General features: G+C 44.3%; 1 protein-coding gene across 1 annotated transcript; it reads left to right on the forward strand.

Moving 5' to 3' along the window:
- The first annotated feature begins 26217 nt into the window (after positions 1 to 26217).
- On the forward strand, positions 26218 to 43709 carry LOC306899397 (SH3 and multiple ankyrin repeat domains protein 2-like). Its single transcript, XM_079465601.1, has 3 exons — positions 26218 to 26362; positions 38421 to 38703; positions 41715 to 43709. Exons 1-3 carry the CDS (start codon positions 26332 to 26334, stop codon positions 41917 to 41919), a joined length of 519 nt encoding a protein of 172 aa, XP_079321727.1. The 5' UTR covers positions 26218 to 26331; the 3' UTR covers positions 41920 to 43709.
- The last annotated feature ends 26239 nt before the right edge of the window (positions 43710 to 69948 follow it).

The raw sequence follows: 69948 nt of genomic DNA on the forward strand, positions 1-69948 counted from the left end.
GGTCCCTCGGGGGTTTCCCGCGGGGGACGGGGTAGGCGAGCGACCCTATGCCCAGTCAGGCGAGGGTGAGGTCGGCCGATGCAGTCACGTCGGACGACCTCGTAGACAAGGCTGCCAAAAGATAGACGTAAGGGGTTGACCAGGGGGAATATGAGTGGGCGGGAACACCTTGTCAGCTGGCCTACCTGGTCCCTCGGGGTTTCCCGCGGGGGACGGGGTAGGCGAGCGACCCTATGCCCAGTCAGGCGAGGGTGAGGTCGGCCGATGCAGTCACGTCGGACGACCTCGTAGACAAGGCTGCCAAAAGATAGACGTAAGGGGTTGACCAGGGGGAATATGAGTGGGCGGGAACACCTTGTCAGCTGGCCTACCTGGTCCCTCGGGGTTTCCCGCGGGGGACGGGGTAGGCGAGCGACCCTATGCCCAGTCAGGCGAGGGTGAGGTCGGCCGATGCAGTCACGTCGGACGACCTCGTAGACAAGGCTGCCAAAAGATAGACGTAAGGGGTTGACCAGGGGGAATATGAGTGGGCGGGAACACCTTGTCAGCTGGCCTACCTGGTCCCTCGGGGGTTTCCCGCGGGGGACGGGGTAGGCGAGCGACCCTATGCCCAGTCAGGCGAGGGTGAGGTCGGCCGACGCAGTCACGTCGGACGACCTCGTGGACAAGGCTGCCAAAGGATAGACGTAGGGGGTGGACCAGGGAGAATAGGAGTGGGCGGGAACACCTTGTCAGCTGGCCTACCTGGTCCCTCGGGGGTTTCCCGCGGGGGACGGGGTAGGCGAGCGACCCTATGCCCAGTCAGGCGAGGGTGAGGTCGGCCGATGCAGTCACGTCGGACGACCTCGTGGACAAGGCGGCCAAAAGATAGACATAGGGGGTGGACCAGGGAGAATGGGAGGGAACACCATGGCAGCGGGGGAGCAGCCCCACCACCCTAGCGTGGTCCTGAACATGGGTGGGTGGGAGCTATAGGCATTTGGAGCCGGTTGTCTACAAAACGGTGACCTTTTGGAATGAACTCACCACCAGCGTGTAAGCAGGGTCAACCTAGAATAGATAGGACGGATAATTACAATCCAGACTATTGTAAGTAATCTGCCAAGTGGATATACCAAGGTATAAGGAACGGTATAGGAACAAAGTTTGGTAAATAATTAAAAACATAAAGAAACAACAAATATTCTTTTAAAAAAAACTTAAATATGGGAAGGATGGAAGGGGGAGTTGTATGTTATAACGGTTGACTTACACTCCAAAACGGTAACTTTACAGACAATAACCATTACAGAAGGATTAAAGGTAATCAATAGGGAAGATGTAGAGAAACAAACAAATAAGAGAAAGGGAATAGAACAAACAAAAGGAAAGAGGTAACTAATAGGGAAATAATCAATTAGATTATTAATTAATAATCCTAAAGGGGGCAATTGACTTAATCACTAAACAGACATGCCAGTAATTAGGTAATCAATTCGGTAAGTGGTTGAGGGACGACAGCCTAAAGGGGGCAATTGACTTAATCACTAAACAGACATGCCAGTAATTAGGTAATCAATTCGGTAAGTGGTTGAGGGACGGCAGCCTAAAGGGGGCAATTGACTTAATCACTAAACAGACATGCCAGTAATTAGGTAATCAATTCGGTAAGTGGTTGAGGGACGACAGCCTAAAGGGGGCAATTGACTTAATCACTAAACAGACATGCCAGTAATTAGGTAATCAATTCGGTAAGTGGTTGAGGGACGACAGCCTAAAGGGGGCAATTGACTTAATCACTAAACAGACATGCCAGTAATTAGGTAATCAATTCGGTAAGTGGTTGAGGGACGACAGCCTAAAGGGGGCAATTGACTTAATCACTAAACAGACATGCCAGCAGGTAGAAAAATAGGGGAATGGCATGGGTTAATGACGTAGTAATAAGTTAAAGGTACATTTATAAGAATTTGGAAGATAATAAAAGAAGGGACTACAAGCAAAATGGTGCAGGAACTAGGGGTGGGGTTAATAAACAAACAAACACAGGAAAGAGAATAAAATAAAAGTATAAAAAGAAGAAAAAAAGAAAAAAAACACTCACCACTTTGGAGTAGAGGATCACGGGGAGGCACCTGGGGGAGCAAAGGTTTGAGTTTAGGATTAGATGCACTCTACAGTGACTCTAAGGTAAGAAGGAAGGGGGGAAGGTAAAGGGTTTATTTGGTTTTATTTTGGTTTTTATAAGGGTCTAACATAACATAACAGAACGGCATGTGTTGTGATATGATGTGATGGGACAGTCTGGCTACCTTGCGGTGTTAACAAGGACTGTCCCCACGGTAAGTATCCAGCCTCCCTGGGTCCATTCGGACAGCACGCAGGGTAGGTGGCCCTGGGTCGGTGGGCTTTAAATGGATCCCAAAATCATTTGGGTGAGTAGCACCTACCATGCAACAGTACATTGACACGACTCTCTTTGCGGTTATTCAAAGGGAATGTTGCGACAATTGGGAAGAGTAGGGAGGGGTCCATGGAGACAGCTGGCAGAGGACAGCAAGAAGAGCTGGGATAAGAGCTGGGATTGTCTTCAAGCCGAATGGGGGCCTTTTCTAGGATCAACAGCTAGACCAGAATAATAAACGGGACGGGTTGTAAGAGCCTTAAAGCATGGGGGAAGGGACTACCTTCGGCAAACTGGATAATAATGTCAAGTTACAATAAGGAATAGACTAATATTAAATGGTCTGGGCCCGGTAGCAAAACTTTGGGCGAAGGGACCCCAGAAACAAGTAAAGTTACCTGTAATTACCACAAATTGGTCCAAAAGCTACAAAATTAGAAAACCAGACGAATCCCCAAAAATAGAATGGTGGATTCGTACAGGGCAGACATACGATTGGCTTGGAGACACACGCCGAGGGTTGATCCCCTGCGGCGGGCCACCTCAGACGAGGGTGTTTAGTAGTTCAAGGCCGAAACATCCGATGAATCTGGGGACCACTACTACTGAGGATGTGTCTCTAGAAATTTCCCTCAGACATACAAGTGAGGGGCGGGAGTAAGATCTGGGACATAGGTCTCGGAATATATCTCCCTATCCAAATCAAAATTCTAAAACCTAAGGTCAGGAAACTTATAATACCAAAAAAATCTAAATGTCAAACACCTAATGTCAGGTAACCTTGAGGCAAGCAGGGATGCGGGTCGGAAAAAGGATCTCCCTATCCGAATCAAATTCTAAACCTAAGGTCAGGAAACTTGAAATACCAAAAACCTAAATGTCAAACACCTAATGTCAGGTATCCAAATCAAAATTCTAAACCTAAGGTCAGGAATCTTGGAATACCAAAAATCTAAATGTCAAACACCTAATGTCAGGTAACCTTGATCTAAATCTAAATGTCAAACACCTAATGTCAGGTATCCAAATCAAAATTCTAAACCTAAGGTCAGGAAACTTGGAATACCAAAAACCTAAATGTCAAACACCTAATGTCAGGTAACCTTGAGGCAAGCAGGGATGCGGGTCAAAGAAAGATCTCCCTATCCGAATCAAAATTCTGAACCTAAGGTCAGGAAACTTAGAGTACCAAAACCTAAATGTCACACACCTAATGTCAGGTAACCTTGAGGCAAGCAGGGATGCGGGTCAAAGAAAGATCTCCCTATCCGAATCAAAATTCTAAACCTAAGGTCAGGAAACGTAGAGTACCAAAACCTAAATGTCACACACCTAATGTCAGGTAACCTTGGGGTAAGCAGGAATGCGGGTCAAAAAAAAGATCACCAGGAGACAGGACCGGACGGCAAATAACTAAAGGACCATTGGGATCATAAGGTTTAAAAGTCAAGGTTAGGGTAGGAGTTATCAGATATCAGGGAGGACTCGGCGAGGCGGACCGGGGCTCAGAGAGTTGCATCTGGAAAAAGGGAAAGGGGAGGGCTTAAGAACTATACTACAAACACTGGAAGGACGGCCGGGTTTGGTCAACGGGGATAAACATCTATGCAAGCAACACCGCGGTAGTTAGGGGTCCTGCGACACTCAAAAAACATGCGTCGGCCCGTGCCTTTTCTTCAGCTTCCTACACCAAACTACAGGCAATGCGCCGTGGGGGTTGCTGTCGTATTTCGTATTCCCTATACTTGCCAGTGCCTCGGACTTAGGGTGTCGCTAGGAGACAAACAGAGAGGGTGGAGATAGTACATCGTCTGGCTGCTAGAGAAAGAGGCCCTATGCCCAGTCAGGCGAGGGTGAGGTCGTCCGATGCAGTCACGTCGGATGACCTCGTAGACAAGGCTGCCAAAAGATAGACGTAAGGGGTTGACCAGGGGGAATATGAGTGGGCGGGAACACCTTGTCAGCTGGCCTACCTGGTCCCTCGGGGGTTTCCCGCGGGGGACGGGGTAGGCGAGCGACCCTATGCCCAGTCAGGCGAGGGTGAGGTCGGCCGATGCAGTCACGTCGGACGACCTCGTAGACAAGGCTGCCAAAAGATAGACGTAAGGGGTTGACCAGGGGGAATATGAGTGGGCGGGAACACCTTGTCAGCTGGCCTACCTGGTCCCTCGGGGTTTCCCGCGGGGGACGGGGTAGGCGAGCGACCCTATGCCCAGTCAGGCGAGGGTGAGGTCGGCCGATGCAGTCACGTCGGACGACCTCGTAGACAAGGCTGCCAAAAGATAGACGTAAGGGGTTGACCAGGGGGAATATGAGTGGGCGGGAACACCTTGTCAGCTGGCCTACCTGGTCCCTCGGGGTTTCCCGCGGGGGACGGGGTAGGCGAGCGACCCTATGCCCAGTCAGGCGAGGGTGAGGTCGGCCGATGCAGTCACGTCGGACGACCTCGTAGACAAGGCTGCCAAAAGATAGACGTAAGGGGTTGACCAGGGGGAATATGAGTGGGCGGGAACACCTTGTCAGCTGGCCTACCTGGTCCCTCGGGGGTTTCCCGCGGGGGACGGGGTAGGCGAGCGACCCTATGCCCAGTCAGGCGAGGGTGAGGTCGGCCGACGCAGTCACGTCGGACGACCTCGTGGACAAGGCTGCCAAAGGATAGACGTAGGGGGTGGACCAGGGAGAATAGGAGTGGGCGGGAACACCTTGTCAGCTGGCCTACCTGGTCCCTCGGGGGTTTCCCGCGGGGGACGGGGTAGGCGAGCGACCCTATGCCCAGTCAGGCGAGGGTGAGGTCGGCCGATGCAGTCACGTCGGACGACCTCGTGGACAAGGCGGCCAAAAGATAGACATAGGGGGTGGACCAGGGAGAATGGGAGGGAACACCATGGCAGCGGGGGAGCAGCCCCACCACCCTAGCGTGGTCCTGAACATGGGTGGGTGGGAGCTATAGGCATTTGGAGCCGGTTGTCTACAAAACGGTGACCTTTTGGAATGAACTCACCACCAGCGTGTAAGCAGGGTCAACCTAGAATAGATAGGACGGATAATTACAATCCAGACTATTGTAAGTAATCTGCCAAGTGGATATACCAAGGTATAAGGAACGGTATAGGAACAAAGTTTGGTAAATAATTAAAAACATAAAGAAACAACAAATATTCTTTTAAAAAAAACTTAAATATGGGAAGGATGGAAGGGGGAGTTGTATGTTATAACGGTTGACTTACACTCCAAAACGGTAACTTTACAGACAATAACCATTACAGAAGGATTAAAGGTAATCAATAGGGAAGATGTAGAGAAACAAACAAATAAGAGAAAGGGAATAGAACAAACAAAAGGAAAGAGGTAACTAATAGGGAAATAATCAATTAGATTATTAATTAATAATCCTAAAGGGGGCAATTGACTTAATCACTAAACAGACATGCCAGTAATTAGGTAATCAATTCGGTAAGTGGTTGAGGGACGACAGCCTAAAGGGGGCAATTGACTTAATCACTAAACAGACATGCCAGTAATTAGGTAATCAATTCGGTAAGTGGTTGAGGGACGGCAGCCTAAAGGGGGCAATTGACTTAATCACTAAACAGACATGCCAGTAATTAGGTAATCAATTCGGTAAGTGGTTGAGGGACGACAGCCTAAAGGGGGCAATTGACTTAATCACTAAACAGACATGCCAGTAATTAGGTAATCAATTCGGTAAGTGGTTGAGGGACGACAGCCTAAAGGGGGCAATTGACTTAATCACTAAACAGACATGCCAGTAATTAGGTAATCAATTCGGTAAGTGGTTGAGGGACGACAGCCTAAAGGGGGCAATTGACTTAATCACTAAACAGACATGCCAGCAGGTAGAAAAATAGGGGAATGGCATGGGTTAATGACGTAGTAATAAGTTAAAGGTACATTTATAAGAATTTGGAAGATAATAAAAGAAGGGACTACAAGCAAAATGGTGCAGGAACTAGGGGTGGGGTTAATAAACAAACAAACACAGGAAAGAGAATAAAATAAAAGTATAAAAAGAAGAAAAAAAGAAAAAAAACACTCACCACTTTGGAGTAGAGGATCACGGGGAGGCACCTGGGGGAGCAAAGGTTTGAGTTTAGGATTAGATGCACTCTACAGTGACTCTAAGGTAAGAAGGAAGGGGGGAAGGTAAAGGGTTTATTTGGTTTTATTTTGGTTTTTATAAGGGTCTAACATAACATAACAGAACGGCATGTGTTGTGATATGATGTGATGGGACAGTCTGGCTACCTTGCGGTGTTAACAAGGACTGTCCCCACGGTAAGTATCCAGCCTCCCTGGGTCCATTCGGACAGCACGCAGGGTAGGTGGCCCTGGGTCGGTGGGCTTTAAATGGATCCCAAAATCATTTGGGTGAGTAGCACCTACCATGCAACAGTACATTGACACGACTCTCTTTGCGGTTATTCAAAGGGAATGTTGCGACAATTGGGAAGAGTAGGGAGGGGTCCATGGAGACAGCTGGCAGAGGACAGCAAGAAGAGCTGGGATAAGAGCTGGGATTGTCTTCAAGCCGAATGGGGGCCTTTTCTAGGATCAACAGCTAGACCAGAATAATAAACGGGACGGGTTGTAAGAGCCTTAAAGCATGGGGGAAGGGACTACCTTCGGCAAACTGGATAATAATGTCAAGTTACAATAAGGAATAGACTAATATTAAATGGTCTGGGCCCGGTAGCAAAACTTTGGGCGAAGGGACCCCAGAAACAAGTAAAGTTACCTGTAATTACCACAAATTGGTCCAAAAGCTACAAAATTAGAAAACCAGACGAATCCCCAAAAATAGAATGGTGGATTCGTACAGGGCAGACATACGATTGGCTTGGAGACACACGCCGAGGGTTGATCCCCTGCGGCGGGCCACCTCAGACGAGGGTGTTTAGTAGTTCAAGGCCGAAACATCCGATGAATCTGGGGACCACTACTACTGAGGATGTGTCTCTAGAAATTTCCCTCAGACATACAAGTGAGGGGCGGGAGTAAGATCTGGGACATAGGTCTCGGAATATATCTCCCTATCCAAATCAAAATTCTAAAACCTAAGGTCAGGAAACTTATAATACCAAAAAAATCTAAATGTCAAACACCTAATGTCAGGTAACCTTGAGGCAAGCAGGGATGCGGGTCGGAAAAAGGATCTCCCTATCCGAATCAAATTCTAAACCTAAGGTCAGGAAACTTGAAATACCAAAAACCTAAATGTCAAACACCTAATGTCAGGTATCCAAATCAAAATTCTAAACCTAAGGTCAGGAATCTTGGAATACCAAAAATCTAAATGTCAAACACCTAATGTCAGGTAACCTTGATCTAAATCTAAATGTCAAACACCTAATGTCAGGTATCCAAATCAAAATTCTAAACCTAAGGTCAGGAAACTTGGAATACCAAAAACCTAAATGTCAAACACCTAATGTCAGGTAACCTTGAGGCAAGCAGGGATGCGGGTCAAAGAAAGATCTCCCTATCCGAATCAAAATTCTGAACCTAAGGTCAGGAAACTTAGAGTACCAAAACCTAAATGTCACACACCTAATGTCAGGTAACCTTGAGGCAAGCAGGGATGCGGGTCAAAGAAAGATCTCCCTATCCGAATCAAAATTCTAAACCTAAGGTCAGGAAACGTAGAGTACCAAAACCTAAATGTCACACACCTAATGTCAGGTAACCTTGGGGTAAGCAGGAATGCGGGTCAAAAAAAAGATCACCAGGAGACAGGACCGGACGGCAAATAACTAAAGGACCATTGGGATCATAAGGTTTAAAAGTCAAGGTTAGGGTAGGAGTTATCAGATATCAGGGAGGACTCGGCGAGGCGGACCGGGGCTCAGAGAGTTGCATCTGGAAAAAGGGAAAGGGGAGGGCTTAAGAACTATACTACAAACACTGGAAGGACGGCCGGGTTTGGTCAACGGGGATAAACATCTATGCAAGCAACACCGCGGTAGTTAGGGGTCCTGCGACACTCAAAAAACATGCGTCGGCCCGTGCCTTTTCTTCAGCTTCCTACACCAAACTACAGGCAATGCGCCGTGGGGGTTGCTGTCGTATTTCGTATTCCCTATACTTGCCAGTGCCTCGGACTTAGGGTGTCGCTAGGAGACAAACAGAGAGGGTGGAGATAGTACATCGTCTGGCTGCTAGAGAAAGAGGCCCTATGCCCAGTCAGGCGAGGGTGAGGTCGTCCGATGCAGTCACGTCGGATGACCTCGTAGACAAGGCTGCCAAAAGATAGACGTAAGGGGTTGACCAGGGGGAATATGAGTGGGCGGGAACACCTTGTCAGCTGGCCTACCTGGTCCCTCGGGGGTTTCCCGCGGGGGACGGGGTAGGCGAGCGACCCTATGCCCAGTCAGGCGAGGGTGAGGTCGGCCGATGCAGTCACGTCGGACGACCTCGTAGACAAGGCTGCCAAAAGATAGACGTAAGGGGTTGACCAGGGGGAATATGAGTGGGCGGGAACACCTTGTCAGCTGGCCTACCTGGTCCCTCGGGGTTTCCCGCGGGGGACGGGGTAGGCGAGCGACCCTATGCCCAGTCAGGCGAGGGTGAGGTCGGCCGATGCAGTCACGTCGGACGACCTCGTAGACAAGGCTGCCAAAAGATAGACGTAAGGGGTTGACCAGGGGGAATATGAGTGGGCGGGAACACCTTGTCAGCTGGCCTACCTGGTCCCTCGGGGTTTCCCGCGGGGGACGGGGTAGGCGAGCGACCCTATGCCCAGTCAGGCGAGGGTGAGGTCGGCCGATGCAGTCACGTCGGACGACCTCGTAGACAAGGCTGCCAAAAGATAGACGTAAGGGGTTGACCAGGGGGAATATGAGTGGGCGGGAACACCTTGTCAGCTGGCCTACCTGGTCCCTCGGGGGTTTCCCGCGGGGGACGGGGTAGGCGAGCGACCCTATGCCCAGTCAGGCGAGGGTGAGGTCGGCCGACGCAGTCACGTCGGACGACCTCGTGGACAAGGCTGCCAAAGGATAGACGTAGGGGGTGGACCAGGGAGAATAGGAGTGGGCGGGAACACCTTGTCAGCTGGCCTACCTGGTCCCTCGGGGGTTTCCCGCGGGGGACGGGGTAGGCGAGCGACCCTATGCCCAGTCAGGCGAGGGTGAGGTCGGCCGATGCAGTCACGTCGGACGACCTCGTGGACAAGGCGGCCAAAAGATAGACATAGGGGGTGGACCAGGGAGAATGGGAGGGAACACCATGGCAGCGGGGGAGCAGCCCCACCACCCTAGCGTGGTCCTGAACATGGGTGGGTGGGAGCTATAGGCATTTGGAGCCGGTTGTCTACAAAACGGTGACCTTTTGGAATGAACTCACCACCAGCGTGTAAGCAGGGTCAACCTAGAATAGATAGGACGGATAATTACAATCCAGACTATTGTAAGTAATCTGCCAAGTGGATATACCAAGGTATAAGGAACGGTATAGGAACAAAGTTTGGTAAATAATTAAAAACATAAAGAAACAACAAATATTCTTTTAAAAAAAACTTAAATATGGGAAGGATGGAAGGGGGAGTTGTATGTTATAACGGTTGACTTACACTCCAAAACGGTAACTTTACAGACAATAACCATTACAGAAGGATTAAAGGTAATCAATAGGGAAGATGTAGAGAAACAAACAAATAAGAGAAAGGGAATAGAACAAACAAAAGGAAAGAGGTAACTAATAGGGAAATAATCAATTAGATTATTAATTAATAATCCTAAAGGGGGCAATTGACTTAATCACTAAACAGACATGCCAGTAATTAGGTAATCAATTCGGTAAGTGGTTGAGGGACGACAGCCTAAAGGGGGCAATTGACTTAATCACTAAACAGACATGCCAGTAATTAGGTAATCAATTCGGTAAGTGGTTGAGGGACGGCAGCCTAAAGGGGGCAATTGACTTAATCACTAAACAGACATGCCAGTAATTAGGTAATCAATTCGGTAAGTGGTTGAGGGACGACAGCCTAAAGGGGGCAATTGACTTAATCACTAAACAGACATGCCAGTAATTAGGTAATCAATTCGGTAAGTGGTTGAGGGACGACAGCCTAAAGGGGGCAATTGACTTAATCACTAAACAGACATGCCAGTAATTAGGTAATCAATTCGGTAAGTGGTTGAGGGACGACAGCCTAAAGGGGGCAATTGACTTAATCACTAAACAGACATGCCAGCAGGTAGAAAAATAGGGGAATGGCATGGGTTAATGACGTAGTAATAAGTTAAAGGTACATTTATAAGAATTTGGAAGATAATAAAAGAAGGGACTACAAGCAAAATGGTGCAGGAACTAGGGGTGGGGTTAATAAACAAACAAACACAGGAAAGAGAATAAAATAAAAGTATAAAAAGAAGAAAAAAAGAAAAAAAACACTCACCACTTTGGAGTAGAGGATCACGGGGAGGCACCTGGGGGAGCAAAGGTTTGAGTTTAGGATTAGATGCACTCTACAGTGACTCTAAGGTAAGAAGGAAGGGGGGAAGGTAAAGGGTTTATTTGGTTTTATTTTGGTTTTTATAAGGGTCTAACATAACATAACAGAACGGCATGTGTTGTGATATGATGTGATGGGACAGTCTGGCTACCTTGCGGTGTTAACAAGGACTGTCCCCACGGTAAGTATCCAGCCTCCCTGGGTCCATTCGGACAGCACGCAGGGTAGGTGGCCCTGGGTCGGTGGGCTTTAAATGGATCCCAAAATCATTTGGGTGAGTAGCACCTACCATGCAACAGTACATTGACACGACTCTCTTTGCGGTTATTCAAAGGGAATGTTGCGACAATTGGGAAGAGTAGGGAGGGGTCCATGGAGACAGCTGGCAGAGGACAGCAAGAAGAGCTGGGATAAGAGCTGGGATTGTCTTCAAGCCGAATGGGGGCCTTTTCTAGGATCAACAGCTAGACCAGAATAATAAACGGGACGGGTTGTAAGAGCCTTAAAGCATGGGGGAAGGGACTACCTTCGGCAAACTGGATAATAATGTCAAGTTACAATAAGGAATAGACTAATATTAAATGGTCTGGGCCCGGTAGCAAAACTTTGGGCGAAGGGACCCCAGAAACAAGTAAAGTTACCTGTAATTACCACAAATTGGTCCAAAAGCTACAAAATTAGAAAACCAGACGAATCCCCAAAAATAGAATGGTGGATTCGTACAGGGCAGACATACGATTGGCTTGGAGACACACGCCGAGGGTTGATCCCCTGCGGCGGGCCACCTCAGACGAGGGTGTTTAGTAGTTCAAGGCCGAAACATCCGATGAATCTGGGGACCACTACTACTGAGGATGTGTCTCTAGAAATTTCCCTCAGACATACAAGTGAGGGGCGGGAGTAAGATCTGGGACATAGGTCTCGGAATATATCTCCCTATCCAAATCAAAATTCTAAAACCTAAGGTCAGGAAACTTATAATACCAAAAAAATCTAAATGTCAAACACCTAATGTCAGGTAACCTTGAGGCAAGCAGGGATGCGGGTCGGAAAAAGGATCTCCCTATCCGAATCAAATTCTAAACCTAAGGTCAGGAAACTTGAAATACCAAAAACCTAAATGTCAAACACCTAATGTCAGGTATCCAAATCAAAATTCTAAACCTAAGGTCAGGAATCTTGGAATACCAAAAATCTAAATGTCAAACACCTAATGTCAGGTAACCTTGATCTAAATCTAAATGTCAAACACCTAATGTCAGGTATCCAAATCAAAATTCTAAACCTAAGGTCAGGAAACTTGGAATACCAAAAACCTAAATGTCAAACACCTAATGTCAGGTAACCTTGAGGCAAGCAGGGATGCGGGTCAAAGAAAGATCTCCCTATCCGAATCAAAATTCTGAACCTAAGGTCAGGAAACTTAGAGTACCAAAACCTAAATGTCACACACCTAATGTCAGGTAACCTTGAGGCAAGCAGGGATGCGGGTCAAAGAAAGATCTCCCTATCCGAATCAAAATTCTAAACCTAAGGTCAGGAAACGTAGAGTACCAAAACCTAAATGTCACACACCTAATGTCAGGTAACCTTGGGGTAAGCAGGAATGCGGGTCAAAAAAAGGATCACCAGGAGACAGGACCGGACGGCAAATAACTAAAGGACCATTGGGATCATAAGGTTTAAAAGTCAAGGTTAGGGTAGGAGTTATCAGATATCAGGGAGGACTCGGCGAGGCGGACCGGGGCTCAGAGAGTTGCATCTGGAAAAAGGGAAAGGGGAGGGCTTAAGAACTATACTACAAACACTGGAAGGACGGCCGGGTTTGGTCAACGGGGATAAACATCTATGCAAGCAACACCGCGGTAGTTAGGGGTCCTGCGACACTCAAAAAACATGCGTCGGCCCGTGCCTTTTCTTCAGCTTCCTACACCAAACTACAGGCAATGCGCCGTGGGGGTTGCTGTCGTATTTCGTATTCCCTAACCCTAACCCTAACCCTAACCCTAACCTAACCCTAACCCTAACCCTAACCTAACCCTAACCCCTAACCCTAACTAACCCTAACCCCTAACCCACCCTAACCCTAACCCTAACCCTAACCCTAACCCTAACCCTAACCCTAACCCTAACCCTAACCCTAACCCTAACCCTAACCCTAACCCTAACCCTAACCCTAAATGCGGGTCAAAGAAAGATCTCCCTATCCGAATCAAAATTCTGAACCTAAGGTCAGGAAACTTAGAGTACCAAAACCTAAATGTCAAACACCTAATGTCAGGTAACCTTGAGGCAAGCAGGGATGCGGGTCAAAGAAAGATCTCCCTATCCGAATCGAAATTCTAAACCTAAGGTCAGGAAACTTAGAGTACCAAAAAAATCTAAATGTCAAACACCTAATGTCAGGTAACCTTGAGGCAAGCAGGGATGCGGGTCGGAAAAAGGATCTCCCTATCCGAATCAAATTCTAAACCTAAGGTCAGGAAACTTGAAATACCAAAAACCTAAATGTCAAACACCTAATGTCAGGTATCCAAATCAAAATTCTAAACCTAAGGTCAGGAATCTTGGAATACCAAAAATCTAAATGTCAAACACCTAATGTCAGGTAACCTTGATCTAAATCTAAATGTCAAACACCTAATGTCAGGTATCCAAATCAAAATTCTAAACCTAAGGTCAGGAAACTTGGAATACCAAAAACCTAAATGTCAAACACCTAATGTCAGGTAACCTTGAGGCAAGCAGGGATGCGGGTCAAAGAAAGATCTCCCTATCCGAATCAAAATTCTGAACCTAAGGTCAGGAAACTTAGAGTACCAAAACCTAAATGTCACACACCTAATGTCAGGTAACCTTGAGGCAAGCAGGGATGCGGGTCAAAGAAAGATCTCCCTATCCGAATCAAAATTCTAAACCTAAGGTCAGGAAACGTAGAGTACCAAAACCTAAATGTCACACACCTAATGTCAGGTAACCTTGGGGTAAGCAGGAATGCGGGTCAAAAAAAGATCACCAGGAGACAGGACCGGACGGCAAATAACTAAAGGACCATTGGGATCATAAGGTTTAAAAGTCAAGGTTAGGGTAGGAGTTATCAGATATCAGGGAGGACTCGGCGAGGCGGACCGGGGCTCAGAGAGTTGCATCTGGAAAAAGGGAAAGGGGAGGGCTTAAGAACTATACTACAAACACTGGAAGGACGGCCGGGTTTGGTCAACGGGGATAAACATCTATGCAAGCAACACCGCGGTAGTTAGGGGTCCTGCGACACTCAAAAAACATGCGTCGGCCCGTGCCTTTTCTTCAGCTTCCTACACCAAACTACAGGCAATGCGCCGTGGGGGTTGCTGTCGTATTTCGTATTCCCTATGCCCAGTCAGGCGAGGGTGAGGTCGGCCGACGCAGTCACGTCGGACGACCTCGTGGACAAGGCTGCCAAAGGATAGACGTAGGGGGTGGACCAGGGAGAATAGGAGTGGGCGGGAACACCTTGTCAGCTGGCCTACCTGGTCCCTCGGGGGTTTCCCGCGGGGGACGGGGTAGGCGAGCGACCCTATGCCCAGTCAGGCGAGGGTGAGGTCGGCCGATGCAGTCACGTCGGACGACCTCGTGGACAAGGCGGCCAAAAGATAGACATAGGGGGTGGACCAGGGAGAATGGGAGGGAACACCATGGCAGCGGGGGAGCAGCCCCACCACCCTAGCGTGGTCCTGAACATGGGTGGGTGGGAGCTATAGGCATTTGGAGCCGGTTGTCTACAAAACGGTGACCTTTTGGAATGAACTCACCACCAGCGTGTAAGCAGGGTCAACCTAGAATAGATAGGACGGATAATTACAATCCAGACTATTGTAAGTAATCTGCCAAGTGGATATACCAAGGTATAAGGAACGGTATAGGAACAAAGTTTGGTAAATAATTAAAAACATAAAGAAACAACAAATATTCTTTTAAAAAAAACTTAAATATGGGAAGGATGGAAGGGGGAGTTGTATGTTATAACGGTTGACTTACACTCCAAAACGGTAACTTTACAGACAATAACCATTACAGAAGGATTAAAGGTAATCAATAGGGAAGATGTAGAGAAACAAACAAATAAGAGAAAGGGAATAGAACAAACAAAAGGAAAGAGGTAACTAATAGGGAAATAATCAATTAGATTATTAATTAATAATCCTAAAGGGGGCAATTGACTTAATCACTAAACAGACATGCCAGTAATTAGGTAATCAATTCGGTAAGTGGTTGAGGGACGACAGCCTAAAGGGGGCAATTGACTTAATCACTAAACAGACATGCCAGTAATTAGGTAATCAATTCGGTAAGTGGTTGAGGGACGGCAGCCTAAAGGGGGCAATTGACTTAATCACTAAACAGACATGCCAGTAATTAGGTAATCAATTCGGTAAGTGGTTGAGGGACGACAGCCTAAAGGGGGCAATTGACTTAATCACTAAACAGACATGCCAGTAATTAGGTAATCAATTCGGTAAGTGGTTGAGGGACGACAGCCTAAAGGGGGCAATTGACTTAATCACTAAACAGACATGCCAGTAATTAGGTAATCAATTCGGTAAGTGGTTGAGGGACGACAGCCTAAAGGGGGCAATTGACTTAATCACTAAACAGACATGCCAGCAGGTAGAAAAATAGGGGAATGGCATGGGTTAATGACGTAGTAATAAGTTAAAGGTACATTTATAAGAATTTGGAAGATAATAAAAGAAGGGACTACAAGCAAAATGGTGCAGGAACTAGGGGTGGGGTTAATAAACAAACAAACACAGGAAAGAGAATAAAATAAAAGTATAAAAAGAAGAAAAAAAGAAAAAAAACACTCACCACTTTGGAGTAGAGGATCACGGGGAGGCACCTGGGGGAGCAAAGGTTTGAGTTTAGGATTAGATGCACTCTACAGTGACTCTAAGGTAAGAAGGAAGGGGGGAAGGTAAAGGGTTTATTTGGTTTTATTTTGGTTTTTATAAGGGTCTAACATAACATAACAGAACGGCATGTGTTGTGATATGATGTGATGGGACAGTCTGGCTACCTTGCGGTGTTAACAAGGACTGTCCCCACGGTAAGTATCCAGCCTCCCTGGGTCCATTCGGACAGCACGCAGGGTAGGTGGCCCTGGGTCGGTGGGCTTTAAATGGATCCCAAAATCATTTGGGTGAGTAGCACCTACCATGCAACAGTACATTGACACGACTCTCTTTGCGGTTATTCAAAGGGAATGTTGCGACAATTGGGAAGAGTAGGGAGGGGTCCATGGAGACAGCTGGCAGAGGACAGCAAGAAGAGCTGGGATAAGAGCTGGGATTGTCTTCAAGCCGAATGGGGGCCTTTTCTAGGATCAACAGCTAGACCAGAATAATAAACGGGACGGGTTGTAAGAGCCTTAAAGCATGGGGGAAGGGACTACCTTCGGCAAACTGGATAATAATGTCAAGTTACAATAAGGAATAGACTAATATTAAATGGTCTGGGCCCGGTAGCAAAACTTTGGGCGAAGGGACCCCAGAAACAAGTAAAGTTACCTGTAATTACCACAAATTGGTCCAAAAGCTACAAAATTAGAAAACCAGACGAATCCCCAAAAATAGAATGGTGGATTCGTACAGGGCAGACATACGATTGGCTTGGAGACACACGCCGAGGGTTGATCCCCTGCGGCGGGCCACCTCAGACGAGGGTGTTTAGTAGTTCAAGGCCGAAACATCCGATGAATCTGGGGACCACTACTACTGAGGATGTGTCTCTAGAAATTTCCCTCAGACATACAAGTGAGGGGCGGGAGTAAGATCTGGGACATAGGTCTCGGAATATATCTCCCTATCCAAATCAAAATTCTAAAACCTAAGGTCAGGAAACTTATAATACCAAAAAAATCTAAATGTCAAACACCTAATGTCAGGTAACCTTGAGGCAAGCAGGGATGCGGGTCGGAAAAAGGATCTCCCTATCCGAATCAAATTCTAAACCTAAGGTCAGGAAACTTGAAATACCAAAAACCTAAATGTCAAACACCTAATGTCAGGTATCCAAATCAAAATTCTAAACCTAAGGTCAGGAATCTTGGAATACCAAAAATCTAAATGTCAAACACCTAATGTCAGGTAACCTTGATCTAAATCTAAATGTCAAACACCTAATGTCAGGTATCCAAATCAAAATTCTAAACCTAAGGTCAGGAAACTTGGAATACCAAAAACCTAAATGTCAAACACCTAATGTCAGGTAACCTTGAGGCAAGCAGGGATGCGGGTCAAAGAAAGATCTCCCTATCCGAATCAAAATTCTGAACCTAAGGTCAGGAAACTTAGAGTACCAAAACCTAAATGTCACACACCTAATGTCAGGTAACCTTGAGGCAAGCAGGGATGCGGGTCAAAGAAAGATCTCCCTATCCGAATCAAAATTCTAAACCTAAGGTCAGGAAACGTAGAGTACCAAAACCTAAATGTCACACACCTAATGTCAGGTAACCTTGGGGTAAGCAGGAATGCGGGTCAAAAAAAGATCACCAGGAGACAGGACCGGACGGCAAATAACTAAAGGACCATTGGGATCATAAGGTTTAAAAGTCAAGGTTAGGGTAGGAGTTATCAGATATCAGGGAGGACTCGGCGAGGCGGACCGGGGCTCAGAGAGTTGCATCTGGAAAAAGGGAAAGGGGAGGGCTTAAGAACTATACTACAAACACTGGAAGGACGGCCGGGTTTGGTCAACGGGGATAAACATCTATGCAAGCAACACCGCGGTAGTTAGGGGTCCTGCGACACTCAAAAAACATGCGTCGGCCCGTGCCTTTTCTTCAGCTTCCTACACCAAACTACAGGCAATGCGCCGTGGGGGTTGCTGTCGTATTTCGTATTCCCTAACCTAACCCTAACCCTACCCTAACCCTAACCCTAACCCTAACCCTAACCCTAACCCTAACCCTAACCCTAACCCTAACCCTAACCTAACCTAACCCTAACCTTAACCCTAACCCTAACCCTAACCCTAACCCTAACCCTAACCCTAAATGCGGGTCAAAGAAAGATCTCCCTATCCGAATCAAAATTCTGAACCTAAGGTCAGGAAACTTAGAGTACCAAAACCTAAATGTCAAACACCTAATGTCAGGTAACCTTGAGGCAAGCAGGGATGCGGGTCAAAGAAAGATCTCCCTATCCGAATCGAAATTCTAAACCTAAGGTCAGGAAACTTAGAGTACCAAAACCTAAATGTCAAACACCTAATGTCAGGTAACCTTGAGGCAAGCAGGAATGCGGGTCGGAAAAAAGGATCTTCCTATCCGAATCAAAATTCTAAACCTAAGGTCAGGAAACTTAGAGTACCAAAACCTAAATGTCACACACCTAATGTCAGGTAACCTTGAGGCAAGCAGGGATGCGGGTCAAAGAAAGATCTCCCTATCTGAATCAAAATTCTAAACCTAAGGTCAGGAAACTTAGAGTACCAAAACCTAAATGTCAAACACCTAATGTCAGGTAACCTTGAGGCAAGCAGGAATGCGGGTCAAAAAAGATCACCAGGAGACAGGACCGGACGGCAAATAACTAAAGGACCATTGGGATCATAAGGTTTAAAAGTCAAGGTTATGGTAGGAGTTATCAGATATCAGGGAGGACTCGGCGAGGCGGACCGGGGCTCAGAGAGTTGCCTCTGGAAAAAGGGAAAGGGGAGGGCTTAAGAACTATACTACAAACACTTGAAGGACGGCCGGGTTTGGTCAACGGGGATAAACATCTATGCAAGCAACACCGCGGTAGTTAGGGGTCCTGCGACACTCAAAAAACATGCGTCGGCCCGTGCCTTTTCTTCAGCTTCCTACACCAAACTACAGGCAATGCGCCGTGGGGGTTGCTGTCGTATTTCGTATTCCCTAACCCTCGAAAACTATACAGATCGACTCCAAATGGCCTGAAACGTGTAGAAAAAGGCTTTCTGGGTGAACGAATTTGCACTTTTCCACTTAGGAAAATTTTACAAACTTTTACAAAACTTCACCCTGGGGTGCACTTCCGAACGGAAGCTCGGATCGACTCCAAACCTTCACCATCGTGCTCGGCGACCTCGAAACTATATAATGACGTGCCTCGTTTTACTTTTACACTTTCATTAAGGGGGGTGCACTTCCTTATCTCGGCCGCTGGGGGCGCTATCGAGCTAAAAGTGAGCGCGTTCGAAAGGGCGTCCGCCAATTACTATATATACGCAATTTCAAGTCTCTACCTACATCCCTTCGAAAGATAAGTGGGGGGGTGCACTTCACCAGGGGTGCAACCTTCGTTTTTTGCCCTACAACCTAACCCTAACCCTAACCCTAACCCCTAACCCTAACCCTAACCCTAACCCTAACCCTAACCCTAACCCTAACCCTAACCCTAACCCTAACCCTAACCCTAACCCTAACCTAACCCTAACCTAACCCTAACCCTAACTTACCCTAACCTACCCTAACCCTAACCCTAACCCTAACCCTAACCCTAACCCTAACCTAACCCTAACCCACCTGCAGGTGGTGAACATCTCCACTGGGAAGAAAGTAAAGGGAGGCTCCAGTAAACTCACCGGTCAAGTTCTCTCGCTCTCATTTGATGCGCCAGGGAGAATCTTGTGGCCAACTGTATTTATCTAGTCTTCTGCACTAGATGTCGCAGACAATACGTGGGTCAGACGAAGAATGAACTCAGAGTCAGAGCTTATCAACATGCACATAACATTTTGCACAAGATTGATAAACGTAGACATCTGGTTCAACATTTCCTGACCCACGGTCTGCCTGCATTCAGGGTAACCGGTCTCCAGTCAAATCCAGCATGGTCTCTAAGGGAGAGACTTAGAGCCGAGAGCGTCTGGATTAAACGCCTGGACACGGTTTACCCTAGAGGCCTGAACGAGGCTTAAACAATCTTTCCCCTCACACTGCTCCTCTCATTTGGGTGTGTGATAACATTTGATGGCCACCCACACCTCATCCCTAACACCTAATGTCACTATCCCCTCGTGTATGACACCTGAGGGCACACCCTTATCCCCTTTCCTAACCCTCTCCTAACACCTAATATCAGGACCCCCTTGTGTATTACGCCTAAGACCTCACCACAACCCCACTCCTCACACCTAACATTAGTAACCCTGGGCATCTCAAACCTAAAACAAAATAACAAGGAGCCTACTTACCTTTCAAACACTTACCTCACCTCCTGGAATCCAATCCTGGTCAACACGCCATTTAAAAGACCAAGTTTTGGCCGGTCGCTGATGCATAAAGGTTGTTGGTTTGCCTCTATATACACACACACACACACACACATTTATGGAATATAACATAACACAACACAATTTGGTCAGCATTTACATACACAAATAAAATATTACAGGAATTGTGGGGACACTCGTGTGCGGCATCGTTTTCTCCTCTTGGCCTCGGGTGACCTTGGGTGGTCAGTAGAGGGTGGGCCAGTGCACAGCCATTTCTGGGGCCTCAGGGCCCTAGATCTTGGATTTTTTGCCCCTAACCCTAACCCCTAACCCTAACCCCTAACCCTAACCCAACCTAACCCCTAACCCTAACCCTAACCCTAACCCTAACCCTAATGTCACTATCCCCTCGTGGATTACACCTGAGGGTACACCCTCATCCTCTTCCTAAACCTAATATCAGGACCCCCTCGTGTATTACATCTTAGACCTCACCCTAACCTCAATCCTTACACCTAACATCAGGAACCCTATACGTACACCCCTAACTAAACCTAACCCTAAAACAAAAATTACAATGATCGTACTTACCTTTTAAAACACTTACCTCATCCTCCTGGAATCCAGTCCTGGTCAACACGCCATTTAACAGGCAAAGGGTTGACCGGTTACGGAGACATATAGGTTGTTGGGATGCCTACACACACTATATACACACACATATTGGTTAAATAACATAACCCAATTTGGTCAGCACCTACATACATAAACTAAATACTCACACAAATCATGGGGAGATTTGGGTACGGCATCGTTTTCTCTTCTTGGCCTTGGGTGACCTTAGGTGTTCAGTAGGAAGTGGGCCAGTGCACAACCATTTCTGGGGCCTCAGGGCCCTAGATCTTGGATTTTTTGCCCCTAACCTAACCCTAACAACCCCAATAACAGCCACCCAGGAATATGTGGGGTCTCATGCTGCCACACTCTACCATGCCCCCCAAAATCGATCCTTACACCTAAGGCCAGGACCCCTAGTCTAAAAGACCACTCTGTTTGTGCCACCCCCGTGGAAATTTATATGCATGACGCTAGGACCTAACCTCCATCTATCCTTACACCTAAGGCCAGGACCCCTAGTTTAAAAGACCACTCTGTTTGGGCCACCCCCGTAGGAAATTTATATGCATGCCACTAGGACCTAACCTCCATCTATCCTTACACCTAAGGCCAGGACCCCTAGTCTAGAAGACCACTCTGTTTGGGCCACCCCCGTGGGAAATTCATATGCATACCACCATGACCTAACCCCCATCTGCACCTAAACCTAAAGCCAGGACCCCCAATCTAAAGATTACTCTGTCTAGGCCGCCCTCGTAGCAAATTGGCTTGCATGTCACAATGACCTACTCTCCCTCTTCTCTCACACCTAGAGCCAGGACCCTCAGTCTAAATAGATATTAAAATACCCACATTGTATTATTACTCATTATATTAGTATTATTATTATTATTATATAAATATCCACTCCACTGCTGGTGCGCCCTCTCTCTCTCTTGTGTGTGACCTATGGAGGTTCACTTAGAACAAACCCCATTCTTTGAGGATATTTGCTATTACCGATGTGTTCTGATTTTCTTCTAACAGCCCTTTGTGGAATGTTTGTTTTGATTTTTTATTTATAATTCTTTTTGACTGTGTGACAACAAGACCCGGTGGGGCCTTTTATGGTAATATAATAAACATATGGATACTAAGGTCCACAATAAGAGACATTTCTCCATTTTCCTTATTAATAGAATGGAACATGGGATATAGATAGGGTTGGGATTACTTATATCTACTTATATACAAACCACTTCTGTCTCAGTTAATCATCGGTTTTATTTAACCAGGACCATTCCGCCGTTTGTCCACCAGAGGGAGACTGTTACACACGATAGATGAGGGAAGGGAGACACAGGGATTTGCTCCAATGAGTTTATTGGATCGAATAAATCCATTTAGGAAGACATCCATGCCACATTGTCGAAATGAGATTGATTGATTATTCTGCTATTAGAAAAGTTTATTATACTTCATATCTATATTAATATTAACAATTTGGATATTATACTCATTGAACTTGCGGCAGTGGGTTTTCCTTTTTAGGAAAAAAAATCTCTCTGGGGACACATGTGTGTGTATATATATATATATATATATATATATATATGTGTATGTGTGTATATGTATATATATATATGTACTTAGATATATATAGATGAATACAGGTGGGAGGGTGGGTGGATGGGGGTATGGCCTTCTTAATGTACAGGTGAGTATGTGTATAGGGCATATATTAATGGAGGTAGGAGAATATATTTGAATAATTGGGGATTGATAGGCTAATATATACGGGGCATTAGGGAGATGACGACTATTATTAATATTATTATTAGTACTATATATATAAAAATATATTATAGTTACCGTGAGTGTTTACTTCCAGTGACCAAATCCTGTTCAACCTGTGCTCGTGGGATTTTCGGTAAAGGTAATGGTTCTAAATGATGGGGTTTCTGAGGTTGTGATGTGGTGCATACATTTTGACGGCCATGGGGACGCTTTTAGATTAATTCCCCTATGGGATGATGGCTCGGACTGTCTCTGGGATCGGGCCGGAGGCGTGTGGGGTGGTCAGCTGGTTTGTGGCCAGTGCACACCGAGCTTTGTCTTTGACATTTGGCTTTGGCTCTCACAAATTCCTAACCTTACCTCACCTAACCCTAGCCAGTGCCTGCTCCTCTGGACCTCGTTCCTACCTGTAACAAAAAATTGGAAAATAAATAAATGCTCTATGCCGAATGATGGCCAAGTGCAAAATCGCACATTACGTATCCACGGCTGTTGGTGGAAGCTCAGTATTTGGAAGCTCGTGTGGAAGCTCAGTAGGGGGAAGCTCACATGGAAGCACATTGTCAGAAAGCTCGCTTGGAAGCTTGGTGTTAGGAAGCTCGCCTGAGGAAGGCCTAATATTGTGCCGAAACGTCGCGAAGAAGCTCACACCAATTTTATAAAATGCTCACCACACCTAAATCCTCAACCTAAGGCCCGAAATTGCCCTTGCTCATCCAGTGGGTGGTGCTTTTGTGTTTTTTTAATTTTTTGGGACACTTTGGGGGCGAGGCGGCCAGTTGGTGTATGGCCCGTGCACGACCTGCATGTTGCTCTTGCATGATTGCTGTGTCTTCATACTTACCTCACCTAACCCTAACACCAAATGCCACTATCCCCTCGTGTATTACACCTGAGGGTACACCCTCATCCTCTTCCTAAACCTAATATCAGGACCCCCTTGTGTATTACACCTAAGACCTCACCCTAACCCCAATACTTACACCTAATATGAGGAACCCTATACGTACTACACCTAAAACTAAAATTACAATGATTGTACTTACCTTTTAAAACACTTACCTCACCCTCCTGGAATCCAGTCCCGGTCAACACGCCATTTGACAGGCAAAGGTTTGGCCGGTTACTGATACATATAGGTTGTTGGGATGCCTATACACATTACACACACATATATATGGAAAATAATATAACCCAATTTGGTCAGCATCTACATACATAAACTAAATACTCACACAAATCATGGGGATATTTGGATGCGGCATCGTTTTCTCTTCTTGGCCTTGGGTGACCATAGGTGTTCAGTAGAAAGTGGGCCAGTGCACAACCATTTCTGGGGCCTCAGGGCCCTAGATCTTGGATTTTTTGCCCCTACCTAACCCTAACCCATTATACAAACAGGCACTGAAAATTATGGATCAGAAACCAATCACGTGGCATCACTGTTTGATTGTTCAGAAATATAAGCTTTTAAATTTTGTTAGTTTTATTAAGTTTTCTTTTCTTAAATTGATTTTTAAATGCACAAATAATTTAGCTCCAGCCATACTCTGTCCTTGTGTGACAAAAATAAACACAAGGAGAGTGGCCACTAGGAGAGCAGTGGGTGGCAACTGCATAGCAGAGGGTCGCAAAACTACTTTTGGCCAGTCAAGTTTTTCTGTAATAGGGACCCATTTTTGGAATGATTTACCAACGGAATTAAAAACAGAAACCGACCTGAAAACATTTAATAGAAAAGTGAAACACTGGCTGAAAGAAAATCAAACATGTTGCCACTGAGGAATTCAGTTTGGAATGCATTGTCTGTACCGTGTGACTAAGTGATGTGATGTTTTGCGCAATGTGGTTGTTATTTTGTAAAATGTTAATGTTTGTGCTTATAATGTATTTGTTGTGTGAATGTGTCAATTTTTACACTATGTAGTTTTTTATAATTAATATATTTGGATTATGTTTTTAGAAAGGTCTGACCAGGGACTGGGGTTGCAAATTAGCCTATTGGCTAGAAACCTTTTATGCAACACATTTACACATGTTTTTATTGTTGTCTATGATAATTATGTATGTAATAATGTGCGCTGCATTGTCCCTGACAAATAAATGCTTAAATAAAATAAAAAATATAAGGGGGGCACAATTGCGTTTCTGGGCCGGTGGTGGCGCTATCGAGTTCAAACCAAGTTATTTTAGTCTAATTAGTATATATACCAGCTTTCAACTCTTTACTACTTACGAGATCAGGGGGGGACTCAACTCAGGGGGGCTCAACCTTTGTTTTTTATCTATATAACCCTAACCATAACTGAAAAGAATTCGATGCAACATGACACAAGACCAAAAGGAAACAAAAGTCCTTATAATATATAAAAATGTAGCCAGAAATGTGGAAAATTTATACAAACTGAAAAAAGACCCAGTTTCACCACTCGCCCCACAACACTCAAACATGCGGAGAGAGAGAGAGAGAGAGAGAGAGAGAGACTAAAACAGATCAGGGATTGATTGGGGATCAAGAGGTTAAGTCTGAGGATTGCAGATGTGTGTGTTTCAGTAGTCTATGGATGAACTGTGATTAAAGGCTGCAGATGGGGAGAGTCCTTTTAGGATTACAGAACAAACACGCATGTGCAACAGCTCTCATACAATAACATTATTTGCTTGTTGAAAATGAAACAATTTAGTAGAATGAAAACATTGTGAAATTGTGATATTGCTATATGCTATATGCTGCTGATACAGTCTCTTAAGAGTTGTGGATAACATGCACATACTTTTATACATTAACCCTATGTGGTTGATCAGTGGCATTAGTCTTGGGCAGGGCGATCTGTCTGAGTAATGCAACATGGGAAGTGTTCGGGAAATATTTTGATTCTTTACACTTCACATGTTACGAACCCAATACATTGTTTTAAATGAATGAGCAGAATTTGGAGAAGCCTAAACTCTAAGCAGGACTATAATGTCTTTGATATTGTTTCCATCTTCCACACAACAACTGACCTCATTTTGTTTAGTCAAGAAGCAGACAGTCATCTCTATTTTCAGTCACCTTGAAAATAAGAGAAAATGAAAGACTTCAAATAAACTGTGCCTGTTAACACATGTTACTAATTGAAATGATTTGGTGCCTGTTTCAGGTACTGTATCATCTCAGAGCTCTGCATCGGTGACTGGCACAAATACTACAGTGACTACATCATATTTCCCACCAGTGTCAAGATCTCAATGTTGTGTGACAGAAATGACTGGAACTAATCTCCTGCTGCAGCATTAAGAGCCAAAGCTGCGGTCACTTGAGATTTTCCTTCACAATCGCTCTGTTGTTTTATTACTGGATGATGGTGGTTTAGCACATAAACACTCTACTGAAATTTTGATCATATCATTGATGTACATATCTTCCTTCAGCATGTGTCTATATGGGCATTGGTGACCGTTTGCTGACTGTTGAAACAGGATTCAGTCACATGCTTCAGTCTTGGATTCTTTTTTATTGCAATCCATCAGGCTGAACTTGATAAAATATGGGGTTGAAAAGAACACATACTTCTCTAGGTATTTACATAAAGTCTTGTCAATTAGCATTTAGAAGAAAAGAGTTCAGTGAGCTGGATTATGTTGAAATAAATAAATTACGGAACAGAAATCTAAATCTGAGGAGCGATAATCCGTGATTGTTTCCCGGAGTCAGCCCACAGCTGTCCGTCTAGCAGACGGAATGAAAAGCTCAAGTAGTAACACCAGTGTCAGGGATTACGAGCTCATCATCTTGCCCAACATTCACTACCGTGCCTCCACACAACATCCGCAACACCGACGGCCTCCTTTCATTTTCTGTGATGGGATTTTGGACATGGGTTCTGCCTGCTGCACAGCACAGAAAGGTCTGTCCATTTTCTGCTCATTTGCACAGTATTTAGATGTATGGGGATGTTCACATGTGCTTTGAGAAACCGTTCGGAATGATTTGATTTTGGGAAAACTTGCTCGACCATAAATCTAGATCAGACAGCGCATGACCCAGCCAGCCGTAACACAAAGAGGTGTAAAATGTATTTTTGCTCCATGCGGTTGTAGTTGTGTTTAGGATGCATTTTTAAATGATTATCCTCACAATTCTTATTTACTATTACATGTAACAGTAGGAAATGGACAACACAACAATGTTAAAATTTGTGCCGGTGAAAAACGGGTTTTAAAATATATTATACAGCAACATTGACCTTTGGGTTTTACATATGTACAGCAAGTTTTATATACAGCTCATTTACAGTTGTTTACATTTACAATGACATTTTTTCCAATACTTTTAACAATTTCCCTAGACTCTTAACACAGTTATCACAACATCTGGCTGTGTAGGCTATACAATAAACACATTTCTTGTTGCTTTGACAGAAAATGCATACATTTAACACACAAATAAAAATGTCTAACTTCAACACACAAGCTCAACCACTTTTACTGCCAAATGTAAAAATGCTTTCACACTGTTTGTCAGAACAGATAACATCACATTCTAACCCTCACTTATAGGTTAAAGTCAAAGTGAACAGCTGTTCATATCATGATTTACAATTCAAATAATAACAGCCGTAGTCTTGGTTTACTTCTGTCATAAACATGTAAAGTGATGGACAGTCATTACCATAAGATGAACCTTTTGTAAGGGCCCCTCTTCCTAAAATACATATTTAACTATCATCCAAAGATGAATTTGATAAATAGTGAATGTGATATTGCACTGTTTCCAAACTTACAAATATTTGGCTATACTTGTTGGAGGTATATAACCCTGAAGAGACATTTTTAATTCAAATGCATTTGTACTGTAATAACTTTCCCTTTTAGTGTGAAAAAAACATTCTGGAAACTATGCATGTAGCAGATAAACAATCTTCTGGAGGCCCATGGGGTCCCTATCATACAGTGGGCTGTTGAATGAATACAGAAAAATCTCGTCTTTGACACAGTGGCATTTATTAACCAGCTTTTATATAAATCAACAGGTGTATATAGTAAGAGGGCAGACCTGAGACAAATAGAGTTTTTTATGACATTGTGACATGATTGACTAAATGTTCCTGTTGGTATAAATGCTTTGGATAAAAGCGTCTGCCAAATGACTAAATGTAAAAGTAAATTTAAATGGTAGAGATCACATGTTAATGTTTTGGTGATACTGTGATTTTTTTTATACTGTGTTGGAGTTTAGTTAACAATGTGTGATTTTGAGCATGACATTAACAGTTTTGCTAATTTTGTGTTTTAGGTGTGTTGCCGTGTTAAGAGTTTAGGAAAATTGTTAGGAGAATTGAAAGAATTCTCATAGCAATTGTAAAAAAACTAAAGCTGTGATCCTCTTATTAGATGAATATAAATATACAAAGTAGTCTGGGTTCTGAAAACACTTATTTGCACCTTTATTTTCGATGGCTATACTCTTTGTAATAAGAAAAACAAACAAACAAAGCATTTCACTGCATGTTTGTACTGTGTATAACTGTGTAGACTAAGTGACCTGTCAAATAAAAATCTATATTGCACCTGTAGACATTAACCACTGAGTACAAGTTCAGAATTTATAAAATCAGGGTATTATTATCACAGATTCGCAAATTAGCTCTAACGTCACAGAAGCGGCTTATAAAAATTAATGATCCACTGACATCACGCTTAAAAACAAAGAATTCTAATTGGAATGAATAATGTGATGATCAAGTGCAGAAATCTAGATTCAATAAAATTATAGGTGCGGGTGGGTGGCGGGTGGATGATTTGTTTGAAGCAGCGGATTAGAGTGACATTTACATTTAGTCATTTAGCAGACGCTTTTATCCAAAGCGACTTACAGATGAGGAAACATTGGAAGCAATTATAACAACATAGGCAACAAAACACATAAGTGCATCAAAACTAGTCCATTAAATCTTAGCAACGTATACAAAGCTAAGAATAGTGAGGTTAGTAATTATTATTATTATTTTTTAATTAGAAGGAAAGAGAAAGAATTAGGATAAATTAATCAGCGACGTGTTGACGGAAGAGATGTTTTTTTAGGCGTTTTCTAAAGATGGCAACCAAGTCTGCTGATCTTGTAGCAGCAAGTAGATCATTCCACCAATGTGGAACAGATCCAGAGAAGAGTGACTTTTCCTTTTTGGGATGGTTCCACTAGCTGTTTTTTTGAAGTCCGCACTGATCTGGCAGAAACATAGATCTGCATTACCGAGTGGAGATACGATGGTGCAGACCCGGTGGTGGTCTTGTAGGCCAGGAGCATAGCTTTGAACTTTATGCGGGCAGCAACAGGGAGCCAGTGTAACCTGATGAAGAGCGGAGTTACATGCGCTCTCTTCGGTTCATTGAAGACCACTCTTGCCGCCGCATTCTGGATCATCTGGAGACGTTTGATTGTGCAAGCAGGAAGTCCAGCCAGAAGCGCATTGCAATAATCCAGTTTAGACAAGAGCCTGGACTATGACTTGCGTAGAGTGCTCTGATAGGAAAGGTCTAATTTTCCTAATGTTGTAGAGGATGAATCTACAGGACCGAGTGGTGCTGGCAACATGACTTGTGAGGTTAAGCCGATCATCGATTACCACCCCCAGGTTTCTGGCTGTTCTGGACGGTGTAATAGTTGATGAGCCTAGTTGAATGGCATGGTTGTGGTGAATCTTTGAGTTGGCTGGGATCACAAGCAGTTCCGTTTTTGCAAGGTTCAGCTGCAGGTGATGATCCTTCATCCAAAGCGAGATGTCACTCAGGCATGCCGCAATGCGAGCAGAGACCATCGGATCGTCCGGTTGAAATGACAAGTAGAGTTGTGTGTCGTCCGCATAGCAGTGATAGGAGAAGCCATGCTTCTGAATGACCAAGCCGAGGGATGTCATGTAAATGGAGAAGAGTAGCGGTCCAAGCACTGAGATGATCATTTGAGATGATCCGCGCATCTCTACCTGCCAACACTGACGTTTTGGCCAGGAGTCTCCTGTTTTGTACATTTTCATTGAAACTCCTGTTAAATTTGAGACCCACAATCGCGCTGGGTGATCATCTGTCCCGTTCGCGGTCTAAAATGCTGACAGGTAGGGTCATATATCATGTGGCGGGAAGAAACCAACACAGACACAGTTATGTACAGTTTGTACCCCGGAGGTTGATTTATTAGTGACCAGAAGCTGGGAAAGGTGCAGGGTGAGCGACGGGGAGGTAGCTGTTGGGTCCCAGCGGGGGTATGACGGTGTATGATTCTCCGGAGTGCGTGCAGGGAAGGTGCGTCTCTGCCGTTCGCTTTAGGCACTGGTCTCTGTGGGAGTAAGAAAAACCAAGCATTAGGTAAAAGCCTCAGTCAGGAGAACGAGATTACTCTCTTCTCCTCTGCTTCTGCTTATACCGTCCTTGCCTGACAAGGCGCAGGTGGAAACGATCGGCAGGTGCTGAGGCTTGATTGTGGTGTTTCCATGGCGATGCTGATTGGCCATTGGCCCGCTCGCCACAATTATCATACACCATATACAACTATAGGCTAAACAAACTATACGCAAAGCCTTAATATCATATCCAGGAAATAAGTTTGTCAATTTTAGTACATTTACATTTACATTTATTCATTTGGCAGACGCTTTTATCCAAAGCGACTTACAAGTAGTTTTATACAGTGGCACATTACTGCAGAGCAATCAGGGGTAACGTGCCTTGCTCAAGGGCACTTCAGTAATGACCTGCTGGCACTGAGATTAGAACCGGCAACCTTCTGATCACAAGCCCAACGCTCTAACCATTAGGCCACAGCTGACCTGTAAAATCACAGGCTTCACTTGTGTGGAGGTCATTTCAAAATCACACAAGGTCCCCAGATAATACTCGCCCTGTGCGAATAGGGTTATTGATGAGCTGCGCTCTTGGTAAATTTCTTTATGATTTCTACTTCACAGCTTGTCTCAAAACCATGGTGCTACTGTGAGATGCTGCAAACGGTTCAAGATGCAGGCATAACAGTTAAACACATCCGTCTAGAGCATGTTTATATAGAAAAACGTCTCGGTTATGTATATATGTAACCTCTATTACCTTTCTGTTGGTCTCTTGAAGTTGTGTCGAGGCAACAGATGGGGTTTTACTTGAGAACCGATCATCTTCTGACTAGTTTTGAAAAGGCCAATGAAATTGGGCGAATGAAATTTGCATGCCGAACTGCTGCATTCATTCACCTTTTGTTCTGAGGAGCCTGAGAGCATCTCTCGACTGCTGCAGCGGACGGCAAGTGTTGTGGCATGAAGGATACAACTTCTCATTCCCTCCATCAGGAAACAGATACAAACATAACGAGACGTTCCCTTTCTGACGGTCTCTCAACGTTGTGTCAAACCGACAGATGGGGTTCCTATTGAAAACGCCACATCGCTGTGCTGCATCACAATCTCTAGCGAAGCGACGATGACTGGCCTGGGCTGGTCAGATGTGAGCGCTAGCACGAAATTGTAACCTTCCAGTGGACAGGTAGGTGTCCCAGAGCTTTGGCAAAGATGAGAGGCCCCTGACCCTAACCCTAATTGCAGGACTGGTGGATGACGATGGAGAATTGAGACATGAAAGTACGCATCCTTCAGGTTGATGGCCACGAACCAACCCTGGCGTCCGAATTCGATCGCTTCTTTCACCAGAAGGGTGGCAACCTCGGCCCTAAGCACAGGGGCATCCCTGCCTCTGACTGAGGTGGAGAGGAACTTGGGCGGAGGTCTGGCGAATTGAAAATCTGGAAACAACACTTCAGTAAAATACAAGAAAAGTCAAGCCTTGTGTGTTTATTGGAGGACTTTTAAATGTTAACTGGCTGTCTAGCTTTGCACAAGAATACGCACTGCAAGGGCAGTACAGTGGTGGAACTTTAAGATAATGAACCATAGATGTGTAGGGGCAGTAGTTATTGTTAAGTCATGACAGTGTATTAGAAATGCCTGAGCCTAGAGAGTCAAATTGTTTTGTGTTTTTCGTTTTTCCCCTGTAAAGCTGCTTTGGAACAATGCAAATTGTGAAAAGCGCTATATAAATAAAATTGAATTGAACTGAATGTTTGAGAAAAATGGTAATGAAAGGATGTGAGAATTCGAGGTCATTGAGAGCTAAATCTCTAAGAGGGTTAAAACTAAGAGATTCTGTGGTAAAATCTACCGGCCGCAAAAAAAACGTAGAAAGCGGTTAGAAACACGGCTTTCAATAAAGTATTTACATAAACGTAAAACAAACTCTGATGTATGGTATCTACTAATTTCTTTAAGATTGGAATTGTAATTGGAAGGAATTTATCTGAGGTTTTTACAGAGATTTTGGAAATGCTTCTTAGCAACAGACGTATCGATGGAAGGGAAAATAAACTGGGATAGTCGGGATCGTGTGCCCCCATATTTAGGATTAAAGTAAGCCAACATTGCGAGGTAAGAGTCTAGTTCCTTGCACCGATCAGGGAAGGCCTGGCATAGTATATCTCTGTAAATTCCAAAGGCCAAAACGAAAGAAAGATTACATTGCAATCAGGAAACTGCAGTTTTGAGGAGGACTGCAACGTTACAACAATCCACCGCTGGCGACGGGAGCAGCAAAGATGCCAAGTAAATGTCTTTACTAAAATGATGTTGGAACACATATGCTGACACACTGTATCTGCTGCTGCCTACCCAAGGCTTGAGCCGCCGCTGTTGTGGAAAGGTTGTGGTGAGTTTCAGAGTTTGCATTTGTAGCTGAGGATAGTGGTGAAGTTCCTGCATTAGATGATCCAAATGAAAAGGCAAAGCAGGGAAAGAAGGCTGAAGAGGTCGAGGCCATAGGGCCTTGGGCGTGACTTGTATATACACAGCGCCGCCGCTCCCACCACGCGCATCACGCACTGTGCGTAGGGCACCAAGTGCCGAGGGGGCACCAAAAATAGCCTGATGAATTTTAAAAATTTTAAGGCATATTTTAGCCATGTATATGTAAAAAAAAATATCATAATGGCTGTCATCATAATGGAATTATGCTTAGGGCACCAAAATGGCTAGCAGCGGCCCTGTATATACACTCTCGAACGCTGCTAGCCTAGTTTTGAAACCTTTTACAGTATGAGACGCACACCGAGCCAAAGAAGGCTTAGGTCGTTTGGCAGGTCTTGGAGAAGATGTCTTGGCTCTAAATGTGATACATATAATACATTTATAAATATAATGGATCATAATCAATTATAAACTCATTCGAACAACCTCTCATTTGCCAAACCTGACCACATGGAAAATAGTCATATTTAAGAAAGCATAAAACCTCTCTGAACTGTGACATTTTTGTCACCAGCTATCTTATTTATACCTCTGACCTCTGGTACATCCTAACCGTGACTTTAGCTTCTTTAAGGAAATTAAATCCCAGAATTATAGGCACTGCCAAATCCTCATCATTCATCACATAGAACGTGACCTCATGTTTCACTCTGTACATTGCACATTCCCAGAGTATCTTCCCCTGAGCTTTTTGACTCTGTCCATTAGCAAGCATGAACGTCTGAGCACTTCTGGTCAGCTGCTCATACTTCCTCTTCAGTCTCTGCCATACTTTCCGCTGCATCAAAGAAAATGTGCTTCCTGTATCGATCACGGCATTGGAAAATTAATGTTTCAAAACAATGGGCCTTTGCAGTACATTATAACTTTGGGAGCTACGAGTGTTTCCCATTGGGCAGATTTTTTTCCTCTGATAAATCCTTCTGTTCCTCACCTTTCTCTTGACTCCATCTTCTCTTACTTTCCACCCAATCCTTCTCTATTTGGTTGCCGAGACGAACCAGCTCATCAGTAGTTTTCACTGTTTCTCTCAACAATGATGCCAACCGTGGATTCCAGTTTCTCAACTTTTGCCTGCACTAAATCAGTTTCAGACAATAAAGGGGTTAATCTTTAGTGACATCGCTCTATAGATGAAAGCAAATTCGCTTACACATTTGTTAACCCTCTGTCAGTAACTTGCCAACTTCTGTGCAGCAACTTCCTTGTGGTATTCATTTAAAAACGAGAATAATAATATTTCTTTCAAGGATTCCCAATTTTTAATATGCTGTTTCTCTGCTCTCCACTAACTTTTTGCAAGAACCCTCCCAAGAACTATCCGGTTGGGAATTTTTTTCTAATTCTACACAAATTTAATTCTAATTCATAGGGGTTCACAGGATGCGTCTTTGAAGCTAAAAATACACCACATATCTTCTATTATACAATGCTCGGGTTGCCCAGTTTTGCCTGCAAGGAGAAACGCACTGTTTTGGTGTGCATCTCTTTAAATGCAAATGAGCTGCTAATCTCCGCCCCCTTATCAGCAGAAAAGCCAGGGCTGTGAGCCTGTGGTTCCAATGACAAAACAAGAAAGAAGGGTCACATAAAGTGAATGAGAAACAGGGTCTCTGTGGCGAGTAGGCCGGGACGAGAGCCGTGAGGGAACGGCGCGAGGCCGGGCATGTGAGTGATAACGAGCGTCAGCTGTGTGTGTACTGGTCTCGCAGAATGGTCGATATATTACGCACATGTTGAACATAAATTACCCATTAAACTAATAATTGTCTCAGTGACACTGTACACAATCATATTACACAACCATACCAATGAATGAATAACTCAACTCACTGTTGTTTCTTCACACTGGTGCACAGACACACTAGCACAGCATGTGACAGACTCGTCTTTCCTGTATATAGCATAGCAAACAAAGTAAAAACTCTGTATGAACATTTAGAACCCGATTACATTCAGATTACACCATTTTGTAAACATTTCCACAGAACATACATACACATGACCAGCGAACAGTTTTTCTTAAAGAGAAATATACTTTGAAAAGAATCACTCTCAAGGCGTCTCGCCGTTCCTGGCACACACAAAGCGGACCTTATGATTCACTTTCTCCCCTCTTAATTCAACAAAATAACCACATATTAATACTGGTACTACAAGTTAAACACCCAATACATTTGTATTTTACACCAATTGAGTAACTTACGCTCTTCAAAAGCATCCCTTTACCACATGGGATCTGTCCGAGCCACCTGACAAAAACGTGCTGCTTACCGGAAGAGACAAGAACGAGACGCCTCAGCTTAGTCCCAGCTCTTAAAGGGCCAGTATAACACCCTAACCCCAACAGCGCAGATTTTTTCACATGCTTTCAGAGAAAGGCTTAACAAACCAAAGTCACTGTGTTGTACTTTTGCACATTTTCTGGGTTGGTAGATGAACCGGGGAACCAATTATAGCAACTAAACACAAAAAAGTCGTATTTTCTTGAAATGTTCCCTTTAAAGCAGAGAGATCTGGAAAACACTGCGGCATACAGAAGTGGTTTATGGAAGTGCTGTTCTACTGAAATAATGTCATGATTCTCGTGGTGAGACACGGAGAGAGGACCCAGGTGCAGACAGCGGGTAAGGGGTTAACAGATAATTTAATAAATAATAAAACAAAGACCCACGTGGGGGTAACATAACAAAACATGACAATATAATAACATGACAAGACTAAAACTAACTACACATAAATAAACTTTAAACATTAACACATGACTAGACTGACAAGAACTCACCACACAACCACAATGAACCAGCACAAGACAGAAGACATAAGGGCATTAAATAAGGGAGCAAATCAAGAGGGGAAACAGGTGTAGGCATTAATCAATAACGAGGTAACAAGAGGATGGGAACAATGACGAGACCGGAGAGAGTATGGAAGGCCATAAGAACAATAATTGTCTCTCTCCACATTTAACATGAGGTTCTGTCATGATCCTGCCACTAAACCAAGAGAAACATGACATGATGCAGCAGAATCATGACATAAGCCTCTCCTAAAGGAGCAGCAACCTGATGCTCCTCAAGGCACAAACAAGACAAGACAGACTGTGACAATGGCAACATAATACAACATGACAATACAATAAATCAAAACGGGCAAGCACAAGAGTCCAAGGGAAGGGGCACACAAGAGTCCAAAGGGAAGTCCAAACAAGGGCTGACACGAACAGGACAGCAGGCAGACACGAAACAGGGTAGCCGGCAGACACGGAACAGGCATGCACCGGGCTGGAATGGCCGCATGCACCGGGCGGGAATGCCCGGCGGGAATGCCCGGCTCCACCAGACGGGAATTCCCGGCTGCACCGACCTGGAATGCCCGGCTGCACCGACCTGGAATGCCCGGCTGCACCGACCTGGAATGCCCGGCTGCACCGACCTGGAATGCCCGGCTGGGGATCGGTTGCAGGCAACAGGATTCCGGCAGATTCGACCCTGGAGGGAAGATCGGCGGTCTCAACCCTGGAAGGCAGTCCGGCGGTCTCGGCCCTGAGCAGAAATCCGGCAGTCTCAACCCTGGTAGGGAGTCCGGCGGCCCCGACTCAGGAGGGAGTCCGGCGTTCTCGACCCTGGAAGGGAGTCCGGCAACCTCTAACCCTGGAGGGGAATCCGGCAGCCTCAACTGCTGCCACAACGATCCCTCTGTCTGCTGGGTCCGATCTTGGCTGGTTCATTGTGGTTCGTGTGGTGAGTTCATGTCTTGTCAGTTTAGTTATTTGTAGTTCATGTCAAAAGTTAATTTAAGTCTTGTTTAAGTGTAGTTAGTTTTAGTCCTGTCATGTTATTGTATCCCTGTTTTGTTCTGTTACCCCCACGTGGGTCTATGTTTTATTATTTATTATTAATATATGTTAACCCCTTACCCGCTGTCTGCACCTGGGTCCTCTCTCCGTGTCTCACCACTCGAGAATCATGACAGAATGAACCAGCCAAGATCGGACCCAGCAGACAGAGGGATCGTTGTGGCAGCAGTTGAGGCTGCCGGATTCCCCTCCAGGGTTAGAGGTTGCCGGACTCCCTTCCAGGGTCGAGAACGCCGGACTCCCTCCTGAGTCGGGGCCGCCGGACTCCCTACCAGGGTTGAGACTGCCGGATTTCTGCTCAGGGCCGAGACCGCCGGACTGCCTTCCAGGGTTGAGACCGCCGATCTTCCCTCCAGGGTCGAATCTGCCGGAATCCTGTTGCCTGCAACCGATCCCCAGCCGGGCATTCCAGGTCGGTGCAGCCGGGCATTCCAGGTCGGTGCAGCCGGGCATTCCAGGTCGGTGCAGCCGGGCATTCCAGGTCGGTGCAGCCGGGAATTCCCGTCTGGTGGAGCCGGGCATTCCCGCCGGGCATTCCCGCCCGGTGCATGCGGCCATTCCAGCCCGGTGCATGCCTGTTCCGTGTCTGCCGGCTACCCTGTTTCGTGTCTGCCTGCTGTCCTGTTCGTGTCAGCCCTTGTTTGGACTTCCCTTTGGACTCTTGTGTGCCCCTTCCCTTGGACTCTTGTGCTTGCCCGTTTTGATTTATTGTATTGTCATGTTGTATTATGTTGCCATTGTCACAGTCTGTCTTGTCTTGTTTGTGCCTTGAGGAGCATCAGGTTGCTGCTCCTTTAGGAGAGGCTTATGTCATGATTCTGCTGCATCATGTCATGTTTCTCTTGGTTTAGTGGCAGGATCATGACAGAACCTCATGTTAAATGTGGAGAGAGACAATTATTGTTCTTATGGCCTTCCATACTCTCTCCGGTCTCGTCATTGTTCCCATCCTCTTGTTACCTCGTTATTGATTAATGCCTACACCTGTTTCCCCTCTTGATTTGCTCCCTTATTTAATGCCCTTATGTCTTCTGTCTTGTGCTGGTTCATTGTGGTTGTGTGGTGAGTTCTTGTCAGTCTAGTCATGTGTTAATGTTTAAAGTTTATTTATGTGTAGTTAGTTTTAGTCTTGTCATGTTATTATATTGTCATGTTTTGTTATGTTACCCCCACGTGGGTCTTTGTTTTATTATTTATTAAATTATCTGTTAACCCCTTACCCGCTGTCTGCACCTGGGTCCTCTCTCCGTGTCTCACCACGAGAATCATGACAAATAATGCTTTCATAAGTTTACATGTCATCATAACCTTCATTATAATGTTGAATTAACGCGTGCATTGAGCCCATTAGAAACAACTGGCAGGATGACAGTTTTAGACAGATCATACCAAAATGGCTGCATATTGTCTTTTTGCATATGTCAAAAAACCCAATAAAATGAAGAAAATGAAAGGAAGAAATTTTTATTTGATAACCTCTTTAAAAGTCGTAATACTGTAAAGCCTGTTAACTATTTAAAAATTAACATTGGCATGATTTTTTTTCACGTCGGCTAATTTGTGTCACCAGATTGGATAACAGGAAGATAGTTTTGGATCTTACACTATAATAATCACGTCATAATAAAGGCTAAGCTGCCATTAAGGCTAAGTAAAACGTAACGCAGAAAGGGGACCAGATGCAGCATAATGAGCTAAAACATTTATCTAAACTGTGATAAAAGTATTCAGTGCTTACTGTAGCTGTCCATCAGTTGCAGCATGTTTGGCTACAAATAAGCTCTTCACTCACAGCTTAAGCACAGCTGAGTCAGCTGAGTTGAAATAATCTTGGCTCCTGGACCCCTATTCCATCTGCTCCTATTGACTCCCAGCCTGCAACCCAACTACGAAGGAGAAGTGAATAATTATTCCACCTGTTACATCAAATATTAGCTGTTTACCTGTTAAAAAAGTCAGCATGGAGACCCCCTAATTTTTTTATTATGCATGAATATTGTGTCAAATTATTATTCCATTTAAGAACATCTGGTGGTTCATACTTTTTTCCAGAACATGGAAACATAGACCGACATAGCTGATTGCATTACGGTATTGAGATTTTCAGCAGTAATTGCCATTGCTATGTTACAAATATTCTCTGTGCAAGGTTGGCACAATTATCAATATTATGTTCATTTTCGGTAATGAATTGTGTTTTTTTATTAAAGTCATCACTCCCATGTTTCAAAGGTTTCATGAAAATGACTCACTTAATGTTTTGTCTTTCAGTGCCGTTCCATGAGGCCCCAACACTCTCCAGACAGAAGCATCTTCCCCAGAAAACCAACCGTTTGGATCCACGAGTGCTGCTTCGCTCAAACAGTGATAACGATCTGATTGTGAATACTGTGAGAACTCAACAGCTGGCAAGTCAGTGTTTTTTACCCCAGCTAATACAAAGTGACCCCAACAGACATGTAAAGATGATGGGGTGCAGAACTAAGTCCATCCAGTCCAGCTATTCGCTATCTGCCATTTGTTTGGGTGAAGACCAGAGCAGTAAAAAAAAAAGGTAAGTTAAAGTTAGATCAATATAAACATAAATTACACAGGGTGTGGAAAAGTGTTAATGAACTGCATTCTATAGTCCAGTGGAAGTTGTGGCCTGGTGGTAAGAGAGTCGGACTTGTAACCTGGTCACAGGTTCGATTCTCAGGGCCAGCAGGAAGTGGCTGATATGCCCCTGAGCAAGGCACTCAATCCCCGTTTGCTCCCCAGGCACTGCAGTAATAGCTGTGTGTGTTCACGACTTGCAGTGCTTGTGTTCACTACTCACTGGATGGGTTAAATGCATTTCGGCTATGCAGGTCTTTTGGAGTATTGGGAGTACTATTGAAGACCTTTTTTTTTACTCTGTGGTGGCCTCAGTTATATTTTATGGAGTGGTTTGTTGGTGTGGCAGCCTTTCTACTGCAGATGTGAAGCCAGTTGAGTCATCGGGATGTCTCTGGACAAAGTACATTTACATTTACATTTAGTCATTTAGCAGACGCTTTTATCCAAAGCGACTTACAGATAAGGAAACATTGGAAGCAATTATAACAAAATACATAAGTGCATCAAAACTAGTCCATTAAAGCCTAGCACAGTATACAAAGCTAAGAATAGTGAGGTTAGTAATTTTTTTGGGGGGAATAAGGAGGAAAGGGAAAATAATTAGGATAAATCAATCAGCGACATGTTGATAATGGTTGTCAAGCTATGGTTGTGCTTTCCTGTAGCTCAGTGGTAAGAGCAGTGGTAAGAGTATTGTGTTAACAACGCAAGGTTGTGGGTTCAATCCCAGGGGATTGCAGATACCTATATATAAAATGTATAGTATAATGCAATGTAAGTCGCTTTGGATAAAAGCGTCTGCTAAATGTCTATCATCCTTGATGAAGAAGGACTCCCATCCACTTTATGAAACAGTCTTTCTCCCAACTGTAGTTATGCTGCAGCACTCATCTCATCTCGTCACCATAACTGACAAACAGGTCACTTTCAATACCATATGACATTTTCCACTTTACCTATCTCTCTGTCTTGGGTGGGGGAATCAAGCCCTCTCTGGTGTAAACTCATGAGTTTCCATGTGAGTCAGGATCATAATCTTTTCTACAATGTGTCTTATTTAAGCTGCTTAAAGTTGACATGTTCTTCCTTAAGATATAAGTGTTTCTTTGTCTTCAAGTTTTGGGAAGAAGTGAATATGTAGGATTAGCTGTAAATAATGAGTTGGGCACAACACCCCTAAATTAACCATTTATAGATAATCAATATTCTCTTTCGAGAGACCCAACTAAAGGCACCTCCTCGCTCTAAATAAAAAAAACCTGTGTCTGGCCACTCTTTACCATGAAAAAAACAAATGTGGAATGGCAGCATGTGACTGCAGCTGTAAATGCAGTTGGTTCAGCTAACCGGACGGTTCCCGAAATAAAAAAGAAGTGGTCCGACTTAAAAGTGGGAGCAAAAAAGGATCTCCAGTCACCGACAGAGTGTGTCTGGGACTGGTGGGGGTCCTGGGACGTCCGATCTGTCCCCCTTTGAGACCCGGCTGTATTCTATAATTGGAGAAACCAGTGTGTTCGGTATTCTGCCGGACACGGAGGGAGACACAGACATGGTGGAAACGGGTAAATTATTTTATTGCATAAGCACAATTAAATAAATGTGAAGGTAGATAAACGCAAACAGTTTATTGAAAAAAAACTGCTTGGGCAGTCTGCCAATCATTTATTGCTTTTGACCATGAGCCGATTGTGTTGTAATTTAAAGGGTAAGGTACAATTGTAGCAGGGCATGAGGTTACTTTAATATAATTGTGAAACTATTCCTGTTCCAGGAGTATTTGCCAGACACTGTTTGATCTTTAGGGTGGCTCTCAGGAATTTAGCTGTCTGGATTTCTAAAATGCCTCCTTTCAATTTATTCTATGAACCAATAATGATTGTCATGTTGTCACGAACTGCGCAAGAAACCCACTGAGGATCCACTGCAGTCATTTATTGGGGAAAATCCATAAACACAGTAAAAAACAGGCAGTTGGTTAAATACCAGGCAAGCAATCCAAACCAGATTACAGTGCAAAAACACAAACACACAGAGTAATCCAGGCAAGAGATCCAAAACCATGAAACACAGGGCCAGGAAACAAGGAAAAATGCTCAGAACTGTAACTGTGACACTTTCAATATTGAGCAAAGACTGAGCGAACAACTAGGGTTTAAATATAAAAATGAGTCCAAGCACTGGATTATGGGATTTGTAGTAAAACATCAATATCTGGGTAATGTCTATAGTGCCCTCTGGTGGATCTCGAGGGTACTTCCGCTGATGATTGTGAGATGTATTATGGTAGCTGTGTATAATGAATTTGCCAATTGAAGTTGAAAGTGAACAAAGGACAAGATTTGTTTGACTCAATCTCTCTCAAGACCTTAATTTGTGACTGGTGGTTATTTTGAATTGTTATCCGGCATATATACATTGACAGGATTCAAAAGCCTGTCTGGCACCCAAACCAACTATATTTATTCTTAATTTTTCATAATAGACTTATGGGGCTACCCCGTTACACCTAGCAACTAGACAATGACAAGAACGCACAATATGAAGATAAACTAACAAATACTTTGCAACGTAACCAATCACATGAGCCACATGACTGCCAATAATAATGGCAGAATTTAGCAGGGGTTGGATAGGAAGGAGCAGAGAGTTAAGATAAACATAAAAACTCAAACAATCATATAAAGTGAAAACAACTTGTTTTTTTATTAAATGTAAGAGATAACAATAAACTCAACAATAAACTCAAAAAGCCAAAACAAACAAAATATCTCTATTACCAGCACTTCCTAATTATTATTATATAAACAACAGCTACATTTGCATGTGTGGCTCAGTAATAATTACTTCTTATTTTATTTCTAATTTAACTCTTTTATTTGGTCTATTTAATATTGTGAAAACAATGTTTTGCTATCACATAGCTTTGGTGCAGTATGATAACCAAGTACTATGGTTGTGTTGTTGTAGTGCCAATGGCAAAATGGATTGTCAGAGCTACAGAAGAAAGCTTTACAGGGCTCTGCCTGGGCGTCACTTTGTTGCCATTCAACCATACCTACCTCAAGGTGATGGAGAAATCACCCTCCACAAGAATGAGAAGGTTAAAGGTCAGTCCAAATCTCACTACGTTACAAACACAGGAATACAACTTTTATTTGTCTGTTGTCACTAGTTTATTTGTTCATTTGGTGTGTGGAAGAGATTCCTGTCAAAGCTACCAAAGGAAGATTACGTAAGACCTAGATCGTAACTTTGATTTTGAAAAAATCTAACTGAATTAATTGCCATTACTTGATTTGAACAACATTTAAAATACTAGTTTTGGTGCCATAACCTTATTAAGGTACACAGCTCAAAATAACATATTTTTACACATAAGGCAAGTAAAAAACTGCCCACCTGAGCTTGGCCACTGACAGGGTTGCCAGGTCCTAGATATATATCCAGCCCAATGACCCCTCAAAACCCACCCAAAGGAATGACATTTTTTGAGACCCAATTTGTTTCTGGTGTCCAAACAAAGTTAAAAACTTCCCAAAACCTGTATTTTTATATTTATATATATCTTATTTCAATGGGTTCCTATTTATTTGTTGTCTGTGCGCACATCTGTTTTTTTAAATACCCTCTTTATCCTTACATCTAGAGGGTCTGAAAAGTTTTTGATCAAATTCCCCTCTAAACCCATAAAACAGATCCCATGCTCAAAGGGCACTTCACAGAAATGCATGATAAACATGTTTTACCTTCTATCTTACCTTTTTCTGTCATTGTAGACTGTAAATATTACCCTCCAGACTAATTTGCATCATATTTAATCAAGCAAATGTGTGATTTTTGGCAGCTCAAGGAATCAACTGTTCTACAGTCACACTTATTCATTGTGCACCCCAACATGCACCATAGTATGAAACATAGGTATGAATATAACTTTGATGCATACATTTTGTCCCATAACATCAATATTTTTCCCTCTTCTGCTGAACTCCCGAGCCCCTTACTGTACTGTACCTGGCGGACACTCCCCACACTTATTGAGAATGGGTCCCATCCTTGAGTTGCCAGTTGTTCATTCCGAGTATGAATACACATTAGTGACAGCAGTTAACATTTACCTTTACAATATAAATAAACATTCTGGCGGCCGCAGTACATAATGAAAGTAGCAACCTACATCATTGTGTTATCGAGAAAAGACTAAACTAATCATAAAGCCAAGTGGATTAGCGAAGGGGCCTGAAGACAACCAATACTTTTAGAGACATGCATTAGGGAGGTGGGACTCATTGCAGAGAACGAGACTGCTTTATGCGTTTTTGTATGATAAAAAAGTTCAATTAATCTAAATTTAATGGATAAGGGGCACATAAAATAAAACAAAAACAGACTATAATGAGATCCATAAAAGGTAAGGAAGGAGACGGGAACTGGTGAACATTTAACAAAACTTTAATTAAATATACAGCCAACAAACACGGAAGTAAAAGACAAATAACTTTAAGTTATTTGGTAAAAGCCATAAAACATAAACACAAACTTAACACATGTCTGGGCCCGGTCCTCTCTCGTCAACAGTCCTGCCGCTTGTCCTCTTAAGCTCCCGATCTCCTCCGTGAGATGTGTTGATTCACTCACGCCACTCGTCCCGCCTTCCTCACCTCATACCCCCATCGCCCCTTACAGGACGGGGGCACCACCGAGACTGTACCTACTCCCCCCCCGAGAGAGGGGAGAGAGGAAAAGAAAAACAAATTGGTCTGGTTCCCCGACACGCTGCCTCTTGGTCCTCAGCCCAGCCTCGAGGCTCTGCTCTTGGCGCCCAGTCTTGGCGGCTGCAGCGCCTGGGGGTAGGGACACCCGAGACGAGAGAAAAGGAGCCGGAAGCGCAAGGAGTGACAGAGATGAGAGAGGGGAGAGAGGAAAAAAGAAAGAAAATCCTGGTCCGGTTACCCGACACGCTGTAAAACACAAAGACAAAGACAAAGACAAAGACAAAGACAAAGACAAAGACAAAGACAAAGACAAAGACAAAGACAAAGACAAACACAAACACAAACACAAACACAAACACAAACACAAACACAAACACAAACACAATCTCTACATATGTCCGGGCCCGGTCCTTTCTCGTCAACAGTCCTGCCACTTGTCCTCTTAAGCTCCCGATCTCGTCTGTGAGATATGCGGGTCCGGTACACGCACAGCTGATTCCAACTACTCACTCACGCCACCGGCCCCGCCTCATGGCTCTCGTCCCGCCTTCCTCACCACACAGACATACTGTATTAACAATTGCATTGACTTTATAAATGTGAAATAAAAAGCAGTGTAACTGTCACAGTATTCATGAACTATTCATGAAACCGCTATCTTTTTGCATAAAAATATGTTATGTTAAATGGTTGCAACCTAAACCTGTTCTCTTTTGCTACAGCAAAACACACACGTTTTCCATATATAACAGTAAAATATGACACGTAAAACATAAGATCAGATACAGTATATAAACACACACAGGGACAGTAGGTGGCGGTATGTCCTCTTGACACAAGCCAGCCTGGCTGCCATAAAAGAAGAACGCGTTCAGTATCAGTATCAGTATCTACACTGATAGGACAAAGTCAATAGGAAAGCCACTTTTACAGCAAAGTATTAAAAAGCATGTTTGCTTATCATTCTGTCATCCCTGAACACATGGCAGTACACATGATTTTGTTCTTGATCTACATATGTGCATTTTAAAACGTTTTGAGTGCAAAATAAATAATAATAGTTCAAATCATGTCAATGAATCCTTGTGATGCATGCAAGATCTTAATTGGTGAGTCTGCAGTAGTCCGTAAGTCTGCTATTTTCCCTGTTACCTTTTTTCAACTGTTGAACTGGACTGTTGCCTGTTGTTAGTTAAGATTATTTGAGCTTGTTTATTTAATTTCTCGTAGACTGGGTGATAATTAAGGTGTTAGCGTTTTTCTTCCATTTGAGTACTGTGTTTCTGAAGTCATATTAAGTTGCCGTTAGCCGCTCGTTACGGCTAGACATTATAGGTTTTCATTTAAAAGCACGGAGCTAGTTGATCGCTGTTTGATCCATGGCCCATTAAAGTAGTTCAGGCTTTGTTTTGCTTATCGAGAAGGCATGTTTAAGCGACCTTAAGAGCATTTAAAATGCCCGCTTACTCTGGTAACTTAGGAGAAGCGAATAGTCATCAGAAGTCTGCGGTAGTGCGTAAGTCTTCTATTTTCCCTGTTACCTTGTTTTAACTGTTGAACTGGACAGTTGCCTGTTGTTAGTTAAGATTATTTGAGCTTGTTTATTTAATTATACGTTGAATGAGTGATAATTAAGGTGTTAGCGTTTTTTCTTCTGTTTGTGTACTTTGGTCCTGACGGAAATGTGACTTCAGTAACACTTACGTTTGAAAACAGATTTTATTCAATAGTAATGCATCTATTTGGTGTTGGGGTTATGGTTCTGTTCTGGGCCGACTCTACGCGCTCGTCCAGCATGAATTCCTGGACGGGGCAGGTATGGAAAGCCAAAAGGGTCAGAAAACGCGTGCTTTTAATCGCCGTATTAATATTGAAACGCCGATTTCTTAACGCCGCCAGGCGTTAAATAAACGCCGCTTGACGCTAAACTAACGTCACACGCCGCCACGCGTTTAAATAACGCCGCACGCCGATTGGCATTAAGTTAACGTCACACGTCACTCAAAATGCAAACGTAATAGCTCATTTGCATAGCCCGTCCTTTTCTACGTTACGGGCTCTACGGCAAGTCGGAGCATCCAGTTTGCAGGATCCCAGAAGATGGCACGAAGAGAGTTTATACAGTGCAAATATACCTTAAAAGACTGCACTCGCCTTTTATTGTCCGATAATCCTGGTCCAGATGTCTTTCAGCCATGTCTTTATGTCTCGAAACATAAAAGCGCAGAATTAAAAAAGCGAGCTGCAGTAATGTTGTTCTAATGTGTTGTGCTGTTAGCATTAGCTACACTGATATGAGCTCAAACTCTCTCTCTCATGCTATTGAAAAGTATCACATTACATGTTATATATTTTAATCATATAATAATATATGTCATATCTGCAAGGTAATGCAGACTGGTCATGCAGATCTATCTGCGATTTAAACATGCATTAAAATATATTACTGTTACTAGTGTTGGTGTATGTTCAAAGTTACTTTTACAAAAAGTATTTTACAAAAGAAAAAACATATTCCTGTATAAAAAACGGATTTATATGCGCAAGACTTCAGCAGTACAACATAAGTTTGTTTCTGTGTGAGAAAAAGTATGTAATATAAATATTAAAATAAATAAATTATTACTTTAATTTATTTCTAGTCAACCTTTCCACATATGTATCACCTTATCTGTACTGCTAATGTATTATAAAATATGTATATTATATATAAATTAATTTATATTGATGCTGCTTCAGATTGGTGTGTAATTTCATATACAGATGTCAAGCGCACTTGTGTGAACGTGCGCTTGACGCCCCCCGACTGTCACGCGCAGAGTTGTGCTCGTGGAAGATAACGGTCCATAAAATGTATATTCATAAGATCTTTGCACACTTTTACCACCACTGGATATTTTGTATGTGTTTATGTATTATAAAATAATACAAACAAAAGATTATTGCAGCTATTTAAATGCTATTTATAGAGTAGAGGTTTTGAAATGAAGAAATAATAAAACTAATCATTGTTTAGAATTATTTTGTCATGTTTGCTTTGTGTTTCAAGCCTCATGCTTTTAGGTCCTGATTTGGAGTGAATGAGAAGGTTAAACGTTGTTTGACAAGTCTTTGAAACTCAGCAGGATTTGATCACAAAGTGTAAGTGTTAACCTCTCATCCACATCATTGCCACCTGGATGCTTCTTAAAAGATGACTAGGTTCTGTAGACATAGTAAGAATGAATCTTACTCTAAACTTTATTTTAAATCTATCCCTTTGACCCACGCTTTTGCAAACTGGATGCTCCGACTTGCCGTAGAGCCCGCAACCTAGAAAAGGACGGGCTATGCAAATGAGCTATTACGTTTGCATTTTGAGTGACGTGTGACGTTAACTTAACGCCAATCGGCGTGCTGCGTTTTTTAAACGCGTGGCGGCGTGTGACGTTAGTTAAGCGTCAAGCGGCGTTTATTTAACGCCTGGCGGCGTTAAGAAATCGGCGTTTCAATATCAATACTGCGATTAAAAGCACGCGTTTTCTGACCCTGTTGGCTTTCCATAGGCAGGGAGATCAGAGAGTCGAAACCCCCCTGGGTATGGAATAGAACCATGATATACATACATGTGGTACACAAACGCATAATCACTGAACCGCAGATTTTATTTAGTAAATGAGGTGAAGCTGGGGATGGAGGGGGGGAGGATCCGGTGAGTTACTGCCAAGACTGTGATGCGGAATGAATGGGAATTTAAATGCTGCGCTGTGGTGTGTGTCGGATTAGGATTGGTGCATGTCAGAACAGCTGACTGTCAGCTGGAGCAATCTAAACTGACGTGACCTGCCTAAACTAACGCGATGCTTGATTAAGTTGGCACTCGTTACGGCTAGACATTATAGGTTTTCAGTTAAAAGCACAGAGCTAGTTGATCGCTGTTTGATCTGTGGCCCATTAAGGTCGTTCAGGCTTTGTTTTGCTTATCGAGAAGGCGTGTTCAGCTTTATTTTGTTTGCACTAATCTCAACACATATTTAATCAGTGCCTCTGCACTGGCGCGGTAGCATCGAGGGTGAGGATGAAGACCTTCGTCTCGACCTTCGCGACTCCACCAGGCAGATTCACCGGCAAGGCACATCAGTATTGTGGCAAGTTAAGAGACACGACGGCTCAAGATCTTGGACAGCAACCCCGGAGGGGAAGTTTTATTAAACATAAAAGTTGAAGTTGAACAGAATATGAATAATTCAGCTTCCTGGGGTGCTTCACATGCAGTGGGGAAGTGCAGGGGTGTAGTCTTGCTGCCGACCTTGGTTCTCTTATGAGGCTCTAGTCCGACTCCGTCACAAGATTAGAGAGAGAGAATAGTAAGGTTAGTACTTGTGTGCGAGACAAAACCAGCACCCCTTCTGCGTGTTCACGCTGGCTTTTTATACCCTGCCACATCCCCCCCAGCTTCGACCTGGAGATCTTCCGTCTCTCCTGTGTACCTGGGGCATAAGAAGGGGTGGGAGGGATAATGTCACCTGACAGACCCCCGCCCGGTGTTGCACCTTGAAGTGAAAGTCCTGGAGCGCAAGGAACCAGCGGGTAACTCGGGCATTAGTGTCCTTGGCCCAGGCCATCCACTGGAGAGATGCATGGTCGGTCACGAGGGTAAAGCTTCGGCCCAGCAGATAGTACCTGAGCTCAAGGACTGCCCACTTCACGGTGAGCGCTTCCTTCTCGACGGTGGCATATTTGGTCTCGGCGGGAGTCAGCTTACGGCTGATGTACGTTACCGGGTGTTCTTCGCCGGCGTGGACCTGGGACAGGACGGCTCCCAGCCCAGTGTCAGAGGCGTCTGTCTGGAGAAGAAAGGGGCAGCTTAAGTCTGGGGCATGTAGGACCGGCGAGGAGGTCAAGGTGGCCTGTAGCTTCCCAAAGGCCGTCTCTGTTGTCTCTTGGTGGTCGGTCGAGCCGCTCTGTCGGCTTCCACCTGCTTTGGTTGGGGTTTGATGAGGCCTCTGCCCACTTGATAACCGAGGTAACTGGCTTCCGTGAGACCCAGACGACACTTCTTCAGGTTGGACGTCCATTCTGCCGGAAAATATTCTAATTTAAAAACTGCAAAAAATCGAGTCTGTCATATTATTTGAGGTCATATGGGTTGGAGGATAGGAGAGTTTGAAAAAGTGAGTTTGTAACGGTCAGCCTTATTGGATGGGTTAAAAAATTAAAAAGTGGGTCAGATTTTGCCGTGTGAGAATAAAAAAAGAGTTCAAACGATGAAAAACAAATAATATAAATTATATAAGTGTATTCACAAGGTTCACACTAAACTCAAAGTAACACAAAATAATAAAGGGCTGTTTAAAGAATGGAATCTAATTAAACCATACCCTATAAAAGTCCTTAATGTCAAAGCGTGTTAAAAGTCTAAAACTTTTGTACGTTATCCAAAACAGCGTAATAGAATGTCTGTGCGAAGTTGCTGGATATTGGTAGGAACCAATATCGCCAGTCCAGAGTATCCCAAACATGCTCAATGTGTGACATGTCTGGTGAGTATGCTGGCCATGCAAGAACTGAGATGTTTTCAGCTTCCAGGGATTGTGTACAGATCCTTGCAGCATGGTGCCTTGAATTATCATGCTGCAACATGAGGAGATGGTCGTGGATGAATGGCACAACAATGGACCTCAGGATCTCGTCACAGTATCTCTGTGCATTCAAAAAGCCATCAATTAAATGCACCCGTGTTCGTTGTCCATAACATATAGCTGCCCATACCATAACCCCACCACCACCATGGGCAACTCGATCCTCAACGTTGACATCAGCAAACCGCTCAACCACACGACTCTTTACACGCTTGTGCTGTGTGATGAATCTGCACATTTTACAGTGGCCTTTTATTGTGGCCAGCCTGAGGCACACCTGTGCGGTGGATGGACTATCTCGGCAAAGGAAAAGTGCTCACTAACACTGATTTAGACAGATTTGTGAACAATGTTTGAGAGAAATAGGCCTTTTGTGTACAAAGAAAAAGTCTTAGATCTTTGAGTTCAGCTCATGAAATATGGGGGCAAAAACAAAAGTGTTGCGTTTATAATTTTGTTCAGTATATATAGTTTGCAATTTCGCAATTAACGTCGAACAGGTTCCCACATGATTAATCTTGATTTACTTTTTACATGACAAAAACCTGCAGTTTTAACCAGGGTGTCTAGACTTTTTATCATTGATAACAAAGATTTAAATTGCCAGTTATAAATAAATAATGTTGTGCCTTTTAAGGACGCGTCATTGACTTTCTCATTGGTATGTTTTAATATTTGTTGCTTTTTTGTTAATCAGAGAATCGGACAGAGTGTAATGGCAGAAAGAAGCTTTTCAGACACTTTACTGTTGGTTCATATGACAGCTTTGATGCATTCAGGTAAGATTTTATATATACTTCAGAAAACCTGCATAACACCTGCAAATATAAATTGATACTATTGTTTATCGATTTAATTGCTCAAGTCTTAATATAAACAAACAGTTTATATAAAATATTTTAAATAGAACATTTAAATGCTTAAAAGTGAACGTGAAATTGTTTTCTTTGCAGTATTTGAGGACTAAAAAATCCAGAGCATCTTTTCTGTTATCTTCACCTGTTTCTCTAGTTTTCATTTTCTGCAAATTTTCATTTTAATCTTTAATTAAAATATTCTTAGTAGTTCACAGAATGAAACAACAATAATTGTACAAAAAATAATTGTAACTGTTATTACAGTATTTATTGATATTTTGGTTTCTGGCAGCAGAGACAATCTAAAAACAAATGCAGACCAATTGTAATTTTCTGTTTAAAACTGTTTCAAATTGAAGCCATATTTAGTTATTGTCATGAATCAGACCTCTGTTGCTCTCTCTGATGGCCACCGGAGGGCACCCTCTCCTGAGTATTGACTTTCCCGGACTACATTTCCCATGCACCCCGCATAGAGACTAATCACCTGCTCTACTTAAGAAGCATTCACACTCTTACTCATTGCGAAGTCTTGTTTGATCCTGGCTGACATGTCTAAGCGTTAACCTTGATATTCTGTGACCCGTCTGTGTATTATCCTGGATTGTTCGACTACTGTTGATTCTCTGCTGCCTGCCCTTGTGACCTTGCTCTCTGGAACTTCGACTGCTTTGCTGCCAGCCCTGACTCTTGCCTGGTATCGTCTCTGTTAATGCTCTGCCTCTGATATTCCTGCCACTGTTGTTTGATCACTGCCTGTTTGACCCTGATCTCGATTATTAAAATTTAATCTGCAAATGGATCCACATGCTTCCGACCCCTCACTACAGAAGACTTTGCCAACTATGGATCCAGCAGCCATGTATCATCTCACTTCTGAGGTTTCTGCTCAGGCTACCGTGTTAGCGTCACACCAGCAACAACTCCAACGCCTAACGTCTGTTATGGAGGAGCTGATTAACCATTAAGTATCGTATTGACTTTAAAGTTCTTTTAATCACTTATAAAGCCTTAAAGGGTTTAGCCCCTACCTACCTAACAGAGCTTCTATCATACTACAACCCATCACGCTCTCTAAGATCTCAAAACGCAGGACTTTTGATAATACCTAGAATAACTAAATCCACCAAAGGGGGTCGAGCTTTCTCATATGTAGCACCTAAACTCTGGAATAGCCTTCCTGATATTATTCGAGGATCAGACACACTCGCCCAATTTAAATCTAGATTAAAAACGCATCTTTTCAGCCAAGCATTCACTTAATGCAAATATGCTAAATAAACCACCAGGAGATGCTGACATTAGATATTATTTTACTAGAATAATTGGATTTATTATATAAAACACCATGTAGTGTGTTTTACCCTTTCTTGGGTTTTTCGTTTTTCCCCTGTAAAGCTGCTTTGGAACAATGCAAATTGTGAAAGGCGCTATATAAATAAAATTGAATTGAATTGAATTGAATTAAGACTCTGCAAACACTTCAGTTAACCATACCACCGCCAAACCCACCAGTACCTGAGCCTCAGCCCATCAGTCCTAATGTGAACCCTCGACTATCGTTACAGGAGAAATTTGATGGCTCTCCAGATAAATGTAAGGGATTTCTGTTACAAAGTTCTCTGTTTATGGATCAACAACCACTGTTATACACCATTGACAATAGCCGCGTATCATTTATCTGCTCTCTGTTAACTGGCCGAGCTTTAGACTGGGCTACTGCAGTATGTGAGGGAGGAAGCATGGCATTCCCCTCATATGCCAGCTTTCTTAAGCAATTTCGAGAAGTATTCGAATACACTGCTGGTGGCAAGGAAGCAGGTGAACAGTCAAGGGAGAGACACGGCAGCAGACTACTCTCTCACTTTCCGCACGCTCGCAGCCCAGACCGGTTGGGGTAATGGTCCACTGAAGCTGCTATATCTTAAGGGCTTATCGACTGAGCTTCAAACTGAATTGGCTTGTCACGATGAAGGAAGGACGCTGGAATAATTCATCGATCTAGCCATCCGCCTCGATAATCTGTTGCGCTCACGATGTCCTTCACGACACACTCACATTCAAACGTCTGCCTTTGCTTTCGCTCCAGAACCTGAACCCATGCAAGTAGGAGTCACTCATCTGTCTATGGAGGAGAGGGAATGCAGAATACGAAGCCACCTCTGCCTATACTGCGGGTTATCTGGTCACCTACGAACCAACTGTCCCACTCGACCACCCACCAAGGATACTACAGTGGTGAGTTCTTCTGATAGTTTAAATGTACCCATCTCTCTAACTAATATGAGTGCCACGGTTGAAACGATGGCTCTAATCGACTCTGGGGCAGCGGGTAACTTCATTGATTTCAGCTTTGCTAATCTTCACAAACTTCCTCTCCTTCCATGTGGATCTCGGTTGGCAGTGGCGGCACTAGATGGATGCCCTTTGGGCACAGGACTGGTCAAGTGCACTACCCAAGACCTAATTCTAAAGGTCGGGTCCTTCCACACCGAATTCATTCGTCTCTTTGCCAATGACTCACCACAAAAACCGGTAATCCTCGGCTTACCCTGGCTGGAGAGACACAACCCTCATATTTCCTGGATCACTAAACGGATTCTACAATGGTCAGAACCCTGTCAAAAGGAATGCCTGCAGTTCCAACATCATTTCATAGCCCCTGAATCTCCATTGTCATCAGAAACCCCAGTCATACCAGATCTTCCAGCAGAGTATCAAGCTCTCTCTGAGGCGTTCAGCAAATCACGGGCCTCTCAACTGCCACCACATCGATCCAGTGATTGCGCCATCGATTTGCTTCCTGGAGCTATGCCGACGAGAGGCAGAATATTTCCCCTTTCACAACCTGAGTCTGAAGCAATGATGTGTTCCGGGACATGCTCAGTCTCTGGGTTTTAGTCTACATTGATGACATACTAATTTACTCTGACTCTCGGATAACACACATTCAACACGTCTGGGCAGTTCTAAATCTTCTAATTAAACACCAACTGTATGCCAAGAAAGAGAAGTGCGAGTTCCATCAAACACGAGTGTCATTCCTGTTATACATCATCAGTGCCGACGGGGTCGCTATGGACAATAACAAGGTCCAATCAGTACTGAACTTGCCTCAACCTACAACCGTAAAAGAGCTGCAGCGATTCCTGGGCTTTGCCAATTTCTACAGGCGGTTCATACGTAACTTCAGCACCGAGCGGCTCCGCTCACTTCGTTGTTCAGGGGAGGGAGACAATGCTTAAACTGGTCGCCGTCAGCTCAGAACGCTTTCCAACAACTAAAAGATCGCTTCACCACGGCTCCTATCCTTCATCACCCAGACCCAGATCAGGAATTCATAGTCGAAGTTGACGCTTCCAACACTGGCATTGGAGCTATCCTATCTCAACGTCAGAGCAGTCCTCCCAAGTTATTCCCATTTGCTTATTCACGCAAACTGAATTCCGCTGAGAGCAACTATGACGTTGGAGACCGGGAGTTGCTGGCGATTAAGGCAGCCTTTGAGGAATGGAGACATTGCCTAGAGGGTGCCAAAGTTCCCTTCACGGTTTTCACAGATCACCGTAATCTAGAGTATATCCGCTCAGCCAAAAGACTCAATCCCCGGCAGGCAAGATGGTCATTGTTCTTCTCACGCTTCGATTTTAAAGTCACCTATAGACCCGGGTCCAAAAACTGCAAAGCCGATGCACTGTCAAGACTACATGACTCTTCATCATCTTTGAGAAGCATCAATGAGACTGTCATTCCGTCAACACTAATCGTATCTCCAGTCCAATGGGACATTCTCACTGAGATCACCGAGGCTCAAATCAATGATCCCACTCAACCGAATTGCCCCAATGATCGAACTTATGTTCCTCATGATTTTCGCCAATGGGTCCTACATCTGGTACACGACTTCCCCAGCTCTGGTCACCCAGGGATTAGAGCATCACTTCAACTGGTGTCTGAACGCTTTTGGTGGCCATCTCTACAGGCTGACACCATTGCATTCGTTCAACAATGTCCAACTTGCAATATGTCCAAATCATCTCACCAACGCCCTGCTGGGTTGTTGCAGCCTCTGCCCGTTCCTCAGCGCCCATGGTCTCATATTGCCATTGATTTTGTTACTGACCTCCCCAACTCCAGGAATTGCACAACCATTCTGACCGTGATCGACTGATTCTCCAAAGCTTGCCGACTTATACCCTTACCCAAACTACCCACAGCCTTCGAGACTGCAGAGGTGCTCTTAGAACAGGTCTTTCGCTTCTATGGACTCCCTGAGGACATTGTTTCAGATCGGGGTCCGCAATTCACGCCACGAGTCTGGAGATCCTTCGGTCAACAACTCAACATCAACGTCAGTCTCACCTCAGGTTACCATCCACAAGCCAACGGCCAGGTGGAGAGACTCAATCAGAAGATAACCCGATTTCTAAGATCCTACTGCCATCAAAACCAGAACGATTGGAGTCGGTTCCTGATATGGGCGGAGTACGCCCAGAATTCGCTCCGCAAACCTTCAACTAATCTCACCCCATTCCAGTGTGTTCTGGGCTTCCAACCGCCCCTGTTTCCCTGGTCAGGAGAACCCAGTGAACTCCCTGCGGTCAATGACTGGCTAATCAGGAGTGAGAACACTTGGAATGCTGCTCATGTACATCTACAACGAACTAGGGAACAAGCCGACCGTCGAAGAAGGGAGGGACCTGAATATACACCTGGACAATGGGTCTGGCTCTCCACTAGAGACTTACGACTCCGACTGCCAAGCAAGAAATTAAGTCCCAGGTATGTGGGTCCGTTCAAAATACTCAGACAAATCACTCCAGTTTCATATCGTTTAGCTTTACCTGCCAATTATCGTATATCATCCACTTTTCATGTCTCTCTGCTTAAGCCTGCCGGTGGTCCCAGAGGAGAGAGACCAGGAGGTCGCTGATGAGAGAACCCCTCCCATCCTTGTGGACGGCGAGGAGGCTTACCAGGTCAGAGAGATTCTGGATTCTCGACGCCGTGGACGAGTGTTGCAGTATCTGATCGATTGGGAGGGATATGGCCCAGAAGAAAGATCCTGGGTCAACGCCCATGACATCTTGGATCCCACACTTACCACTGAATTTCACCAAATTCATCCAGACTGACCTGCACCACATGCTCGTGGACGACCTCAACATCGAAATGACCCTCGCGTCCGGAGCCGCTCGCAGGGGAGGGGCTCTGTCATGAATCAGACCTCTGTGGCTCTCTCTCTGATGGCCACCGGAGGGCACCCTCTCCTGAGAATTGACTTTCCCGGACTACATTTCCCATGCACCCCGCATAGAGACTAATCACCTGCACAGGTGTTCTCCATGATCTGCTCTACTTAAGCAGCATTCACACTCTTACTCATTGCGAAGTTTTGTTTTGTCCCGGCTGACATGTCTAAGCGTTAACCTTGATATTCTGTGACCCTTCTGTGTATTATCCTGGATTGTTTGACTACTGTTGATTCTCTGCCGCCTGCCCTTGTGACCTTGCTCTCTGGAACTTTGACTGCTTTGCTGCCAGCCCTGACTCTTGCCTGGTATCGTCTCTGTTAATGCTCTGCCTCTTGATATTCCTGCCACTGTTGTTTGATCACTGCCTGTTTGACCCTGATCTCGATTATTAAAAGTTAATCTGCAAATGGATCCACATGCTTCCGACCCCTCACTACAGATAGCTAGTTAAATAAGACGACCTCTGAGGGCAGGTTGTGAAGCTAGCTAAAAAAGGTGCATTTTGGAGGACAACAAAGCTACCCTGTCTTGCAATCTTCTCTTTTCGGCTGTCCGCCGTACATGTGCAAGCACAGCCCGTGTGAAAGGACAATGTGCACACACTGCAAACGCGTTACCTACATGTTACTCACGCAACACAAACATTCTGCTCATGCATTCCAGTGTGAAATCAGCATAAGGACACCTCTGGCGCCAGTTGAGTACATAAGCATCGGCTTTGCAAATGGACATACGTCTGTATGAAATACCCGACTTTTGTCAGGTTGAAGAAAAAATTATAATTCGAGTGACAATAGTGGCACAACTGTGATCATTGTGACATCGAGCGATCACTACAGCTCAAAATCCATGACCTGTAACTATTAAACAACACGTCATTTCATCCACAGTGACTGTGTGACAGAGCAGAAAGCTGTGATTTTACACAAGCAAGACAATGAAGGCTTTGGATTTGTGCTTCGAGGAGCTAAATGTAAGATTTTACTATCCTCAAACATTCCTAACATCCTCTAGTCAACATGTCATCTTAAAGAGATACTTCACCCAAAAATGACATTCTGTCATCATCAAGTTGTTCCAAATGTGTATAAATGTCTTTGTTCTGATGAACACAAAGAAAGATATTTGGAATAATACCAAACTGATCTCAATACCCATTGACTCCCATAGTAGGAAAAAAACTTTTCCCTTTCGTTTTGTTATTCCGTTAATTGTCAAATATTCTGTGTATTTATATGCGCTGCATGTTTGGCATTATATAGTGAAAGGGAACTTGTCGTAATGGACACTTCAGAGAGATATTTGTGTTGGACAAATGCTGTGAAGAGAAGCTGAAATTATAGCTTTCTGAAATTATCTTCGCATATCCGTTGTCATTTAAGCCTCTTTATGCCCATTTTCAATACATCTAAATAGTCGGATAGAAAAACCCTCAGATATGACACATTCTATTACTTCTCCCCACCCCACTACCTTACTAGATCTGCCACACCCCCTTATTTCCGGCACCTTGGAATTGACTAATTAAGCACTAGCTGTAACCCACTGATTCTTGGAGCTTATTGCTTTATTTATTTTATCATCAAGAAATAATCTTCTTGCTTTAATGTGATCTGTTAATATTTTCCCATTGTTTTATGGCTGTATGTTCTCCAAACCAGATGTCCACCTTGGGTAATATTTGTTTAAAATCGGACAGACTAAACAATACACAATTTTCAATGATTACTTCAGGGCTGAAGAAAGGCCATTACGGGTCGACGTGATTAAGCCCCAAAAGCAACTTCATAAAGATGTCTGGTGGATGGGATATTAGGAATGCGCAGTGTAAACATTGTTCAAATCACTGGCTGTTTGTTTGCTGGCAGGATGATGAGTCTGTTTCATAAAGGAACATTTGTTTGACCCTCCCATAGCAGACAAACCCATTGATGAGTTCACACCAACTGCTGCATTTCCTGCACTGCAGTACCTCGAGTCCGTTGATGAGGGTGGTGTGGCGTGGCAGTCAGGACTTTGCACAGGGGATTTCCTCATTGAGGTAAGAGATACCTTCATCCTGAATATCTTTTTGACTGCCGAGGTTGCTGAGGCAATACGCACTCTTAAGGCATCTATACTCAGCAAAGGCGGCACAAACAAATGTGCACTGTTTAATGTTGCTCTGAAGAGAGCCAGAAATCGACCGTGGATCAGATTAAGGAACAATGATGTCAGCAGACCGTCCTTGTGTGTGTATGTAGTATCGTCCTCAGATGTGTTTTGGAATATAACTGTGCACAAATGCAATGAAACTGACTGGTTTAAGGATGAGTCCAGATACTTCATGTCCCTGTCTTATAAACTCCAAGCAAGGAAGTTGGAAAGTCATGTGACTGTTTTAAACTAGGGTTGTTTTATAGAAAATTTATGTAATTACAAATTGAACACATTTAACGTAACGTCTCTGTCCCAGATATAAGTAGGTCATCTTAAATTTCATACACTTGATAGGTGACAAATATGATGCTGGAATAACTTACTGCGTTATATAACAAAGATTACTGTCTGAAATAACCTCAAATTAAAGATTAAAAATTACCCTGAATGAGCTTTTGTCTCATATTTAGGCAATTTTAGTTATGCAATCATGCAAGCAATCATACCAGTACTATTTTGTAAATATTTTTGTGCACATGTCATGTTGATTTTATACAGCGGTTTAATAAGAAATTATATTTTATAAACAACATATATAAAACTATTACCCAGAAAGCCTCAGGAGAACTATTGCGTGGCTCTGAGGAACACAAAGCGTGGGTTCATTTCTAAATGAATACGTTTCTTGAGGGAATCAATTAACCTGTGGCTCAATCATCATTTAGACTCATCAGTCATTTACTGAATTCCTGAACAAAATAAAGAATTTTAACCGTGTTAAAATAAAAAGCTAAATAATAACAATACTAATAAATTTGTTACAGTATAGTTTGCCCAAAAAAGAAAATTCTGCTTACTCTTGTCGTTTCAGACTTGAATGTCTATTTCTTTGGGAATAAGGAAGATATTTTCTTAGGACTGTTGGTATCCAAACTGTTTTGGTCTTTAACTCTTTCCCCGCCAGCCTTTTTTTATGTTGCCAGCGTTTTTGAACATTTTCACACAAATATTATGGCTCACAGTACATTTTCTGTAATGAATATATAAACAAAATATATATTAATGAAAGAACAGAGTCTGCGCTTTTAAACAAAAAAGTTCTATCTTCATTTGTTCCACCTCTAAAATGCTGGTAGTTTTCTTCTAAAATGACACGTCTTTGGTGCAGAAAGAGTGAATTAAATACAAAAAATCTATTCAGTTTCTAAGTAACAAAATAATTGCAGTTTTTTCTTCTGAACATCTTAAGCTACATTCTGCATTGTTTTATAATGGCTTTTAATTATATTTTTTCCCCAAATGTCAAGTCAGCTTTATTTGTATAGCGCTTTTTAAAATTTTCATTGTTACAAAGCAGCTGTACAAGAACACATTGACTATAGGCAAAACATATGTGGTTATGCAAGTCAAAATACAGGTCAAATATCAGCCACACTATAAAGTGTTAATTAAATAAGACTATGCGGCCAGGCAAACAGTTCAAAACAGTATGCAAATGGTGGCGAGGAACCCAAAACTCCAATGGAGGCAAAAGAAAACCTCAGAGGGAAACCAGGCCTGACCAGGGGATTCCAGTTCCCCTCTGGCAAAAGCTGCAGTCTCTGTAAAAGCTCGACAGTGCTTGCACAACAAGGCAAAATAAAAGAAATTTGATTTAAGATTATCATTATTAATCTAATAGCGGCTGAAGTTTTGTAGAGTCGGCACGTCCTTTGTCCAGCTTTATCATCACAGCATTTGTCAGGTCTTGGTATGGATTGCGTCCTGCCCGCTCTGGTAACCTTGGAACAATGAGACAAGACTGGCTGAGAGTAGAGTACTGTTCTGCACTCTTTGATGCAACATATGCATCAGTTGTTATTGAAAGTGTTCCTAGTTCCGGTTGATCTAACTAGTGCAGCCTAAACCTTCAGAATATATATATTTTGATAGTGTAGTGTAGAGTTCAGAAATAAGAAATTGTTACTCATCCACTTTTTTATATCGACTATACATTCCAGTATTCAATGGAATTACTGTGTTCATGAGGCTTTGAGGAAAGATAAAGTTGCGTATCATCAGCATAAAAGTGAAAGCTTACTCCGTGTTGCTTTATTATATCTCCTAGAGGTAGCATGTATAATGTCAAGTCAAGTCAAGTCAGCTTTATTTATATAGCGCTTTTTACAATTTTCATTGTTACAAAGCAGCTGTACAAGAAAACATTGACTATAAGTAAAACATAAACGGTTATGGAAGTCAAAACACAGTTCAAATATCTGACACACAATAAATTACTATATGCAGAGTTAATTAAATAAGACTATCAAATTCTAGCAGCCCCCCCGGCCAGGCAAACAGTGCAAAACAGTATGCAAACGGTGGCGAGGAACCCAAAACTCCATTGGAGGAGAAAAAAAACCTCAGAGGGAAACCAGGCCTAACCAGGGGATTCCAGTTCCCCTCTGGCAAAAACTGCTGCCTCTGCACAAGCTCGACAGTGCTTGCACAACAAGGCAAAATAAAAAACAAATTTAGCTTTAAAATTATCATTAATAATCTAATAGCGACTGAAGTTTTGTACAGTCGCCACGTCCTTTGTCCAGCATTTGTCAGGTCTGGGAATGGATTGCGCCCTGCCCACTACGGTAGCCTTGGACTGCGTCCTGCCCGCTCTGGTAACCTTGGAACAATGAGACAAGACTGGCTGAGAGTAGAGTACTGTTCTGCACTCTTTGATGCAACAAATGCATCAGTTGTTATTGGAAGTGTCCCTGGTTCCGGTTGATCTAACTAGTGCAGCCTAGATCTTTGAAATATATATATTATGATAGTGTAGTGTATGCAAGATTAAAAAGATGCGTCTTTAGTCTAGATTTAAACTGACAGAGTGTGTCTGCCTCCCGGACAGTGCAGGGAAGACTGTTCCAAAGTTTAGGCGCTAGATAGGAAAAGGATCTGCCGCCTGCACTTGATTTTGAAATTCTAGGTATTACCAACTGACCTGACACCTGAGAGCGTAGTGCACGTGATGGACTATAATACGTTAGAAGTTCTCTCAATTAGTGAGGAGCTAAACCATGCAAGCAAGATTTTAAAGTTTATGCGATGCTTTACAGGTAACCAGTGCAAGGTTGACAGAACCGGGCTGATATGCTCATACTTTTTTGTACGTGTAAGAACTCGAGCTGCCGCATTTTGGACCAGTTGGAGTTTTTGTAATAGGCCTGCAGGGCAACCACCTAATAGTGCATTACAGTAATCTAGTCTTGATGTCATAAAGGCATGTATAAGCTTCTCTGCATCCGATGGTGACAGCATATGACGTAATTTAGATATATTTTTAAGATGGAAAAACGCAATTTTACAGGTGTTGGCGACCTGGTTCTCAAATGACAGAGTACTATCGGATATGAAGCCAAGATTCTTAGCTAAAGATGAGGGTTTTATGGAACATCCATCAATAGTTAAGCAGTATTCTTGGTTGTTACGTAGGGCGGTTTTCGGTCCGAGAAGTAACACTTCAGTTTTGTCTGAGTTCAGTAATAAAAAATTGCTACTCATCCATTTTTTATATCGACTATGCATTCCACTATTCGATGGAATTGCTGTGTTTCATGAGGCTTCGAGGAAATATAAAGTTGCGTATCATCAGCATAACTGTGAAAGCTTACTCCGTGTTGCTTTATTTTATCTCCTAGAGGTAGCATGTATAATGTGAAGAGCATACGCCCTAAGACTGAGCCCTGTGGTAAACCGTACTGGACTTGCGATTTGCGTGATACCTCATTGTTTATTGCTACATATTGAAAACGGTTGCATAAATAAGATCTAAGCCATTTCAAAGCTATTTCCTTAATACAGACATCATTTTTGAGTCTATGAAGGAGCGTGCTGTGGTCAAAGGGGGGCAAATGCAGCACTAAGATCTAGCAGCACCAATAAGGAGATACAACCTCGGTCAGATGCCATAAGCAGATCATTTGTAACTCTAATCAGAGCAGTCTCTGTACTGTGATGTGCTCTAAATCCAGACTGGAAATCTTCATTAATGTCATTCCTTTGGAGGAAGGAACATATTTAAGTTGAGACTAATTTTTCCAGAACTTTAGATAAGAAAGGTAGATTCGAAATAGCTCTGTAGTTAACTAGTTCCATTTCTGTCGGTCTCTCGACGTTGTGTCGAACCGACAGATGGGGTTCGCCCCTGAGAACCTATCATCTTCTGACTATTTTGAAAAGGCCAATGAAATTGGCGAATGAAATTTGCATGCAGGGCTCCTCCGTATAAAAGGGGAGCCGGTGTGCTCATTCATTCACCTTTTGTTCTTCGGAGCCTTCGCATCTGATGACATTCTTCGAATTGCCGAATTCTACGATGCGGTGCAGCGGAGAATCCCCTGGGCGTCCTGGCAGTTCCCGAGGTATTTTTCTAAAAGAGCAATTTCCTCAGCGTGGCATTGCCCGCTGATCTCTTGGGTGCAGTACACTCATCGAGGACGGGGACGGACACGGTGGTTGCCGCAGGTGTTCGGGGGTCAGACCACTGTGGCAGCCTCGTGGATTCGTCCTGCCCGCACTGCGGGCAGATGGCTATTCAGACGTTGCGTCACGGTGGCTATGTTCTGTCAAGATCAAGCCACCACCTCGTTTGCTTCCCGTTCTGTGACCGCAGCGGCTACGGCCCTGCCGTCAGCGGCGGTGAGCAGCGAGGGTGATATGGGGATTATCGTGAGCGTTAATCCGTCAGCCGGCCGGCTCGCGGACCGCTCGCGCCCTGTCTCGCTTGTTTAGCAGTTCCCCAAGGATGGTCCTAAGCCATCTTATTCCTCAGCCACGCACTCGGACACGAGCCATGGAGATGAGGTGTCTCTTGCAACATCGGAGCGCGACCTGCTGGCATCAGACTCTGGCGATTCCCTGAAGCTCCCTCCCTCGGGAGGTCGAGCACAGGTGAGAGCAGACGTCAGGATGTCAGCCATGCTCGCTCGGACCGCCGTGAGCGTCTGTTTGCGGTGCGCCGCAGCCCTGGTGCTCGCGGCTGGGTACTTCGCACATTGGGCCCGGGCGCGACTCCAAGCCGTGCCCGGCTCAAGTGCCAAGTTTTACCGAGCTTCATAAGGAGTTCAGTAAGACCTGGAGCGCCCCCTTCGGCACGCTTCCGTCTAGCTGACTCTATCGCCCTCTCTTCCCTCGGGGCGGGGAGGCAGCTAGGGACTATGTCACTGCACCCTGGGTGGAGCATGCAGTCGAGGGTATCCGCAGACGGCGGCCACCTGGGGAGCTTGACCTAGACTCACCGTCCAGGGCATGTAAGGTCTCGACATCTCTGGTGTTGAGGCTGGCAGTGCCGTGGACCAAGCTGCCTCCACTCTTACGCCATGGCCATCCTGCAGGCCAGGGCGCTAAAGAGAGCCCCACGGGGTAAGACCGACCCAAGTAGTGCCGCCGCCGACTGGCCCTCCGGGGACCACGTGGCAGTGCAGGCTGGGTCGGACGATGTCCACATCAGTGGCCCGGAAAGATGCCTCGGACCCAATCTTGCGCAGAGGGGCGATGTCGAGAAAGGCCACTTTCCCGACTCCCCTCTCGCAAGGTCGCACAGTCAGTGCTGAGCTGCTTGAACTTTCAGGCAGCAGCCAGCGGTTCCCTGAAATAAGTTTCAAAGGCTCCTAGGCATGGTGTCCTCGGGGGTGGCCTGTCCCCCTCGGGTTGACGCACATGGGACCGCGACAGCACTGACTACAGAGATGAGTTCCCTGGAGAGCGTGGCGCACTGGCAGTAGGCGTATCGTCATTACGCCTGCTGCCGTCGCATCCTAACCCCGAGCAGGTCTTGAGGCCGGTCGTGGTAATGACAGACGCCTCCCTGCGGGTGCGGTGTGCAACGGGTACGCAGTATCGGGTCGCTGGACGGGCCCCCGCCTGCGTTGGCAGATCACTGCCTTCAAGTTGCTAGCTGTCCTGCTTGCACTGATGAGGCTCCGGCCTCTCGTGCAGAGCCAGCATACTGGCCCGGACAGCACGACCGGCGTAGCGTCCTAAACCTCAGGGTGGCATTCGCTCGCTGCAGTCATCGCAACTCGCCCAAACGCCTCCTCCCGTGGAGACAGCAGGTGGCAAAGCCCCTGCAGGTCACACGCCCACCGGTTGTCCTGAATCAGACAGCCAAGCGCTCTCTCGTCAGTTGACACCTCGTGGGAAGTGACAACTCCACCACTGCGGGCCGGCTTGGGTGTGGTTTGGGCGGGCACAGTTGGACCTGTTGCCTCCCAGAACACCACCCAGTACCGCTGGGCACTCCCTGGTCGAGGCCCCCCGCTGGACACGGAGGCCCTAGCGCGCAGCTGGCCGCGGGACAAGCGGAACTACGCTTCCCCCCAGTGAGCTTCATTGCACAGGTCCTGTGCAAGGGCTGGGAAGGGAGTATCAAGTGCTGCTAGTTGCGCTTTACGGGCCCAACTACACTTGGTCCTCGGAGCTAATACTCCTGACGACAACTCCCCCTGGCCAAATCCCCTGGCGAAGGGCCTACTCGCAGGGGATGGACATGTTGTGGCATTCGAGCCGGACCTTTGGGTCTGGCTCCTGGATGGGACGAGGAGTTCCTGGATGATCTACTCCCCACAGTGGTGGAGACTATCACTCAGGCAAGGGCCATGCCCACAAGGCTGGATGCCTTTAAGTGGCTCCCCTTCTCGTCCTGGTCCTCTTCTCGAGGAGAAGACCCGCGGAATTGCTCGCTCAGGAACGTGCTGTCCTATTGTAGGAGAGGCTGGGGAGTAATCTCCCCTTCCACATTGGAGCGTGGGTACCCGCTGTCGCGGTTATCACGTACCAGTTGCTGGTGAGCCTCTGGGGCGGCATGACCTGATTATTAGGTTCCTCTAGGGCGCGAGGGGCTAAGGCCTCGTCCGCGCCCCGTACCCTCTTGGGGCCTTAAGGTGGACCTTTGGGTCCCCTTTTTTCGGCCCCTGCGGAGAGCCCCCTTCCTCGTTCTGCGAGGGGGGTTGGCTCTCCTGCTGGGGCTCGAGTCCATCCAGAGGGTGAGGCACCTGCAAGCATTCCGTGTCCACCGATTGCCAAAAATTCAGGCCCGGTGACTCTCACGTGATCCTGAGACCCCGGCCGACTTACGTGCCCAAAATTCCACCGCCCCCCTTTGGGAACTAGGTGGTGAACTTGCAGGCGCTCCCACTCCGGGAGAAAGACCCAACCTGTACGTTGGGTGTCCAGTAAGCGCATTGCGCCTCTACTCGAACCACATGGAGGGCTTCAAGGCCCTAAGCAGCTCTTGTCTGTTATGGAGGTCAGCAACGGGAGTGCTGTCTCCGAGGAGAGTTGTCGCGCTGGATCGCACACGCCGTCACTACGGCGTGCCGATCCTAGCCCGTGCCCATTTGAGTGACGGTACACTCCGCTCGGGGTGTGGCCTCCTCGTGGGCATCGGCTCAGTGCGCCACTGGCAGACATCTCTGGAGTTGCGGGTTGGGCTACGCTATACCTCGCAGAGGCTTGCAACCTCCGTGGGGAACCGGCAGCTCGAGTCTTGCCAACAGGTGAGACCAGCGGTCGTAGGGTGTACGCCTGCGCATAGCGCCATTCCCCTTCTTAGGTGGATCAGTGCGCTATGGGCTGCCTCCCCTCTTTCCCCAAGGGTGAAGAATAGGCAGTCCGTCCATCCATCAATAAGCACTCAGGGCGGCGGGCTCGGCGGAGCAGCCCTGCCGCCTATGGCCGGGTATCAAGCTGAGTTATTACATGTAGCTCTAACCGGACCTAGTGCCCCACACGTAGTAACCCCCCATCTGTCGGTTCGACACAACGTCTCGTTCCCTCCATCAGGGAACAGAGGTTACATACGTAACCGAGACGTTCTCCAGGGTCGAGATGGTTTTTTTTAATAAGGGGCCTTATAACAGCCACCTTATATGCTTAAGGCACATGTCCTAATGTCAGAGATGAGTTAATAATGCTAAGTAGAGGATCTATAATTTCTAGGAGCATCTCTTTCAGTAGATTTTAGGTATAGGGTCTAGCATGCATGCAGTTGATTTAGATGATCTAATGATTTTAGAGAGTTCATTGTGATCTATAGTAGAAAATAATCAAAATGTATCCTTAGGGCCGCTGTAGTTAGTCGTTTGTTCAGCGGGTTTCACTTCTGGCTGCATATTTATATATTTTTCTCTAATATCTTGGATTTTATTTGTGAATCGTACTTCATACATTCATCACTGCTATGCTGGTATATAGAATCAGAAGTCGCTGACGATTTATTTTTGGTTAATTTAGCCACTGGGTTAAATAAAAACCAGCACAACCCTAGGTTTTCTTCTATTAGTGATGAAAGGTAGGCGGATCTAGACGTTTTTAGGGCTTTCCTGTATTTTCGAATACTATCCTTCCATGCTGTACGAAATACCTCTAATTTAGTTTTCTTAAAGTTGAGCCCCATTTTTCATGCCGCTTTCTTTAGAGCCTGAGTGTGTTCATTATACCATGGTGTCGGGCTGTCATTTTTAATCTTCTTTTTACGTCGTCAACATTTAAACCGTAAGACTGTATTAAATCTAAAGTATGATTACGAGTGGGTCCTGACACATGTTGTGTAACGCCCATGGAGTTAAGAGTGTCTTTAAAAGCCATTCCTAAAGCATCTGTATCGTTATCTACATGAATGTTAAAGTCACCAACAACAAGGACTCTGTCTGCAGCCAGTACTAGTTCTGATAAGAACCCCCCAAATTCTTTAATAAAATCTGTGTGGTTCCCTGGAGGCCTATATACAATAGCAAGAATACATTTTAAAGATGTTTTATCCTTAGTTTTAGGTGTTGATACATGAAGTACCATGACTTCAAAAGAATTGTATTTAGGATTAGACTTCTGGGAAATGCTAAAATAGTTACGGTAAAGTGCAGCAACACCTCCCCCTCTGCCTTTTAGGCGAGGCTCATGTTTATAATAATAATATTGGGGGACAGACTCATTTAAAGTAATATAATCATCTGGCTTTAGCCATGTTTCTGTTAGACAGAGCATGTCTATTTTATGATCTGTTATCATATCGTTAACAAAAAGTGCTTTATTAGAGAGAGATCTAAGATTTAGCAATCCGAGTCGTAACAGTTGATTATCTGTATTTTGTTCATGTTTGGTTAGTTTAAGGTTAATTAAATTACTTTTGAGAGGTTTACGCATCACTTTCCAACAGGTGATAATCTGCTATGTATCTCAATCACCATGGTAAGCAGGGAGGGGGCCAGAGAATATTACAGTGTCTGACATCTTGCATTGCTTTCAACTGGAGGTACACTAAAGTTTTACTACACCACCCCGGGGCCTCTTTCCGGGGAAATGCACTTTAAACTAGAGCAAGGCTCAGAGGTTCGTTATATCAGAGTCAGGTATCAGACATGGGTTGAATATAAAACAATACAAAACTTTATTTTCTCAATAATAATGTATCAAATTATGTTTAAGACAGCACCAATAAATAAAAAAAGAATCTATACATAAAACCCACGGACGCTCACTTCAGAATGGTGCTCTTGCACTCCTTGGCAGAAATGATCAGCAATCATATGTGCACACTCACACCACCCCTCACTGTGAGCACAGCATTCAGGCAAAAGAACCCACTACCACAATCGGGATGAGACGCTAATCTTCCGCAACTGGCTGCCCCAATTCTGAAGAGAGAAGAAAATAAATAACAAAACACACATGCGGTACCAATTATAACAAAACCATTTAAACAGAACAACAGACAATCTAAGAGACAATTTTAAGAGTTCACCTCGAGAGAGGAGCCTTTGCTATGGAGGCTACATCCTACCAACAGGGAGCTGATACTTTGAAATAACACACACAGTCTCACTAAATGGGGAGAACTCATGGGAGAATGGTGCACGGATGCATAGGGGTGCAGGGAAGGGTGGAGTCCACCATGGGGAGGTCACAGGTTCACCAGTAAGGAATATGTCAGATGGGACGAAAAAATGGGGGAGTCATTACGTGTGGAGCATTAGCTCAAGTAAACAGGGGTTCACCTCGAGAGGGAAACTTGCCTCTACCGAGCTTTGGTGATATATATCCCGTTCTGCCCGGCTCGTAACCAGAAGGGATGCTTAGTAATGGATGGAATGCCTGTACTTCACCCAGTGGGGAAAGTAGGGAGAGAAAATAGTGCACTGACTCCCCTGGAGAAGGGGAGAAGGCGCTTTGCAAGCGTACGCCCAGCCGGCTGTCACAAAAGTGTTGGGTGTAGCCCAACCCGCAGCTTCTACAGATGTCTCCAAGAGAAGCGCCCTGATCCAGTGGGCACAGGAGAAAAGTGATGGCGTCCACCACCCAGTGCCCCAATCTCTGTTCGGGGACAGCTCTCCCTGTGCTCCAAAACAGACAAAAAGCTGTACAGAGTTCAAGTAGCGACGCAAGATGCATACTGAACACAACATGGTAGGGGTTGAGTCTTCCTCCCCAAGGGGCGAGCGCCTGAAAGTAGGTCATGAAGGGAAGTGGTAGAACTTTGGGCACATAGCATTGGGCTTGTGATCAGAAGGTTGCTGGTTCAAATCTCAGTGCCAGCAGGTCATGACTGAAGTGCCCTTGAAGCAAGGAACCTTACCCCTGATTGCTCTGCAGTAATGTGCCACTGTAAAAAAAAAAACTACTTGTAAGTCGCTTTGGATAAAAGCGTCTGCCAAATGAATAAATGTAAATGTAAAATGCATAGCCAGGCTCAGGGTCTCAGATCTACATGGGAGTTGCCCAGTCTGAACTGACCGATACTAACCTGTGACCAGTATGTGATGTGCGGCTATTGCGGCAACATACACCTTAAGGGTAGAAGGGGATAGATTGCTCTCCAACCCTTCCTGGAGCACGACACTAACCCGACGAACACGCACCAGAACTAGAAAAGGAGCAACTTGTAGGCATACAAATGCATAGTGGTGGAAGCCCTGGCCTGAGTCATAGTAATTCCGACCTAGGGGCAGGTCATTCAGGATCTCCTTGTCCTGTCCAGGAGCTAGGCGTGGAGGCTCCAGAGGTCTGGTCTCAGACCTGTCGAGAGAGCGCATCGGAGCGCATCTGTTGAGGTCGCCCGGGATGAGTGTCCTGCATGGGTTTCATCCACTGCTGACTCCAGAGGAGTTGTCGGGCGAGCTGCGGCATCTGCCGTGACCAAATATGCCACTCTGGTGTTGATGAAGGCCACGGCAGTTGTGCTGTCCGCAGAGCAGCACATGCTTGTCCTGAATAAGGGGTACTACCTCTTCAGAGCATTATCACTTTATTTTCTCATCTTGAGCATGAAGCCAAATAACTAGGTGTGTAACGGTTCGAATTACTCAAGGTTCGGTTTGTGTCACGGTTTAAGTGTTATTATGTTATGTTCAGAGAAAAGGGACTACTGACAAATAAAAATAAGAACAAATAATCAAGCTACAAATAACACCACCAATAAAACAACAGGGCAAAGCAGAAAATTTTATAAGATACTGTACATATACCTTTTAAGGTACAGAAATGGATTACATTTACATTTTACATTTACATTATATAAAGTAATCAAATAAAACATTACATTACATATGTACAAATGAAATAAAGTTGAATCATAATTAAAGATACAGAAGCTATTGAGTTACAAGCAGTGTAGCTCAATACACTGAAAAAATTACTGAAAGCACTTTGAAATGGGGAATTAATGAGGATTTACCTAATAAAGTTTATGCCTCTGCGCTGTGATTTGGCGGGTTAGCCGAACAGACTCTTATCTCTCTTTTAGAGATTATGTAGTTGCAAACAATATTTGAAAACTCTCATGTCACAAAATGTCCCGTGATTTGCTTTGTGTTACAGGTAAATCATCAAAATGTGGTGAAGTTGGGACACCGACTGGTTGTGAACATGATTAGACAAGGAGGAAACCGGCTTCTCATTAAAGTGATGAGAGTGAGCAGAAATATTGATTCAGATGACAAAGTCCACAAAAAAGGTACTAAAAATCAACTTTCTGTCATGTCATTCGTAGTAATGGATAATAACAGACTTTAAATTATCTACTTTCTTTTCCTTTTTTCTTGGTGTAGATTAACTTCTCAATACACCGGTATGAGTAAACAGCTTTTTAGACATTTTGTCGACATTTAATCACCCTTTTTGAATATTTATTTTCCCTACAACACAAAGGCTGATAAATAACCGGTTGGCCAGAGGATTCAATTTAACTTGAAATGTATAGGGAAAAGGACCATGTTCTATATTAAAATAATCTCCTTTTGGTGCACTGTACCAAATTTAGCCTAGGATAGTTTTCCTCCACAGTTTATTGGTAAGTCACAATGAACAGGCATTTACAAAATTGTAATAATCGCATTGTTATACTTGACAGCTGCTATTGTTGTAATCAACAACCGGCAAAATCAACCTCTTATTTTTTTTTAAATACTGGTTGAAGTTCATATGAGCAACTCTTTCATTATTCTCTTACATATCAGTGTATGTGGCATTTGCTGTTAGAGGTACGATCTCCACCACTAACCTCAACGGAGTAGTGAGTGACCTTCAGACTGTCATGCCTTATGTATCTGATGCTTTAAATGCAGCTGCCATCCGTTTGCGTA

The sequence above is a fragment of the Barbatula barbatula genome (assembly GCF_947034865.1).
Source record: "Barbatula barbatula genome assembly, chromosome: 10".
Classification (NCBI taxonomy): Eukaryota; Metazoa; Chordata; class Actinopteri; order Cypriniformes; family Nemacheilidae; genus Barbatula; species Barbatula barbatula.

Excerpts from the sequence above, each read along its gene's own strand:
- LOC306899397 (XM_079465601.1), top strand. The coding sequence starts at position 26,332 with ATGGGTTCTGCCTGCTGCACAGCACAGAAAG. Across the intron at positions 26,363-38,420 it reads CTGCTGCACAGCACAGAAAG|TGCCGTTCCATGAGGCCCCA; the intron begins GTCTGTCCATTT and ends TTTGTCTTTCAG. Across the intron at positions 38,704-41,714 it reads CAGAGCAGTAAAAAAAAAAG|TGCCAATGGCAAAATGGATT; the intron begins GTAAGTTAAAGT and ends GTGTTGTTGTAG.